Source organism: Peromyscus leucopus, chromosome 5 (genome assembly GCF_004664715.2).
Source record: "Peromyscus leucopus breed LL Stock chromosome 5, UCI_PerLeu_2.1, whole genome shotgun sequence".
Lineage (NCBI taxonomy): Eukaryota > Metazoa > Chordata > Mammalia > Rodentia > Cricetidae > Peromyscus > Peromyscus leucopus.
Genome location: NC_051067.1, coordinates 101,859,365 through 101,931,453, shown reverse-complemented (window position 1 = coordinate 101,931,453; position 72,089 = coordinate 101,859,365). Strand labels below are relative to the sequence as shown.

The window sequence follows — 72,089 nt, the reverse complement described above, 5'->3', positions numbered from 1 at the left end:
ATCATTATTACCCTCTGCCACAGTCCAGGTCACGGACACCATCATAGCCCTCAGGGGCAATGCAGGCTACCCACATCAACATGGCAGCAACCTGGCCCCTGGATATCAATATGGATTCAGCCAATATAGCTTTTTAATGGGAAGATTTCATACCCTTATCCCAAGTTTTGTAAATATAAATAGTGGCCTGAAAAACAGCAACTATAACTGTGTTTTCTTGGTTTCCCTTCTTATGAACCTGCATTATACCTATCTAATGCTTATCGAATTAATCAACTGAGTCAACAAGTGTTAATAGCAAAAATGTCATTTATACACATAATAAAAGTGATGTGCTGATTAGCTTATTATGTTAATTGCTATGGACTAAGAGTAATGAATAGCAAACTTGCCACACTAGATGTCCTATATTCACATATGTTTACACAGTCTTATTAGCTTTCAGGTCAGTAACAACTTGGCTGATGATTACTGCACAAACTACAGCTGGATTAGGGTCTCTTGTGTCCACTCACTTGTATGTCTTATGAAAGGGACAGTGATTGTCACGTATATTTCTGTCTGGAATAGGAAGTCTATTTCAAATTACATATTTGTAATTACTTTACATATTTACAACTTTTACCAGGATCATTCCCATTCATCAGTGTGCATTAGTTCTGAAGGTACCAGCTGAGTGTAGACAGAATTCTTTCAAAACAGTAGTGCCTTTCAAAATGGATAAGGTTAAATAGCTTAACTGAATCAAAGGTCAGATGTGTATATCCTGTGTATGTTGGGGAAAGATGAGTCTTATGACACTCCAAACACAAAAAGAGAAGTGGACTCTACCTCTTGATGGGAGAATAACATAATTCTAAAAGATTATTTAGGGATATGGCAATTTCTATTTTTCATCCCTATTGGCCACAGTATCAATTGATTAAAATTTTGAGTATTCAGACGCTATATCTAACTCTTAAGTGACTAACTATTTATTTACAACATCTTAGTTTCTATCCATGTCAGAAGGAGAATGAAAGTTTGTCGAAAAAGAATCTAATTTGAGGTCATTGTATACAAATTGAAAGGAACATAGTAATATTGAAAAAATAATTGTAACTGTGGATTACTAACAATTTAAAGGAAAGCGTACATATAATACATAACATTTATTCAACTTATATAAGATTGTTTTATGCTTATACATAAACCAATATTGAAGAAAACTAAGATAATAATAGCCAAACATATAAACCTATAACTTGTCACAGAGTAAATCTACTAATTCACATATAAAAAATGTTTAATTTTAATGTAGTGGAAAATTCAAATTTATTGCCGGGCGGTGGTGGCGCACGCCTTTAATCCCAGCACTCGGGAGGCAGAGGCAGGCGGATCTCTGTGAGTTCGAGGCCAGCCTGGGCTACCAAGTGAGTTCCAGGAAAGGCGCAAAGCTACACAGAGAAACCCTGTCTCGAAAAACCAAAAAAAAAAAAAAAAAAAAAAAAAAAATTCAAATTTATTTAGCACATTTGAAAAACCCAAAGAAGTTCATCCTGTTATAGTAAACTAATGGACAGGATTATTTTATCCTCAGCATTTTCAGGACACCTAAAGCAAATTCTTAGATCATAGATTAATGGAGACATGAATATGAAATATATCCATTATTTCTGTACCAAACCACTTGAGTTAGATATAGTATTTGAATACTCAAAATTTTATATATCCCAAAAATCTCAAAGAAATATCAAGAAATAATAAAATCAATGCATCTGTTTTAATCCTATAAAGTATTTAGTAGATTATAATTGTAACTAAAAAACTCAACTTGCAAGTATTTCTAGAAATATCTCAAGGAATTTGCCTCAATTTGAGGTGATAATTTAAAATAATTTTTTAAGCATCTTCAACATGCTTGTATTGCCTTAGGAGTATTATTGTCTTAACTTAGATTCTAATCTATGTTATTTATTTATTTACTTGTCATGAGCCTGTGTGTGTTTATGAATTACCTTAAAATGAGAAATGGCAATATTAGAGTAAAAGACAGATTAGAGAAATTAAAGCACCATTTAATAATCAGTCTTTCAATGTATTCTTTAGAAATTCATTGGTGTGGAGATAATTTTACTAACACATACTGCTGTGTTTTGAGTATGTATATCTATCCAAAGTCTGGTTTGGGAAATTAAACCACCAGATGATTAATTGAGATTTGTGATTACCCCCTTTAGCTTGGTAGTCATGTAACTAGTTGAAGGAGGGAATGATAAAAATGAGGAGGGGGCCTTTATCTGGGGAGTGGAGAAAATCAATACAGTAGAAGACGGGGAGAAGAACAAATAACAATAAAGATGTCTAATAGAGCATCAAGGGATTATTTTTATATTTACCTAAAATTATACTATATAATATATTTCATATGTATATAAATAACATCATACACACACACATATATATATACACATATACATATATACATATAAAGTTATGCCACTAGTGCTGACAATGCTCTCCTCAAGAGCCATAGACCATCTAATAAAATACCTGTACTAGGCATGAGGAATTTCCACTCGAGTTATTGATCAGGATAGTCCAAGTGACTCCCAATACAACATAGGCTATTGTTGTTCCCTTGTTTGTCTCTTAGAGGTTGAAGGCAGTTCCCACCACATATTTCAAAGATAGAACTAGAGATATCAGAGCTGAATACAACCTGAAAGCCTCCTTCTACTGTTTCACTTTCATAGTGCCAGAGATGCTTTGCCAGTTGCCTAGGGAAAGGATCAGTCAATAGTCTTATCCAGCTGTCTATTTCTATAAGAATCCAACATGGCAAAATATCCCTAAAGCCACAAGAGTGACACTCATATCTTGGCAGCAACCAATAACTGTCTAATTGGACTTAATGACCACTCAACAGGAGAGAAATCATGCCTGGTACTGGTAATCTAGACAACTACAGGGGTTACAGAGGTCATAATTTTAGAAGAAAGGCTACTGTTGCTACTTTATTAGACCAGCATAATTCCTAACTGCATTAAAAAATTTATACCCACAGATAAGTGTAATGCTCACCCCTCATCAAGAATGTTTTCTTTGTGGAAGCAGAAGAACATTACAAAAAACCCACAACTGGTCAAAATGCAGAGATCAACTGACCATGGGAAGCCCTGCCTCCACAGATACAAGTACAATTCCTGCATCTAAGTCTCAGGAACATATCAGAACACCTGGTAAAAAGATGTTAAGAACCAGAGGAACAGAGTCTACAGTAATATTGTGTCTCCTAGAAATGAGAGGAAAGCCACATACATGACCCTGAATGATATGGCTGATTAAATAAGGTCTGAACAATGGCAATATCAAAGACAGGCTAATGTGAAAGAAGAAATCTCATGTGGTTCCTGGTCTAGAGAAAGAAATATTGGCAACTAATGACTGCCAAGAGAGGTGGAATTACTCTCTCTGAAGGATGAACCCCCAGTCATCCAGAAGAAACACTAAATGGACCTTATATGCAACAGTATTAAAGAAAAAGAGGCCATCTATTTGAGAGGGAGTTGGAGGGAACACAAGAGGGATTCTGGGGAAGGAAGGAAAGAGGTAAGAGATGTTTAAAAAAACTATGGAGCTCTTTGAAAGGCAACTAAAGCAAACACCTAGTGTCTTTTGTCCTCTGCTTTTATGCCATGACTGCCCCATTGTGATGGTTAATGTCGAGCATCCATAAACACTTGATGGTTGGCCTTACAGGACTGACTTGATTTCATCAAGTCAGGTGGAAAGAGCCTTCCATGCTGGGTAGCAATGTTTCCTGGCTGGAATTCTGCCTGTGTAAATGGAGAAATGAAACTGAGCACATTTAAGCACCCATTCTTTCTGCTATTTCCTGACTGTAGACACAAAATATCCAGCTGCTTCAAACTCCTGCTCCTTGTTTTCCCTGCTATCATGTGCAGACCTTGAACATGATCCAGAATAAGTCCTTCCTTCCTTAAGTTGCTTTCATCAAGGCATTTTATCACCATAACTGGGAAAGAAACTAAGATATCAGTATTCATCCCATTTGCAACATCTTAGAAGAAAGTAGCCCTCTCAGAACTCAATCTGCCCATATTGTACCTTAAGCTTTCCTGCATTCAAAAGTATAAGAAAATAAGTTCCTGTTCTTTGCAAATTACTCAGATTTAAGTGTTTTGCTATAGCAACATAATGAACTGAAGCATGCATATCACATGATGCATAGGTATTAAGCATAACTTGTAAAACGATTCATATGAGAACATTTGATTTAACAAAATCACATGTACAACTTCATTTGGCATATTACTTCATAAATCTTCACTTGAAGAATAATAATCTCATGTATTCTACTATTCAAAATGTGTGAATTATTCGTTTCCCCAAAGCATAAACCCCAGAAGAAACTACTGTGATCATATTTTGGGAAACTTTTCTCTGTGTGCTTAAGTATTTACCTCAATAAATTTAAAAAAGTATATGTGATTCTCACTGATTTTTATTTTATTAAATTATTCTTTCATCCACACATGTGTAGAGTACATTCTGGTTACACTTCATATTTCCCACCTTCTCTTTTCTTCCTACTAAACCCTCCAGGGTTCTAACAAGATCCCTCTGATATGCATGTCTTTTGGTATTATTCTTAATTTTGCTTTATAACTTGAGTTTAACCAGGACCACCTAAGTGGGCTTGAGTGTGAAACATGGGAGATTAATAACTAGCTATAGCACAAAAGACAACAATACCTTGTAGAAATTTTTAACTGCCAACCACCAGAAGCTTGGGAAAAGGGTGTGATGGCCAGGAGGCCGGTCACTCACCAGGAATTAAATGGTAATGAAATTAGTTTTGTGTCAGCCCTTTTCTGGTAGCCACATCTGCTATGGAGAGGTCATGTCATGTGAAGAAAACAGTGTTTCACCAACATCATCCCTACTGTCCAATTTTACATTCATGTGTGATTTTACCTTACCTGAGTTTAGGAAAGAGTGATACAGATGTTGTACTTAGAGAACTCAGTAGTCACTTATTCTCAGCACAGTGACCTGCCAGGAGTCTCTGAATTAACTATGACTTGCTACAAAAAAAGCATCTCGAACTGAGGCTGAAGGCAGCATTTAATGTACATTTATGTATATGTGCATTTATGGTTAAATATGACTATAAATGTACATATTTAGGAGACATATTGACAATGTGTTCTTGTAGCAAAAAGGAAGCAGTGAGTTAATTCCTATGGCTTCTGACCTCCCCATCAATAGCCCTTAAACAGGTATAAAGTGTTCTGCGTGGACTCTCTCCTGCAAAGTAGGACTCTGATCCAGAAAGAACACAGTTGGTTACCTCTGTAACAATCATGCCAGCCCACACAAGTGGACACATTTGCCTAGAAGATCTCTACTGCAACAAGGGAGACCCACAGCTGGGTGATGCTGATAAGTTTTCTCCCACAGCTGGTTGCACAGCAACTTCAGCCATCATGAAAGCTACCCAGCAGAGAGGAAACTTTCAGTCCAGTTCCAGCTTGATTTCTCTGTATTGACTCCAAATGTGTGAAGTCTCCCTGATTTTGTGCTAAATATTTTCCTAGAGACTTTTAAAGTAGTATTATTACTATAGGAATCAATTTAAACAGTAAATGATATTCTGTAACATGGATAATCCCCTAAATGAAAATCATTTAAACTGTCATGTGTTTTTTTTTATATTAATATGATTGCAATGAGTAACAGGTTTTCTCCCCTTCATTTACAATTAACTCGAAGTATATGGCTTACTGGATCAGAATTTAGAACATATTGATGTATATTGTAAAATTATATACCAAAAGAATGTTTTAATATGGGGAAGTATGTTCATATAGCCCCAAAACATTTCTTTGCATGGCTGTGGTAAAGGAAGATCTACCTGTCCTGTGATAGAAAATTGTTACACCAGTTAGCAAAAGTGGTAGATGTCATAGACATCCTCTTCAATAACCCTGGCTCTTAGGGAGACAGCCAACCACAAGGTTATTGTATACAGATTATTTATGGATAGTCTGGGAAATAAGAAAAAAATAGAACACTTAAGTTTAAGTCATTTAAATGTAATAGGTAACATTTCCATGAAACTTAACCTTTAGAACACTCAATGTTTAGCGAAGACTGAAGATGTATTTTTCTATTTTTCCAGGTTAAACCACTAATGAGCAGCATAGTAACAGGTCAGATTTGCATTTGTTCCATCTGTATCAAAATATGTCTGAGGAAAATTTCTTTGAGAGAAACACATCACATAGCATGTATTAACATATTATTTAAAAATAATAAAATTAGAAGAATAAACTTAGTTCCTATGTGTCCCAATGAATATCTTTCAAAAATTTATAACTGTTCAGAAAAAGTGATTTCCTTACATTTTTCAATTGAAAGCAGATTCTTTTTTTTTTTTTTTTTTTTTTTTTTTTTTTTTTTTTTTTTTTTGGTTTTTCGAGACAGGGTTTCTCTGTGTAGCTTTGCGCCTTTCCTGGAACTCACTTGGTAACCCAGGCTGGCCTCGAACTCACAGAGATCCGCCTGCCTCTGCCTCCTGAGTGCTGGGATTAAAGGCGTGTGCCACCACCGCCCGGCAGATTCTTTTCTTATACAATACATCCAGACTTATCACAATCCCTCCTCCATCCCTTTCTTTCAGTTCCTTCTTACACATCTACCCTCTACCCCAGATCTATTCTCCCTCTGCTTCCTCTTCAGAATGGAACAGGCCTCCAAGAGACAACAGCCAAATACAACAAAGCAATACACAATAGGAGAAGACAAAAGCCCTCATATCAAGGCTGGATAAGGCAACCCAATAGAAGAAGAGTCCCAAGAGCAGGCAAAAAAGTTAGGTACACACCTGCTATCATTGCTAGGACTCCTACAAAAATGCCAAACTAGCAGCCATAACATATTCATAGATGACCTGGTGCAAAGCCTTGAAGGCCCTGTACTTGCCACTTCAGTCTCTGTGAGCCCCTATGAACCACACTTAGTTGATTCAGTGAGCCATGTTCTCCTGATGTCCTCCATCACCTCTGAATCCTAAAATCATTCTCCCCCCCTCTTCTGAGGGATTCCTAGAGCTCCAAGGGGAGAGACCTGATGGATACTTCCAGTTTATACTCTCTCTGTATAATGTCTGGTTGTGGGTCTCTGAATGTGCTCCCATCTGCTCCTGGAAGAAGCCTCTCTGATGACATCTGATCTGTGAGTTCAGCAGAATATCATTAGGAATCTTTGAGTCTTTTTTCTTTTCTTTTTTCTTTCTTCCTTTCTTTTTTTAAAAAAATATTTATTTATTTATTACATATACAGTGTTCTGCATGTATGCCTGCATGACAGAAGAGGGCGCCAGATCTCACTACAGATGGTTGTGAGCCACCATGTGGTTGCTGGGAATTGAACTCAGGACCTCTGGAAGAGTAGTCAGTGCTCTTAACCTCTGAGCCATCTCTCCAGCCTTTTTTTTTTTTTTTTTTTTTTTTTTTGTCAGTGGTGTTTTGATTCTACCCTAGGTCTCTGGGCTATCCCGTTTCTCATTCTTGGCCATTCAGCTGGTGTAGGGCATGACATGGGCTGCATCTTGTGGTGTGTTTTGGCATGAAGTTAAACCAGGCATTGCTTGGCCATTCCCATGAGTCCTGTGCCACCATTGCCCCAGCACATGAGAGCCCAACATGGCACCCTCAAAGCATTCTTGTTTAATCTTTTAACTTATTAACTGTGTTTTCTAGAGAAAAGCCCTGTGGAGCTGACCGCAATATGCCTGATATCCAGAATTTAATAACACTTTAGTTTTTCTAATCATTTAATCTTTTGAATGGGTGTCTGTGTATGGAAAGGCATGTTGAAATTCACAGAGAACATTCTTAAAGACAATGACCTAATTCACAGGAATTTCTATATCTAGAACCTGAAACATATTATCATGAATTAATTATTGGGAAAGATACTAAAAGACTTCAATATGCAATGCAACCAGAATTTATTTAAAAACCTAAATATTCAGGTGTTTTATTGTAATTTCATAGTATAAACTGAAAATAAAATAAGTCCTGCTGTGGTTCACATGGATAAGCCACTCTCTTTATCATTTTCTAACAATTACCCAACTGTAAATAATAGAAATTATTGCATGATGATTTCACCAAACCACCTGTCAAGGGCTGTAATTGTTGTAATAATTTAGATGGTAAGTATATGTTGTTCTGTAACTGCAGTTACCGATTTATATCAACACCTGGAACCTTAGATTCATTTACATATAATCAGCAGTTAGAAGGAAAATTCAGGTCTGAGTAACCTCTGCTTTTTACATATTTACAAAAGAGCATTTGGACAAAAGAAGTAGGTCTGGTGGAAGTTTGTTGTATACATGTTTTGCCACGAGAAATACTTATGGTTTACTGTATTTTGTTCTAATTTTAATATTAAAATAAAAAATAATATTGGTTCATATTTTGGTATAATAATAAACAAACATACATGAATAGTCTAGTCAACTCCAGTATTTTACTTTGGGTCCAGAAATTTGTGAGCATCTTATCTCATGCCAACCAACTCAAGTTGTCAGTAAGAATAAAAAAGACAACATTAAATGAGAGGAAAGTATTTAACTACATTGAGACTACATCATAAGACTTTTTAAATGATAAAAGAACTCTGAATCATGTTATATTGTATCCTGCTGATTTATCTCAACCAAAAACAGTTTTGAAATTAAGAGTAGCAGAGAGTACACCTCCTTTTAAAGGAACTATTTAAGCTTTCTGCTTGCAAGTTGCAAGTTTGAACTTTGTTGGACATGTTCTGTGTGGCAGCTCAAAAGTTAGCTCTGAGATCTTAGGAGAAATGCAAAGCACTAAGCTCCATGATAGAGTCCATAAGTCAGAATCTGCATCTTAACAATATCCTGAGGTAATTTATGTGAAGTTTGAAAAGTGTGGCTTATTGTTTTTACCATCACATTCCCCAGTCTCACAGAGAGATAGAAGATCTTCATTTCATGGATGAGACTACTGCTATTTCTTCCCAATGCATCAAGCACGATCTTGATTTTCTCTCTTTTGAAAATCTATTCTAGGTCAAGGGTCTCGTTTTTTATTAAAACAAAACAAAACAGCAAATTGTCACCTCTCCCTTCCCTCCTCCAAATTCAACCCCCCCAGTCTCATCCCTAGCTTTGCAGAAAAAGCAAATCACAGCTCCCCTTCCTTCTCCCTGGCCCCATCTCCAATGGATCACATAGACCTTCCCCTCCAAATTTCTTCTTCCCACTAATTGCTTTTGCCCAGTCCCCTACTCCAGCAGGCAATCCCTTGGAAACCACAGGCTGTTCTCTATTGTAGCATGAACAAGGCCCTGAATCGGAGCAAACATACACACAAGCGAATATATATTTTGAAATGCTATCACATTACATTCATGAATTATAGGTAGTATTTGTCTCCGTATAATTACATAAGATTTAACTCATTGTACGGCATGTCATTAAATGTATGCCCCTAACAAACTGCTACTTGTTATTACATAGTTTCTGTAGGTCTAAAATCTAGACAAGGCTTATTTGATCCTTTTTTCTCTATCTTACTGGGCTGGGGGTAGTAGGGAGTACTGGTCATCCAGGAGCAGTCTTTTAGGATGTGGTGCTCTCTCAAGCTCACAGGATACTGGTCAACTCAATTCTGTTTTTGATCCCTGATCTGGGACAATTCACAAGAATCCACATATAACAGCAAGGCTTTGTGGTATGCACTTACAATCCCAGCATCAGAAAGGGCCTTTATAGGACTTGGTGGACATCTAACCTAACCTATTTGGTGAGCTCCAAGCCAATGGGAGACCCTGTTTCAAATAAATAAATAAATAAATAAATAAATAAATAAATAAATAATCACTGAGGTAACTTGTTCCTACAGAATGGCAACAGGATTTATCTTCTGGCCTGCATATCTATAAATAAACATGCAAGTTTTTTTTTAAACATAAAAATAAAATGGGAGATTAATAACATTTAAAATATTCAAATACTAGATAACCTTCGTATTTTAACAATATTCCCATAAAGTGAAGTGAAAGCATCACCCATTTTGCAACTGTTCATGTATGCATGTACATATATGTGAATTTTGCATAAGGTTAATGTAAGTATTAGTATAAGTTGTGCTGCAGTATGCACAAAGGTAGAATATATGCCCATCGATAACAGTAGCTGCAGAGGAGCTGATAAATGTTACCTTTCATTGACATCACCTGTCATGATGTCAATGAAGTATTTTATAAACTCCCATAGACATAGTAAGAGCCACAAAGGAGCCCTTGTTGTGTCAGTATGGGTGACTGAGATGGAATAGTCTCAATGGAAATGTTATTTTAATGTCAATGGAATTACCCACATAAGTGCTACTGCCATCACAAAAATAAAGGATGTGAAACACAAAAAGTATGTCATTATCCAGTAAGAGTAGCCTAAATCACATCTCCAAAGCTGAGCAAATCTGCCAACAGATGTGATTTTCTTCAACTCTCACTCAGTAATTCACATATTGTGATATAGACATTAAAGTTTTCAGGCAGACAGTCCCAAAGATGGTCAGTTTTAAACAGTTGCCTGACTTAAGAGGAAGTCCTTGAAGGTAGAAGCAATGAAAATCCTACCCTGACCAAGTATCTGTCGGCCACAGTCACAGTCCCTGATATTGTCCTTTCATAATCACATGCTACTTGCCTGTCTGATGCTGACCTTAAGACTCAATATAATATCATGTTTAAACATCTGGTAAAATTGTGACAACTTCAAATGCCTTCACTGAAAGATCTGGATCAAAATGCAATGAATAAGGACACCTAGTCAATAGTCCTGATGTTGAAGAGATGGCATGGATCGCTTATCTACAAGGAATGGGCTTCACTTCCTGGACAAGCTGCAAGTTTTCAAACCCAAATGTACTCCTACTTAAGAAGCAAGACTTACCTTTCCCCTTGTGCTTGCAATTTCTTCCTCCCATGGTCTCTATGTAGCTCACTGTTCCTCATTGCAATCCCATGTGGCCCTGCATGCTGCAGGGTCTGCCTGTGGGCTATGAGCCTGTGTGACTACATACAGTGCATGATGTCATCTGGCTAATGTGAGGCTGTATGCTCAGTGATTCCCTTCAACCCTAGGCAAGAATTATTCTTTCTTTCAATATTTGGAGTAACCAAAATAGTGTGTCACCCTCTAACAGACTAATTATGCCAAGAGCCAGCCCCTTCTTAATTCTAAACCGCTTTTATCCTAGATTATTGCTAAAATTTTGGTGTGAAAAGAAGAGCTTTCATTACAGATTCTAAAATCTGCATATTTAATTCCCCAGTCGTGACTCATAATATAGACGTGAATATAGTACAATTATGGCACATACTATTGTCAATTGCAGAGGTTATTTCTAGTGAGGTACTGAGATTGCTCGTGCATGTTTCATGGTATCTTGCATACTTTTGGCTCTCTATCACCTAGTTCTTTTCTCACCATGGTGATATTTTATTACTGAGATACAGCAAGGGAGGTTATGGGTATGACAACATCCAAGTCTCAGGCTCTGCTATGCTCTGTATACTTCAGAGGATATGACATTTAAAAACAACTGCCCCCCCATCCCCACCCCCACCTCCTGTTACTAGGAGGCAGATGAAGAAAGAAGCAATCTCATATTAAAGTGAGATGAAGGCTAAAGTGTTAGCAAGAAACATCTTTTGGTAATCTTGTAAGATCGATTTGGTGTTGTCTAGATGATACTAAAGAGAAGGATGAAGTTTTCTCTCAATTCAAATTCTAGGTTTATCCATAGCCATTTTGCTTTAGCAATTCAGAGAACAGTATTTCTCACTGATGCCCTGTAACCATTAAAGACAAGAGATTTAGAATGCAGATGGTGTGTGGAACTGAAGAATTCTCGTTTTGGCAAGTGATTATAAAGAACATGATATTTATTAGATAACTGATCATTTCTGTTCACTTCAGAGTTTCAAGTTGTTTCAAAATCAGAAATATGTACGTTTTTACAATAGGCATCCAATGGGCAATGCTTATGAAATAGGTCATTTTGCAAAGCCTTCTACATATTAATTTAACAATAATTCCTCTGGTGATTTCTTTAGTGATATTTCTGTTTTGAGTATAATAACATTTTTTGCCTGACTTAATTTGGGGGCCTAATTAATTGTTGTATCACGTCTCTAATTGCTAAAGTACTTGGTGTGCTATGTATCAAGCATTAACAAATTGTTGCCTAACCAGCTGGGCTGCACCTGTAATTGTGAATTTGGAGATATAACTAATTGCCACAGTTTCACCCATAGAGAAGTCAACATTTGTTCTCTTCTCTCAGTGATAAAGGGTGCTTTCAGATAATGGGTCAGAACGCCACATAAACTCAATTTCCATTTATAAGATATTAACCTTTCTCATACACAAATGCCTATTTAGTAGTTTGATAAATATTAATACACTGTGGCTGTTTTGTCAACATCATCTGTCGATAGTAATGGAAGTATTTTTTCTGGCCCCAAGTCCTCTAAATGTGTTGCCATATTCAAACACGGTTAGAGTACATTGTCACCTCCCCTGCTTCTAGAAATCTTGATGATGAAAAACAACAGAAGGGCAGAGAAGTTTAAATCTTCAAACTTGCTGAAAAGTGCCTGGCAGCAGTATCTCAACTTTCAAACCGCTGAAACCATACAAAGAGGAAATAGACAAGTGGGGCAAAAATGTCACCAAGAGGCCATTTTTAGCACACTTAAGATCTTCCAAGAACTTTACTTTGGAAAGATATTTAGGCTTATATAGTTTTTTATTACAATTTACTTTTTTCAGGCTAAAATAGAAAACTGTATTGTCTGCATTTCATCATGCTCAGCGCTTTTTCCTGCCTTAACAAGGCATTTTTTTTTTCCTTGGGGCTGGCCATTTCTTCTGTTACGCTGAGGAACATAAAAACACTTAAGTTTTCATATAAAACTAATATAAATATTTACATACACCACATTACTAGACAGTTAATGAAAACAATAAAGGGAATCCTTTAGTACAAAGAAAAGCATGTGTGAACAATAATTTCCATTTAAATCTATGGCTGATCGCCTGGTATCTGAAAAGTAAGCATCTCTGTCATTATTTGTCACTTTTTTCTGAGTATTATTTCAGCAAGACTATAGGAGTTTATTTCAGTGATTGAAAATATAACAAGTATATATGTCTTATGGTTTATATGTGAAATGTCCCCATTGACACATGATATTGAATACTTTGATCTCAGCTACTATTGCTCTTTGAGAAGGTTACACATGAAAATTTAGAAGACAGAGTCTTTTGGTAGGAAGTATATCACTGAGCATACTCCCTGATCCCACTAACTCTTCCCTCTCTTTGCTTCTGATGCATGTGATGAAAAGTGACAGACAGGCTCATGCCTCTGTATCCATGCTTTCCCTTACAGGATGGCCTGTATTCCCACTGGAACTATATGTCAAAGTCCTTTCTCCCTTAAGTTATGTTTGTCTGCCTATTTTATCACAGCCACAGAAATGAAACTAGGTGAAATGAAATTGGTGCTGGAAGAGGGTGTCATTGCTATGATAAACTTGACATAGGTTCATAAATTGGAAACTTGTTTGTAGGGCCAGTGAGGAAGAGTTTAGAAGTCATGACTGTAAAAGCCATGGAATGATCCAAGCAAAGCTTAGATCTTTTTGATGGGAGTTTAGGAGAACAGCAACCTGAACAAAATTCAGAAACCAGAGGCTTGGTTTAGGAGGTTTCAGATGGGAACAAAGACTCTATAAGAAGCTAGGTTAGAGGTCACTGGGTAACATTGTGGCATAGAGTCTGGCTACATCCACCCTATATTCTGAGAAGGTGCATGGTGGCTAAATAGTTAATTGATTAATTTATTTGACATAAGAAATTCCAAGACAACAAGACAATGAATCTGGGACATTGTTTCTACTGACTAGTATTATGCATATTTACAATGAAAAAAAAGGATAAGTGGGGCAAACAGAAGTAAAACATGTACAGTTGGGAGTAGAAAAGGACAGTAGGACACTTAAGTTGGCAGACAAGGTATATACTGAAAGGAGGCTGTAATTGGTAAAAATGTTTGCACTTCTAAATAGAAGTCTTTTGTTCTGTACTAGAAAGAAAGAAATGGTATCTTGAGTACAAACCCCATTTGTCAAAGACTTCAACTATTTAAAGAAGAGAGCCTAAGGTGTTTTCAGCTCCAGAAAAACAAAAACCTAAGAAAGTAGAGAAAGTTTAACAACTATGTTCCACAGATCACACTACATACCAAGCTGTAGCAGAATGTGGCATTGTCATCTGTGCGGTACTAAATTTAGAGGTATGAAAGATACACAATTAAGGAGCTATACATTCTTCATCCATGGTTTGGAGAGCTTCTGAGGCCAGGATTATATTGTAGGGTCACCTTGAGGGATCACTGCATGAGGATGTGAAGGTAAATCCTGGATTGTGGTGAAGACACCAAGTTTTGGGGATACAAGGACTATAGAATGTCTGCTAAGAAAGGTGGCCTATAGGACTGGAACCATCTCAAGAGTGATTTGTATTGCAGGCAGTGAAGCTGGAAAAGCAGAGCCACTTAAAACTAATGCAGATTCATCAAGAGCCTCAGATGCCAGACATAGTTCTACAGGATTTGGTGTTTTGCCAGTGAGGATTTTTATATTATTATTAAGAATTTTTTTAATGATTTCATATACCAATCACAGATCTCCCTCTCTTCCTCCTCCTGACCCCCAAGTCTTCCCTCCCTCTCTCAAGTTCCTCCTTCAAAAAAGTGAGGCCTCCCATGGGGAGTCAGCAGAGCCTGGTACCTTCAGATGAGGCAGGTCCAAGACCCTAGCCCTGCATCAAGGCTGTGCAAGGTGTCCCCCTATAAGTAATGGGTTCCAAAGAGCCAGTTCATGCACCAGGGATGGATCCTGATCCTATTGCCAGGGGTCCTCTTCAGCAGATCAAGCTACACACCTGTCTCGCCTGTGCAGAGGGCCTAGTCCAATCCCATGGAGGTTCCACAGCTGTTGGTCTAAAGTTAATGAGTTCTCACTTATTTGGTTTGGTTGTCTCTATAAGTTTCTCCATAATAATCTTGATTGCCTTGCTCATAGAATCCCTCTTCCCTCTCTTCGACTGGACTCCTGGAGCTCAGCCGGGTGCTTGGCTGTAGATGTCTGCATCTGCTTCCATCAGTTACTGGATAAAGGCTCAATGATGACAGTTATGGTATTCACCGATCTGATTACCAGGGTAAACCAGCTCAGGAACCCTCTCCACTATTGCTAGTAGTCTAAGCTGGCGTTATCCTTGTGGATTCCTGGGACCTTCCCTAGCACCTGATTTCTCCCTATCCCCATGATATCTCCCTCTATCAAGGTATCTCTTTCATTGCTCTCCCACTCTGTCCTTGTTCCAGCTCAACCATCTCATTCTCTTATATTCTCATCCCCCATCCCCTACCCTCTACTGCCCCCTGCTCCATCCCTAGTTTACTCATGGAGATATCATCTAATTCACTTTCCCAGGGTAATCCATGTGTCCCTCTTTGTCATCCTTGTTAGCTAGCTTCTCTGAAACTGTGGGTTGCATTCTGATTATCCTTTACTTTACATCTCATATTCACTTATGAGTGAGTACATACCATGTTTGTTTTTCTGAGTCTGAGTTACCTCACTCAGGATGATATTTTCTAGTTCCATCCATTTGCCTACAAATTTCACGATGTAACTGATTTTCTTTTACCTCTGAGTAGTACTCCATTGTATATATGTAACACATTTTATTTATCCAATCTTCTGTTGAGAGACGTCTAGTTTGTTTCCAGGTTCTGGCTATTATGAATAATGATGCTATGAACATACTTGAGTAAGTGTTCTTAGTCTTGTTTTGGTCCTGTCTTTAATTATTTTCTTTGAGAAAGGGAACCTTTACTGTTTTTAGAGTTATTGAATGTTTAAAATATGTATTTATTTTAAATTCTTCACCAAAGAGTGGGCTGTCACAGTTAAGAGATTGCTTTGAGTCTCAGAAGGAAACTTTGGACTCTTTTGAACAAATTCCTGTTCTTTCCCTCTGCTTCCTATCTGCTGTTGAAATATGATAGGCAGTTGACCATGACATCCCTACTATGATGGACTGCAATAACTCTGGAATTGCCTGTCAAATAAACCCTTTATCCTTTAAGTTGCATTGGTCTGGATATTTTGCCAGCAACAAAAAGTAAAGTGATACAACATTTTTTATTGCCTAAATTTCTAATAAAATTTAAAAGTACATAAAAAATTATAATTGGTCAAAATAAGGATATTCTATGTGGCCCATACACTAACTTCAAAACTATGAAACTAGGAATGAATGGAGTTCAAATGTAGAATTAGATGAATAACTACATGGATATAATCAAGTATATTGATTTTGATGCAATAGTTACATCATTAAAAAGAATGAAAAAGGAAAACTTTGGGAGTTGGTTCAGTGGTTAATGTGTTTGCTCTGCAAACAAGAAGATGAAAGGTGAGATTGCCAGAAACCATATAAATGCAGTGTGGTCTTGTCACTCCATTTCTACCTTAGTCTCTGAATTCAAAGATAACTTCATGCAGCAAGGTATCTATGGAGAATAGAGACATTGCATGTTCTGAGTTTGACTAAAGGCCTGATTTCAAAGACTGAGGAAGATTCTTGACATCAACTTCAGACTTTCACCTGTCCATCCATCCATGGGGATGTACAATTGGACAGACTTGGACCCACACACACACATGAACACATATACATACATGCACCTATACCACACACCTATAAGTGTGAACAGAAGAGTGAATAAAACAACAAATAAAAATAAATGACAATCAAGTCAATAACAAAATAAGTAGACTAAGTACTGTATATTCATGGATGAATTTATTTACTTTTTTTCCTTTGAGAGGCTTGTCAGTCCTATAAAGAACACTCTATACTCCCTATTAGAAGAAGACAGCCTTGACCTTGACACATAGTATTAATATACATCTAATATGTGTCAGAGTTATAGAATTGAATCCATACAGACTAGAGGTCTGAACACATGTCCCACATTTCAGGATTGCATTCAATAAATATATGGAATTTTTGAGTCATGGCAATTAATCTGAAAACAATTTACTAATTAACTCATATTTTGATTCATTATTAAAGTCATATAGAGACACATACATGTATATATAAGTATATATGATTATATCTAATATACAAATATTTTACAGTTGTTACAAATAAGTAAAATCATATGTATTAGAGTTTGCACATGAAGTAATGTCTGTATCTATATGTAATCTATATTTTTACAATAAAGTCTTTGTTTTTGTCAGCTTTACGGGTGTAAAAAGAACACATCACTCAAAGATATGTGCTAGTAAAGCATTTATCTCATGCTCAAATCCACATAATTTCCATTTGGGACACATGAGACATCTTACTGAAAAAAGGATAGGTCTTAATTTTCAATAAAAAAAGATTACAGTCTTCATCTCATGTATGAATTGCTCTGAAATGGATGTAAGTATTTAACATTTCTCTTCTTCAATTTTGATATTTGGTAAAGGATATATAACTTAATAATTTTAAAAAATACTTACTGAATCTACATTATGTTATATTAATTTTTTTAATTCTGTAACTATGTTCTAGAATAGAATTCAGTCAAAACACCTTTGTTTATGGAGTTTACATTCAAGGAGAAGAAATGACATAAATAATCAATACATAGGTAAATAAATTATTTACCTATTTGAAGAGTACAAATAAAGTGAAAAATCATACTAATGCAACCTATTATACAGATGCAATTAAGTTAATCATGCCACATGCCTACCACAGCAGCTAGTACAAGAAAATCATAACGCTCGTGGGATTAGATCATGTCAAGCCTACTCAGTTCTGAATTTCTTTCCATTTGCCATATTCTCTCCATAATAGCATGGCAGAAATTCAATTCTTGTCAGAATTGCTCATCTCTGATTCCTCAAGTATCACTAATTAATTTTCTTTTTGAAATTATAGTTGTTGTAAGGAACAATGGAGTTAACAACCCCAACTTAACCTATAGAAATGTCAATACAAGAAAGAAAGAAAGAAAGAAAGAAAGAAAGAAAGAAAGAAAGAAAGAAACTGCCCTACAAGAAATTCCTGCATATGTCTCCCTATGCCAAAACCCAAAGCATTGAGAAAGACAAGGTTCATCACAAGGAAATTCATAATTATCCCAATGTGGGATAATATACCATATGCCCTTCTATAACTGGTCACAACAGGGCACTGCTGAAATGGTTTTCTTAATGCACTCTGTTGGGTCTAGGTACAGAGCTGGAAACCATATGGTGCAATTCAGCCCTCCACATGAACTTTCAGGTTTTTATTGTGTTCTGTCATATTATTTTACTGCTATTTTTTATTTGAATGTGCAAATTGGTTTTACAGTAACAATCAAGACCTCACTGAGAACCACACAAAGAAAAGCAACTTCTGTTTGACTTGACACAGGGCTGTGTGGGCTCTTTCAGTCAGATTGCTAGCTTTGGATTGTGAAAATCCAGAGCAAGAAGAGTGATATGCAAACTGCTGTGTATCTAATGAGCTTAGACACAATGAAAAGTGTCCCTGTGAATAACAAATTAATACAAATATTGTAGCAAATCCAGGTTTAAAGACACATTTACATATCTCGGTCATAGAATTTCTGTCAAATCACGTTGAGATTAAGAAGACATTGGGCATGCATTCATCCATTCATGATTCACTCAACAAACATTAGCTGAATATCTCTTCTGTTTCCAACATAGAGCTAGTGTAAGAAAAATTGTAGGAGATATATCACACACTCTCAGAGCTTTAAATCACTACATCATGGTAGAAGACACTGTTGTATTAAGAAGTAATGCAGGTGAATGTCAGGTCTAGCAAGAAATCCTGCTGAAAAATCTTGCGACAAGAAGCTAATAATTAATGAGAAATGAAAAGAACTAAAGAGTTCCAAATAAGGGATAATAGAAATTGATGTGGTCTCAACAAATAAGAATTGACTGGGGAGAAAAACATATTGCAATGCATTTGAGGACAAAGAAATTAAATTGTGGTAAACATGAAGGCATAAAAATTCATACTGTGTTTCAAACCCTTAGCAAATTCTTTAAAGTTTGAAAAATTGTTTTGTGGTTAGATATTGTTGGGAAGGCCTATTTAATAGGTTTCAAAAGATTTGTAAATGCTAGGATTGTCAGATTGAAGAGTTTAAACCTTAGGTATTGGTGATGTGGCCTAGGAAATACTTAATAATTAGGAAGAGAACTTAACAAAGCCTGGGGTTTTTCTATGGATGCATAGAAAAAAATATTATTGAATTACTATCCACTACATTTATGGAGATAAAGACCCTAATATACCATCATTTTATTCACTTACTGAACAATATACTCATGTTCTCAGTGAAGCAGGAGCATGTATTTATAATCAGGTTGTCATAATTTATAATTCATAGACATTATGGGTTCTATAAATTTAATACCACTTTTTGGCAAAGTCAAAAGGAAGGTATAGTAGCAAGGATAGTCAGGTCAATTTCAATGAAAGTTTATGATGAATGACATTGAAAATGGTAACATAGCATGCACAATCATGTAAATGATGAAGATAGATGTGGAATAACCCCCTTCCCCAATTCCTTTTTTCTCTTTGACTTGATGAAGGTATATAAGTAGGGTTAAATTTTGGGAAGTGAAGAGAACATATCTTTGGGAAAGTCATAGTCTGCATGGTGTATCCAATTGATTTTCAAGCGATAAGTACTTGAAGACTCTAAGAAGCTCTCACCAGAGAGATCTGAGTAGAAGAAAGGACAATGTTATGGGACTGCAGAACACAGTTTGGAGTAGTTACAGACAAGTACACAGCAACTGACATCATAATGCAAGTCAGAATATAGTCCTGGAAGCGCCCTAGGCAAAAATCTGAAAAATGAAGATAATTCTGAAAAAGTGAGTTCTGGTGTAATAGCAAACTATCCATCTAGAGATGAACCACAACGCTAGAAGACTGTTAAACCTGACTGTTAGAAAAATTATATTTACCAATATGATAAAGATAAACATTGCCATGGACAAAGGTGACAAGATTTCCAGGCAATTGATCTAAATTTCAGCTTCATGCAAATTTCTTCAACCCAAGTTCTGAAAAAGTCAAACTTGTGTTTTCTGTAGAGGGTGTGCTCAAGTCTTTGACTTCTCATGAGTATACTTGCTCCTGAATATTTCCATGGTCTTTTCATATGCAAGGGAAAATGCTATGTAAGCCATGCTGCATGTCTAATGTGAGGAACAAATGTGTCTAATAGCCATGACAGTAGAAACAGACTCCAAAAGCATTCTGATATTGTCTTATACAGTATTTTCATATTGTTATTTTTGTAAATATTTCTTTTGACTTCAATCTCACAGAATTGCCTATCAGAAAGAAACAGAGTTTGGATATTTGTTCAATAGCCATTCATTCTAGGGACTGTGATTGGCACTACAGAGATTTACAAAACATCTTTAACAGCAATCTTAATCTAACAAGGCAAGAGTTTGTTTATAGGTAATAAACTGAGACTTAAGGGATGAAGCACTTTTCTCAGGGGTAAGCAACTGTCAGTCTTAGAATGAGAGCTATGATTTAAGACTCTGAGACAAGACCTGGTTTGCACTTGTTTTAATTCAACATTCCATGGTACTATATAAAGGGGGAGTCATTTAAAAAAATCTGCATTTCATTCAGATGTTTCAACTTCATGATCTGGTTTCTAGCCAAGTACAAAGAAGGTAGAACAGATACCCGACCAGGCTCTTACAGTGGTATTGATGCAGCTTTTATGGGACTAATTTTACCTGTGAAATTCTGTCTTTCATCTCTGAATGTCCAACCACTTCCCTGAAGCAGTGATGGGGTTTGAATTATGCAAGGGAAGGCAGGGAGTTCAAAGGAGCACTCAGTTATTTCCATCCAGGTTCAGTATTTTAAAAAGTTTATTGGGTTAAAAGTGGACTTCTTTCAGGGGAACATTGGTACAAATAGTCATTAAAATTTATTTTACTCTTCACACTACCCAGATCACCACCCAATCATCTTGACATTTATCAGCAATTGTAAAGTACTTGACTTAGAACATTCTTCCATTCTTCTTTGGAGTACTTTATTGTCTTCTAAAATGCAGAGTTTGAGGTAAAACATGAGGAGTTTTACCTCAAATTTAGATTTGGAATTAAGTGAGGTGGGTTGCAATGTCCCAGGCGAATATTCTCATGTTGGGAAGTCAATCATCAGCCACATATTTTAGATTATCTGAACTTTCTAATTATTTTTAATGGGAAAATATATTGTCCAAGTTTGACAGTTGAAATGTAAACCTCAGATAACCTATCTACAAACACATTATACATACCATTTGTTCCTTTTGCAATATAGTAACTTGTAGAAAGGTTACATTCCAGAGAATAATGGTGCTAGATAGGGCTATTCACAGGCATAGTGGATTCCAGTTGGTTGTGCTTTCTGGGTGCTTTGCTCAGTAGGAAGAAGTGTAGCAATCTACTTTTGGGTTGAGATGGAATGTAATGCTTTTTTTTCTGACAGAATATGAAAAAGTCATGTGATGCATTATATATTTAGAGTTGAATCATTGTAATATACACCCACTATACCTAACCTCCCAGATGACCAGTCTCCATTCAGGCAACTGTGTCTATTACATGCTGACTTCCTTCATACTTTTAGTAATTTACAGGTGCATTCTTGCATAGCATCTCTATTGATCCCATCAAATACCAGCCTACGTGTATCTATCATGCATTTTCATTGGTTTAATAGAAAATTAATCCAATATAAGTTTGGCTTCATTAGAACAGTACAGGAATAATTATAAGAAGTTAAGCAACCATCATCTCTTGTGCAAAAATATTAAGCACAAACATCCCATAAATTTCACTTAAAACTGCAAATGTTAATTCCAGATTATTTTCTACCACAACAGACAACATCTTTTGTAGTTTTCCCTGAATACAGAAGTGAAGGTGTATAGATTATATCAAGACACAAGGACACTTATGTGTATATCGATATCTACACTCACAAAAACAAATCTCTAAAATGATTTTATTCTTTTGTCCTCAAGATTTTGCATCAGGTTAGCAAGGATTCATGTGTCATAAAAATGATTTTAGTGGATAGTTTTTTTTTTTTCAAATGGAAACTCTCAATACCATCTATTTAGCCTTGTGAAGTTATCTTAAATATGTACACATAGAAACAAAATAAATATATTTAAATGAAATTATGAAGAAAAAAATCCAATGTTGAACATTTAAAATTATGTAACTGGTAAGAGCCAAGGTGACTAAAATTCTAATCCAAATTTTCATATCCTGATATATGTTATTTTCTATTTATACAATGTTACATGCTAAGCCAAGGATAGGTTTGAGACAGGCAAAAGATTTCTATATAAATGAGATATTTGTATTCTGGGACACTTAATTTGTCAATGGCCATGGTGATATTTGATTTGTGCTGAAATGTGATTTTATTTGTATGTTAATAAATAAAATAGCCTGGGGATCAGAGCTAAAAGCAAGCCATTTAGCAGAAGTCCGGCAGTGGTGGCACACACCCTTAATCCGATCACATGGCACTCAGAGTCTCTGCATAGTCAAGGGGACACAGCCAAGCTGTGGCCCTAACCTTTAATCACAGTATGAACCATAGAGACCTGGAGGTCTGTATAGACAGGCAGTGATGAGGAAATCATATGGTTGGGTTTAGAGTCAATGAGAAGGTAGAACAGAAAGGAAATAAAAAGACAGGTTACACAGGTGAAGGTCTCTCCCTCAGGAGAAGAACAGCAGTGAGTGGTAAGCTAAAGGCTAGTGCTCAGATCTCTTGGGCTTTTAACTCTGTATTTGGCTTTGTAATTCTTATTTAATAAGACTGTTTATAATTTTGTCTACAAATGGCCTGAGAATTGAAGCTTATTTCATGTATGCAGATGTTCTATAGTATATGATGAAATTGTCATCCAAGAAGGTATTATTTATGTAGTTATAAAATTAGTTACATAAACAAACTAATATTGAGAAAGAAAGAGAGAAAAAGCAGAAAAATAATGTATAATGAAGAAAATCTCTATATTAAGAATTAATGGAGGGCAGGCAAGATGTCTCATTTCTTGAAGTTTTGCTCAACAAGCCAGATAAATCCTAGGACACACCTAAAGGTAATGAAAAGAATAGACTCATGAAAGGTATTCTCAAACCTACACCTGTGCATTGTGAGAGGGGGCATCCTTACATACCTCATACCTATACACACACACACACAAACACACACACATACATACAATAATAATAATAAATATTTTTAAACTAGAATTAATAGATAGCAGTGAACATATTTGATTTTAGCTTTTTTCAATCTATGCATTTAATATTTGTATTTTGTAAGCTGGGTGTCATTCTATATTCTCTCCTTTAATCACAGTAACAATTTCAACAAAGACTGAGAGGAGCTTTGAAAAAGGGAAAAGGGTGACAATTCATACTTTCCCACAAATTACTAGTAGAAAAAAAAAAACAACAAAACACCAACTCTAAATTAAATAGATGCTTTCCTTCAGAAGATGTGTGTTCACTCATCACTTTTTAACACCTTTTGGAACCTCGGGAAGAGGCTAGCTCTTCAAAAAGCTTAATTGGCCTCTGCTTAAAAGCAATAGTAAATTATAAACACATGAGAAGCAGGATATGCTGCTGAGTGACCTTGGCAGGGAATATGCCTTCAGCATTGGGGATATTCACATCATTATCCAGGACTGCGAGAACTTGGCTGCTGGAACAATCAGATGTCGGAGGACATTTTCTCAGTGCCATTCCTAGGTGCCAATCTCATGCTCAATCGTGATGGCGCCCGGCGCTTTTGATTCTGAAAGAACAAGTGAGAAGTTCCTGGAGGCGTCTCTGGACTCCAGTAGGAGGTTTGAAGTTCTTGACAAGGTAAATCTGTATGAAGAACTCCACTGCCTTGGGGCCTCGTCACAAGGGGCCATCCACAATTGCTACTGCGCCTTTCATTCCATCAGAGACATTAAAAGTGCTGCTCTCATCAGTGTGGCTGCAAAGTCATTAATTTTATGTTTGAAATGGTGGGATAAGAGATATATTTTGTGAGCTTTTCAGATGTCAAGTGAATTTCACTGAACCCTGAAAGAAACAGTTCACGTTTTCTCTTTTAAGATTTAAGATGTTATGAGAGACTGACTGATTGACTGGCATTGTTCAGTGTTACAATTATAGGAACTCTTTAGTGTCATGGTCTTGAATCAATCAAAGTAATCAAGAAATGTTTTAAAAGTCCCCACTCCAACAAAAGTCAAAAAGTAACCCTTCATAAGAACATGGACAGAGTAGATTTCATAAAAAAAAATGATATGTTATGTTAATCAAAACCTCTTCTAATCCACTTTTGCTCAAATCTGCATGCTCTAATGCTGATGTGAATGCAGCAACAGAAATTTTTTTGAATGATCCATTTTTGAAGATATTCTGCTAACTACTTTGTGCTCCTTAGAAACTTTGGCAAACTTTAAGCGTGTAAGGTAGATTATCATTACCACTATTTACATGAGGTCATTGAGACTGAGATCGGTGGCACACCTACTGGGCAAATGGCAAGATTTGGGACTATTTACTTTTCTCATGGCCACAGGTAGTCAAGTACAATTAGGACAGATGTCATAAGGTTTATCTGGATGGTTCAAAATCCAGTTTTCAGAACAAATGTTATTTAAAAAATATTTTATTTAGAAACTCTTTGCAAAGATATAATCTTAGTTCCTGTGGTGGTAAAGATAGATTATCACCAGGGGAGATGCTTCTGAATATGTCTGTCAGGGATTATCTAGGTTATATTAAATTAGGAAGGAATACTACTCTTGAGACTGATCAGTAGGGTTTCATGGACTGGAGTCCTAGATTAGACAAAAAAGCAACCTGGCTATGGATGCAATTTGACCAGATGCCTCAAGCTTTCTACTCACAGAGCACATTCACCATCAAATTGTCAGGTGAAATAAACTCCTCTTTCCTTAAATTCATTTTCCAAATATTGTATTAGATCCAGAGTAAAAGTAATGAATACAGTTACCCAATTCAAAATATTTAATATTCTGTATTTAATGTATTCACTAATATTTATAAACATATATTTACACTTATATAGAATTATATTTATAAATAAATAGACCTAATATAATATTTTTAGTTAAACAGAATGCTATCATTCTTTTACAACTGTGGCATACTTTAAATTTTTCTTTTTTATTGAAAAATAGGTTCTTTTTTTTCAATACAATATATCCTGATTACAATTTTCTTCCCTCTACTCTTCCCAGTTCTTCCTACCTCCCCTTCCACCTGGATATACTCCATTACTGTCTCTTAATAGAAAGGCACAGGCTTCTAAAAGATAACAACCAAACATGACAAAATAAAATAAGATAAAACAAAAACCATCACATTGAAATTAGACAAGGCAAACCAACAGAAGGGAAAGATTCTGAAGAGAAGACACAAGAATCAGACACTCACTCATTCACACAATTCAGGAGTCCCATAAAAATACTAAACTGAAAGCTATAATATATGATCAGAGGACCTGGTATATAACCCTGTGCTTGCTGCTTTAGTTTTTGTAAGTTTATATGAACTTTGCTCAGCTGATATAGAGAGTGTAGTTCCCCTGGTGTTTTCCATGCCCTCTGGCTCTGGCTCTGATACTGTTTCTGTCGTCTTCTCTGTGGAGTTGCCTGATCTCTGAATGAAGGATTAGATGGAGACATCTCATTTAGAGTTATGTGCTCCAAGGTCTCTCTCTCTCTCTCTCTCTCTCTCTCCCTCTCTCTCTCTCTCTCTCTCTCTCTCTCTCTCTCATGGGTGCATGCGTGTGCGTGCGCACGCACCTATTGTCTAGCTGTGTGTCTCTGTATTTGTTCTCATCTGCTTCAGGAGGAAGCTTCTCTGATAATGGTTGATTTAAGACACTGATCTATGAGTATAGCAGTATATCATTAGGAGTCATTTTATCACTACTTCCCCCTTCTTTAGATCAGTAGCATTTGGTTTTTTATTAGGTCTCTTGGTTATCTGTTCTCTAGTTCTTGGTCTTCCAAGCAGTGTTAGCTATGGGTTCTGTCTTGTGGAGTAGGCTTTACGTGAAATCAGACATTGGTTAGTTACCCCCACAAGTTTGTGCCCCCATTGCCCTATTTTCAGCCAAGAAAGATTGTAGATCAGAGGTTTTGTGACTGTGTTGTTATTTATGTTTCTCTCTTGAAATCCTGTAGGGTGCTTTCCTATGCCAAAGATGCTAAAACATAGGGTTGAAGATTCAATGTAGGCACCAGCTCTAACTATCTGAGTTTAATGAGGTTTATGTGGGTGTTGTCTTCAGCAGTAGGGCCTTGCTCTCAGTTTGTGGAGGGCAACCTATTGTCTTGGTAACTGCCTGGGTTGTTTGGGGATTTCCATAGTACCCCATTGGCCAATAACTCAATTAATGTTAATCCAGTCCCAGTACTGGAAGCTTTATTTGGTGACAAGAGATGTCTATCTTGGAAGCTGTCTCTCTCACTATTTAGAGACTTCATTAGGACTGCCATCATATATTTTAGGAAGTTTCCCCTGTAATAGGTTTCCATACAACCCCTCAAATGCCCCTCAATTCTAACTGTTTCTTACCACATTCTCTACCTCAGCAACATTTCCCTCCCCATGTGACCCTCTCGTCCCCATTCTCCTGGCCCCAGTCCACCTATTAAAATCTGTACTATTACTATACACACACCCTGGGAGATCCATGTGTCTCCAATAGTCCTTTCTTCTATATTGTCGCTTGGTTATCATTTCTTTAATGGTTAATATCTTCATATACGTGGATACATACTATATCTTTTAGGGTCTCGAGGACTTTTTTCTAGTTCTATCCATTTGGCATACTTTCTTTATGACATGTGAAATTTTAGTCTAATTCATTGGAGTTTGATAATTCTTGTCGCATATTGTAATCTGTTCCTTCATTTGGCTCTAGTCACATTTGAAATCTTTATTTCAAAAGCAGAAAATATGTTTAAAATTTTGGCATGTTTCTTCTTCCATCTATAAGTATATTAGTTACATTTTTCAGAGTGCATATGGCTATTCCAGTTACAGACACAGCATTCCTGATTCCAATATTTTCTCTGCAATCTCTCTGAACTTAAAAGCAGGTGAGGGAGTTGGAGATCACATGCTGGTTTTCCATAACTGATTCAAATTATAATTTAGAACTCTGGGGGAACAACAACAACAAAAAAGTAGAAATGTGTATTCTACAACAAATATTAAATCCCTAAATACTACTTTACATCTTTCAGGTAATTTGGGAAGGAGGCTGTGTATATATTAAATGTGCAACATCTTATAAGCAATCCTTATATGCTAAACCACGAGGGATACTCAATAATTGCTGAACAAAATGAGAAGTATGTTTCCAATTTAGAAGAACAGAAAAACTATTGTAAATAAATAGTGTAAGATAATATAAGAAAATTTTCACAGAGCTAACTACTGACATCAGGCAAAACAAAACAAAACAAAAAACAGCGAAACACCAAGCTCAGCTCCCTCTAGGTCATTGATTCAGTCTGCAGACGTGGCTGGGAATTCCATGTTCTTATATAGTGAGTTCAATGAAGCCACTTTGCAGAATGATGAGCCCTGTGCAGATACTTTAAAACTCTAACCAAAGCCTAGATGTCAAAAAGAGAAGATCATGGGGGAAAATCAACTGGTTTTTTTTTTTTTTTTTTTTTTTTTTGTGATCCTCAGCTTCCTATTAGTAAAACTGAAAACATTTCTTTTTTTTTCTAGATGTGGAGGGATTTCAAAAAGTAAATGAGGTTACAACACAAAAAATGTCACCATTTTCTTCAAAGCTCAGTAGCAATTGTCAATGAGGAAAAGTCAGCAAGCAATATCATAAAGCTAATTAAAATTATGTCAGAAGATAAACTAATTAGGACACCAGTGTACAGAGATATGTCATCGTGTCATTCTAGAAAAAGGAAGAAGTAAACATTGATATACTCAAAAACATTACATGAAAAAGAATTTCATACAATACCAGGGAAGCAAATTAATTACTGCCTCACTCAACACTGGCAGAGAGCTCAAAAATAAAACCTCTAGAGATGTGTTTAAAGTTTTAGAAATACCCATAAATAATTATAATTTTATGTATCAGTTAAGATTTTTTTTTAAAAGAGAAACCTTGTTTTCCAGCTAGGATTCACTGCATGATTAATCCTTTAGCAAAGTGACTTCTTATTCTCTCTAACTCACCAAACGAAGTCACTTAAAATGACATCTATAAGCATATATATATGTGTGTGTGTGTGTGTGTGTGTGTGTGTGTGTGTGTGTGTGTGTTTCTCTGTATATTTTGCTGCTCTGGCTTGTCTCAAACTCTTAGACTGAGGTTGACTTCCTATCTCACCATCTGAAAGACTTAGGGCTATAGGAATGCCCCCTCCTGGCATGGCTATAGTCCCAGGCCTGTGTAAGAGGGCAAAGCCAGTGAAATCTTGACAGTGGTTTTATCTTCAAAGGTCTAAGTCTTCCCATTATAAATTCATTTGCATGAAGTGCTGACAAGCTTCACTGTGAGAAGAAAGCACATTACAGCTCTTCAATTTCTGAAATCCAGTATTGTGCACAAGCTATGGGTTGCATCTTTGCACATTTCTCCAAATGTTCCACATTTAAAATAAAAAACAAAAACAAAAACAAAATCGGGTACTGTCAACAGAAAAGGAGCATTTTGAACACATCATTCAGAATACAAGCACATTTGAGAAATAGACTTAAGAAAAGGTCAAATAGGAGGATCTCAAAGCAGGCTGAAAACTCTCAGGTGAATGCTTGTGTCTGTTTAGAAACTGATAGACTGCTGACGAGTGCAAACCTGCATTTCACATTGTTTCATCTTCTGTAACAAAAGCTAATTAAACATTCCTACATTTGGCTGTTTTGTGTGCTTTTAAACTTTTAAAATAATTCCCTTAAGCCTTTAGTACTACTGAAAAAATGCATTTATGAGTATAAAAATTCTGCTAGAAGTCACCATGGTTAATTACAGTAAAACAATCTTTGTGATTGGTATCATGTATAAAGTTAATTGTCTCATTAACCTTAGGCATTTCAATCTAGTCTCATTATAAATGAAAATCAAAAGGAGGGCCAGATATGAAAAAATAAGTAATGACTTCAAAACAGTGTACATTCCTAATTGTGATCATGAAGATTGAAATTTATGTCTCTTTAGGTTTCAAAGCAAAATGTGCTAGAATGTCAAAATGATGTTTTGATAGAGAACTGGCCTTCCTGTGAGTGGCATCCTCAGAGACCCTAGCACATCTCAGGTTTCTATAGTTATTTCTCTTCAACATTTCTATGTATAGGCAAGTTGAAAATTAAATAATTATTTAAAAGAAAAAGTCCCTTCAATATCTGAGCAGTCTGCCGATAGCTAATAGAGAACTTTTGCAAACTTCTTGTAGCATCTGTTCCACTAGGCTGCCTAAGGAAGAATTTAAAATGTCTAGATTCAATGGTTAAGACATGATAAAATGGCAGGCATTGGGTAGCATTCAGAAGCAGTATCATGTATAGGCAAAGATTAATCCATGCTGTCACCAACAGCTAAAATATGAAATCTATGGTCATGAAGATGATTTAAGAAAGCAAATTATTCCAGCACTCGGGAGGCAGAGCCAGGCGGATCTCTGTGAGTTCGAGGCCAGCCTGGGCTACCAAGTGAGCTCCAGGAAAGGCGCAAAGCTACGCAAAGAAACCCTGTCTCGAAAAAACCAAAAAAAAAAAAAAAAAAAAAAAAAAAGAAAGCAAATTATTGATCAGTAATTGAAATTATCTGGAAGAAGTAAGATATACAATAACAGTGACTCAGATACCTCAAGCTAAGTAGAATCGTTTATTTTTATCATATTTGTGCTTGTTGACTCAAAAATTATGTTGAAAGACAACACAGCACAGTATTCAGATGACAAAGCTATCATTACTTGAAACTTTACTGAATAAATAAATACCACAGTATATTTACTTGTAGGTGGGAAGTAGTATTTGTTTCTTTTATCTACATAGTATCCTACTAGGCAAAATTTGTGGTGATAATTGTAATCTAAGAAATACAGCTTTCCTGAAGATCAGAGGACAGAGCCAGACACAGAGTTAGCCACAGAGGTCAGGCAGTGTTTCACATACCTTTAATCCTAGCACTATGGAGGAAGAGGTCTGTCTGAATCTCTGCAAGTTCAAAGCCACCCTTTGATTAATTAATTAGATTAATCATAAGATTAATACAGTTTAAAAGAGAAACCCAGGCATTGGTGGGCACACACCTTTAATTCCAGCACTTGAGATCACACAGCTGTAATTCCAGTACTTGAGAGTCACACGTCTTTTATCCCAACACTAGGAAGGTTGAGACAGGAAGTGATATGGTCGGGCAGAGAAAGGAACATAAGGCTAGAGGAGATACGAATTAGGCCTTTTTGGCTGAGGACTCAGAGGAATTCAGTCAGGATTTGTGGAGATAGGATCTTCTCTTTTTGGCTGAGGAGTTGGAGAGGTGAGAAGTGATTGTGGCTTGTTTCTTCTGATCTTTCAGCACTTACCCCAATATCTGGCTCCAGGTTTTTATTATAAGACAATTTAGGATTCCTGCAACAGTAATTGATTTTTTGATTCTCATGGATGTTGTTGAGACTGAAATGTCCAATTTGGCTTCATGTTTTCTCATGTGAAAAAAATGTATTTCTTGGAATTGGAATGTTGGCTCAACAATCAGAAGTATATATTGCTGTTGCAGAAGACTGGGATTCTGTTCCTAGAACCTATATCTTGAAGCTCAGAATTGGCTATAACTCCAGTTTTAGGAGATCCTATGTTCCCCCTTTCTTTGACTCCTCAGGCATCTACACACACAAACAGTAAAACACTTAAGTAAAAAGTAAAGGTCTGTCTCAAAAAAGAAAAGAAAAAAACAAGAATGAAAGGCATTATTTACTTGTATAATCCTACCTGGGGAAAAAAGGGAGAATAGTATGACCAATGTGTAAGAACACTGGTCTGTTCTGCACATTAGTTCACAGGAGTGTACTGGTTGGCATACTCCCTGTAAGGAGTATATGCAGTTGCCTGAGGAAGATGAAGAACATCTGCACAGGAAGATTATAAGATCTGAGACAGATAAACAGGAGTTCAGAGGGATTCCTTTTTCAGTTGAGGTAGGACACTTGAAAGGAACTTTGTTCTCTTACTTGGTTTTTCTGTTCAAAACAGTGAAATTAGTTGTTGTGTACTCCCCATGATAACAATTCTTTGAGATATCTCATGTGAAAGTTTTTTTAATTAACTTAATTTTAATTAATTTTTATTGATTATTTCTGGTTTTCACATCATGCATCCTGATCCTGTCTCTTTCCCCATGTCCCCCACCGTAACCACTTTCTGCCCTTGCAACCTTGTCTCCAAAGCAAAACAACTTTTAAAAGAAAATCCAAAAGCCAATTCAAACAAACAAACAAACAAACAAAACAGAACAAGAAAGAAGGAAGGAATGAAAGAAGGAAAGAAAGAAGGAAGGAAGGAAGAAAGAAAGGAAGGAGGAAAGGAAGGAAGGAAGAAAGAAAGGAAGGAGGAAAGGAAGGAAGGAAGGAAGGAAGGAAGGAAGGAAGGAAGGAAGGAAGGAAGGAAGGAAGGAAAGAACCTCTTTGTGGAAGCTGTGGTGTAGCTCGGTGAGTCAGACATTTCACCCTTTATTCCTTTCATCTTCATTTGCAAGTTGTTTTTTTTTTTTTTTTTTTTTTTGCCATGAGTCATCAGTCTGTTTTGAGACCTCTGGACTTCCAGCCATTTTTCTGTGTCATGGAGATCCTGCAGGTTTGGATCTGTAGGTTCATCCCCTTTCCCTGCTCTCACAGTCCGTAGATGAGGTGGATGTTGGGGTGGGTCAACTCACAGCACCAGTCTTGGGTCTGGGTATCAACCAGATTGGTCGGCCTGCCAGGTCTCAAACCACCTCCCCAAACACACACTGAAAGTTCTCCAGCACTGCCTTGGACTTCCCATTTAATCTGTTCTCCTGTTCTTAGGCCATTGGTCCATCTCACCCATGCTCACATCACCAAGGCCAGTCCCACTGTTTTGCCCAGGCAAGGTACAGAACCCTCTCTCCCAATTGCTGTAGCAGGAGTACTATGGCTGTGTGTGTGTGTGTGTGTGTGTGTGTGTGTGTGTGTGTGTGTGTGTGTTCTATTCTCACACCCTCAGGAGGTCTGGCTCACCTGGACCTGTGACAACAGAGTTAGTGCTAGTGTGGTGCCTGAGTGGGTTGCAGAGCCAGTTCTGTGTGCTGTGTGCTGCAGCTGATGAGGGACTCTAGTGAGTATTGCACTCTAGTGATCATGGGGCCAGCTCTTTCACCTACCACAGAAAGCAAGCGGTGGGGGGGGCATCTTTCCCTCACCCATGCCATCATATGGCAGATGAGGGAGCACGGGGTCAGCTCTCCTACTCTTGTGCCCTCAGGGTTGGCTTGTCTACATTGTCTACATAACCTTCAACAGAATCAGCTCTAGTATACTGCCCAGGTGGGATGCAGGGCATGTTATCCTGTGTGCCGCAGTTGGTGGGGAATAGGGATAGTTTTCCACCTCTCTCGATCCCAGGGCCAGCTCTGTCACCTGCTGTGGGTATCGAAGGGTTGAGGGTGAATGTTTCTACTAGTAATAATAATTATTTATAATATATAATAAATTTTACACACACACACACACACACACACACACACACACACACACACACATATATATATATATGGGACCCCTATTGATTACATAGTCAATTAATACATTTGTCCAAAGATACATGCACACAGGCAACTCCAACTATGCATTTGACCTAAGGAGCACTGAGCCACTGTGCCTTGGAGCCAGAGGCAGATTCTGATTTTCTGGTCTCTGTCCTTAGAGCAGGAATGAAGAGGCTATTGCATCTAGACTCCAACAAGGAAGGCCAGAATACTTGCCTAAGCAAATAGGTATGTGCTGACAGAGTTGATGGCCCCAGCAAGGGGCACTAGCATGCCTACATTTATTAAAGGGCTTTCCTTTACAGCTGTACCAGTCTCTAATTAAAAACAAACAAACAAAACAAAACAAAACAAAAACAAACAAAAACCCAGTAAACTCTACTCCAAGTATTAGAGGAATAATCCCAAAATACAGCTCTTCCAAAGTAGTATTCAAAATAGAAACCCAAGCCAACAAAGGCAGATAAGGACCTGATTCTGGGACCCTGATCCTGCACTAATATATTTATATTTAATAGCAATATAAAAGACATTCAAAAACACTAATTGAAAACCATTAAAATGTAGTATGCTTATTTATTTTTTAATAACCATGGCCATCTGCTTTTTCTAAAGAAGCAAGAGAATTTGCACAAGGAATGTTGGCTGGTTAAAGGGTTACTCTTAAAAGAAAAGATGAAAAATCCGGTCAACAAAAGACGTTCTCCAGGGAATAAGAGGAACAACCTGAGATATGTTATTTTTTTGTTTGTTTTGTTTCTGTTTTTCCTTATTGGAAATTTTTTTTTCAGTGAGGGAGGGAACAATACTGAGATCTTGCGGACAAAGGTTCTGGATGGACAGATGAACATGAGCCACTGGTGATATTTTAATTGTACTGAAATGTGATTTTATTTATATGTTAATAAATAAAGTTGCCTGGGGGTCAGAGCTAATAGCAAGCCATAGCAGAAACTGGGCGGTGGTGGTGCCTTTAATCCCAGCTCTTGGGAGGCAGAGCTAGGAGGATCTCTGTGTGTTCAAGGATACAGCCAACATGGAGACACATGCCTTTAATCTCAATACCAACCATAGAAGACCTGGAGGTCTGTACAGACAGACAATGACGAGGAGGTCATGTGGGTGGGTTTACAACCAATGAGAAGGCAGAATAGAAAGTCTATAAAAAGGATAGACAGGAAGTAGGTCTCTTGCTGAGGAAGATAGCAGCGGCAGTGAAGGGTAAGGATTTTAGCTCTTAGCTATCGCTCTGACCTCTTGGGCTTTCATCTTTGCATTGGCTCTGTGTTTCTTATTTAATGAGATGGTTACATTTACATGAGCCAGATACTGTAGAACTGATTTCATACTGTACCAACAATACTTCAGATTGTGAAAGAAATAGTTTAAGAAAAGTCTGCTATTATAACCAGATGATCAAAATCTCTGTCTGGGTTAGGCTGTCTCAATAGGTAAAAGTCCTTGTTGCTTTTGTAGGGCACCCAAGTTTGGTTTCCACTACACAAATGGTGGTTCGCAGCCATCCATAACTCTAGTCCCAGGGAATCTGAAGTCCTTTTGTTGATTTTTCACACCTATAATATAAAATACATTCAAACAAACAGTCATATACTGTAGATGGATTTTTCTCTGGGCTGACAGCTCACACATAATGACACAGAGACTTCTTATTAATTATGAAACCTTAGCCTTAGCTGAGGCTTGTCCCACTAACTCATATAACTTAAATTAATCCATTAATACTACTCTATTTTCTGCAATGTGGGCATGTCCCTACTGCCCAGCCTGCTTCCTCCATGTCTTGCTGTCAACTCTGCCTTCTTCCCAGTGTTCACTCTACTTGGAAGTCTTGCCTATACATCTTACCTAGCTATTGGCCACTCAGCTTTTTATTACACCAATCACAGCAATACATATTCACATAATGTACAAGTATCCCACAACAGTATATGTAAATGTTTAATCTTCTGGTCTTCCTCACTCTCTTTTTAGGTTTGGGCTACTCTTTGGGAATATTTTTATTCCCTTCTACACTTTTCTCTTTTCAGATTCTGCAAATATTTTTTTATTAACTGTGAGATTATGAAGTTTTTCCATAGCAGTTCATCAATCCTGTGGGTCCTGAATACAAAAAGGACTCATTTATGAAAATAAAAATCTATAAAGAATGAAAATAGCTGTTAAAAGCCTGCCCATGGCTCATCATATGTGTGAAATAAGGGATCTTAATTGCTTTCAGGAACCAGCACCATAGACTTGTTACCAAGCTCATCAGGACCCAGTTACTGTTCTCTTCACCTGTAGCTTTGACTGTGCAGTTCTTTGAAAACCCACACTTAAAATGAAAACATACTAAAACTGTCTATGAATACTATAGCTTTATTTCTTCCTAATTTTTTCATCTTTTTGTTTTCTTCTCTTTGATGGTTTGATTTCTGTCAGCTTAACACAAACTGGGGTCATCTGGGAAAAGGGAACATTGCCTCCATCAGAAAGGACTGTAGGTAGTGTATTGGTTGAAGTGGAAGGATCCAGCACACTGTGGGCAATGCCACCTCTGGTAGATAGCTCTGGTCTGTATAAGAAAGCACAAAGGACAAAGAGTAAACAGCACCCTTCCATGGTGTCTGCTTCAATTCCTGACTCCCAGTTCATGCTACAAGTTCCTCCCTTGGCTTCCTTGATAACAAATAATAAACTGTAGTCCAAATGAGCCCTTTCCTGCACAAGTTGATTTTGCTCAATGTTTTATTTCAAAAATAAAAAATCAAACTAAGACATTCTCATAAATCTAAGAGTTTCTGATTATGAGAGGGGAAAATATGTTAAAACTACGTATAGTGAATAATAATTGAGGTAAAATTCAATTCAATAAATACCATTCTCAAACAAAAGAAAGAAAAGCATCACTTCCAGATAGTGAATCTTGTAGTATTTTCATAATACATTGTGATCTCCCTTTTCTTTCTGGGCATATGGCTGTGTGAACTTACTTTCTGTATATGTCTACTTTCATGATAAAGTTTAATCTGCTTGCACATACTCTTTTTTTCTGACCCCATATGGTTTTACATTCTTATTTTTTGAGCTTTATCTTATCCATGTAGACAATTCCACTCACCAGTAGTACTATCTAAATATACAACTTTATTCTTTTATTTTAATTTCCAAGTGAAAAATCAATTAATCAATGAGACACACAGGTGATTCATTCTGAATCAGTCAGTGCTTGTCAGTAGTTCAAGTTATAAAAATGTAAGTGAACAGGTCTAATATGTTGGCAAATCTTATAGGCACAGTAGTGTTTTAAGAATGCATGATACAGCCCAGCACTTGGGAGGCAGAGGCAGGCGGATCTTTGTGAGTTTGAGGCCAGCCTGGGCTACAGAGGGAATTCCAGGAAAGGCTCCAAAGCTATCCAGAGAAACCCTGTCTCAAAAAAAAAAAAAAAGAATGCACAATACAGATGAAACATGTGCTTAGTGTTGTATATGTTATTGCACTGCATTTATACTGTTATGCAATCAATGTACATGTATTCAAATTACCAAAAGCCACATAGAATGTTCTGGATATTTAGAAGTCACATATTGTGTTTTTATTCAACTACATCTTAATTTATACTGTTCTTATAACTATGCTTAACTTTTCTTAAAGGTTATTCAATAAACAAATAACATACAAAGACACATCATTATTGTTGCAAATCATCCCCAGTGCTGTAGGGGAATAGAAATATCTTTTTAAGAAGATGTGTAAAGAAATGAGCATGTTACATAACAAAGCAGAGCAAAACCATATAAAGTGCAATTAAAATTTCCAATGACATTCATGTAATTATCTTATTATTCTCCTAAAAATAGCACGATTATGATTAAATGACAATTCCATGTATTACTAAATTACCAAACATACTGAGCAAACCTAGAAAATGGCTTTAGTAAATAGATGATAACAGTATTATTTGTTGCAAAAAACTGAAGAAAATTTGTAATGCAAATATATACATATTCTACCGGATCTTTTATGACTTAAGAAAAGCACACATGGGGAATGACTCCTTTTAAATTTTGTATACCATACTTTACCTATATGCAGGAATTAAAGAGTTTATACATTAAAACCAAATTGATTTCCATAAGGAAGATATAAATATAAGGCTTCAAGTTTTATAATAGTTCTGTAATATTTAGTAGGAAAGAAATGGCAATAAATATGCAATTATTTCACCAAATGTATTAAATGAATACATATACAGAGTTACTTTTTAAAGCATGCCACAATTCCCAATTCATTAAATGAGATGGAACAGAAAATATAGTGTTCTATTCAAGAGCTCTATTAAAATTCTTATTCTCAAATTTATCTGAACCCTATCTCTCTAAGTAATCAACATGATAATTATTTCAAGAATCCAGCTTTTTTTCGTAATTATCTTTAGAAAGGCTGACGCTTAAAATAAATGGATAGTATCAGTCATATAAATGCTTACTGTATATTATTATACTTTAAAATTTTATTCATTGCAATTTTGTACAACCCAGTTGCTTATAATTTGCTGTAATTGCTCCTCAAATAGAGCATTAAGGTTTATGGCTTCATATTTTCCTTGACTAAAAGGCTTTACTACCATAACAATGCATAGAAAATGGAAATATTGATACCCATAACCTCTAAGTAATGTTTGCTTATTATTTAATGTGGAGATGTGCAGCTTAATTTTAAATGAATCAGAAAGTGCCAAGGCATATTTTTTCTCCTTTTAACATATTGCTTCTGTCCTAAAAATATTAGAATTTAAGAAAAAATCCATTTTATTATACATTTTGATTACAAAAAGACAGGTGTTTCTCTTAATATCTGAGATAGGGAGAATGATATTCTAATTTAAACCATAGTTTCTCATTTTTTGACCAACTGATGCCCATTGCATGAATGTAGAAATTTATAGCCAAGACTGGATCTATTAGGATCTAGACATAAAAAGGAAAAAAATGGTTTTTAGTGCAGAGGGAAATAACCTTTTACAATATTAATAAAGACTCTCTATACTTACTATATATCTTTGACCTATAATGTCGGAAATATAGATTGCACTCTTAAATCATGCACTTCTAGCTTCATACCAAATTTGTACCATTCGACTTTATCACAAATGTGTCCAGATTTTTACAACATCTGGCACATTCTTAGCAATTAGTTTTGGGCAGGCTGCAGTGCCTCTAGTCTCAATTGCACAGTCCATGCACATGCACATATTGTGATTAGTAATGATTTATTCAATGATGAAGTCATTCATCTTAGTCTGTTAAATCCTAGAACTATGAGAGTTGACACTTATGATTTGTGCTGTAGTTTCATTGATAATATCAAATTCTTTCTAAATATAAGCCAAATAGAGATGAAGACTCAGAAGCAGTTGGAATAAGTACTATCTTAAGGTGGAACATGCTCAGGAAGTCAATTTTTTTTATGCCGATTGGATAAATATAATGAAATTCTGTCAATGATTCCAATTCTTTTTCAAAACAGGTAAGTAAAGTACAGTGTTCAGAATACTCGGAGGGATCTTACAAATTTTAATTAATTCACTTCTATCATTGAATGGCTAAACATATCCTTTTATCTCTAGGAAGCACTATGAACAGATTATAAAGGAATTCACTTTTGATAAATGATTGTGATTTTTGGAAAAGGCTAACGTGATTTATAGTTCACTACTCCCCACGTGATGAATTTTCTCATTCTTTTACCCTATCTAGTTTTTGTGCTTAAGCTCTGCAAGGTGGCTTCCATAGCAATTTAGAGATCTTTTGAGCTGACTATGGTTGTTTACATTTATTTTAGTAATGCTGCCACCTTGTTGTTTGAGTGTTCACACCTTGGGTATTAGGAATTCCTTATAGTGATGAATACAAAAGTAGGCATGCTTACACATTTAAATACCTTCCTCTTTCTCTGCATTGAAAACAGTAGAGGTTTTATATTTAAATTAGATACATCTACTACATCTACGCTGACACTGTAGGTATTATCCAGATTGGAAGCAATCGAACAAAGAACTGCATTCCATGATATTCAATTCTATGAAGTGACAGACTGCATCAATAAAGGAGATGTTTTGCCTCCATTCTTTCTTGTTCTATGAAACACAGATTGGATTTAAGATCCTAGAAGCTGACTTAAGTGTGCAATGTCAGAATATTTGAACCAAGCATCAGCTATTGAAAAGAAAAAGAAAAGCAAAACCACCACCATGTGTGGAGCTGCTGAAGTCCTGAGTGAATATGTAAGAACAAATGAAGTCCTGAGTGAATAAATATTTTTCATATGAAGAGACCATGTCAAGTACTCCAATGCCTTGGATCCACAAAAATAACAAAGCCTTCCCCTGGTCCATGTGTAGCTATGGACAGTAGGAACAAAAATTGTCCACCAATGCTCCCTCTCTGTGAATGTATTCTGAAACTGCACCCTTACAGCACTCTCCTACTGAGATTAGCTCAATCTGCCTCCTTGATCAGCTATATACAACAAACCCATCTCCTTATTCAGATATATAAAAATAAACACACTACATTTCTCAGCTGCAGTTGGTGTGTCTCTATTGGAGTGTACTGCCTGTTCAGTGTCTCTGTGTGTCTCTTTTCTTCATTACCCCTATACTCAATTAGATCACTTTCTAAATTGTGCAGTTCATGGCAGATCAGTAGTATCCACTCTGACACTGAGGGAGAAATCTCCTGTTACTTCAAGTACTGAAATGTGGGAGTCTCTGTCCATTCTTGAAATAGGAGTATAAAGGACAAGGTATTTGATTGTGAGCACTGTGCATACATGTATGTGCATACATTGAACATATTTAGCATTGAGAAACTGAATTTATTAAATTTTATTATATGATAAATACTAATTGATAAATTAATAATACTGGATTTTAATTCAATTCTTTCAATGCTACATCTCTTAAATACACATGTAACTATTTTTAGAGACATAACCAACTATCTTTAAGACAGATAAAATTTACATGGTACAGATAATTAAATCAATATTCTTTTGTTACTGGGATGTTGTTGAATATTTATAGCATTTCTTCTTTTTGCCTCACTTAAATATCAACACAATCTGTTTTTAAATGATGGGAACAAAGACAGTAATTTATGTAATCACTGTTCTCTTTTGGTTTTCATTTATGATAACAGATTTGTCTGATTAAAGAAGAATAACATTTTTGTTAGTTTGAAATTTCTTTGAGATCAATCTGTGTAAAGCCAAAAGAAGGACATTTGTAGAACTATTTTTAGAATCCTATTGATCAAACACCACTAATATATATACATTCCTGAAAACTGCATAGAGATGCCAATTGATTCATTGAGCCATTATAGAGTTAGGTGCCAGGAGCCTTTTCTCACCTCGTGCAAAATTAAATCCCCCTCTTCATTTCCCCCTTATTCCTGTTGACATTGTCACTTCCTTCTCATATCCATAAATATATTCTTAATTATCTCCTTCTTTTGTTTTATATGTATAATCTTAACATTTTATCTTAAATGTAACATGCTGGGGATGTCTTTCTGTATGCTGTGAATATGCTGCTCTGATTGATAAATAAAATGCTGATTGGCCAGTAGCCAGGCAGGAAGGTATAGGTGGGATAAGCAGATAAGAGAATTCTGGGAAGTGGAAGGCTAAGTCAGGAGATGCTGCCAGATGCCACTTCCTCCATGAGAAGTAAGATGTAAAGATATGGGCTAAGCCATGAGCCATGTGGCAAGGTATACATTAATAGAAATGGGTTAATTTAAGATATAAGAACTAGATAGCAAGAAGCCTGCCACGGCCATACAGTTTATAAGTAATATAAGTCTCTGTGTATTTACTTGGGTCTGAGTGGCTGTGGGCCCTCATGGGACTGGAAAAAACTCCAGCTATAGGGATATATCTTTTGCTGGTAAGTTTTTCAACTTGATATAAACTAGACTTATCTGGGAAGACAAAACATCATTTATAGAATTGGCTCAACCAGATTGGATTTTGAGTATTGTAAGTAGAATCTCTATGTGTGAGACTGTGAGCAATGTCTGTGGGACATTTTCTTAACTAATGACAGATATAACAGGTCCAGCCAACTGTGGGTGGTGCTCCCATTGGGAAGGGGGTCCTGGGCTATATAAGAAATCAGGGTGAGTGAGCCATGTTCAGCAGGCTAGGAAGAAATGTTACTGCCTGCTCCCGCTCTTACTTCTGCTTGACTTCATGTCCTGACTTTATTCAATGATGGAATGATTGGGGAGGTCAAGTCACTAAACCCTTTCCTCCCAAGTTGGTTTTTTTCATGGTATTTTGGCAAAGCAGCTAAAACCTAACTATGAAATACTTATATATCCCAGTGCAACATGATTTCATTCAAAGTTTTGCTGATTCTCAATAATATTGCTTTCCCTGACACCCATTTAGATTAATCATAAAGATAATGATCAACTTTTGAGGCATATAGGCTAATAAAAATGTGATGCAAAATAGTATTGCTAATAATGTGTTTAAATGACCTCTTCTTGTGAGCTTATTGGCTTCTATAACATATCACACTTTTATAACTTTATTTGATTACCATAGTTTGACTAGCACTGTCCTTAGTATTACCAGTGAATATAGAAACTCTTCAAAGGGCAATTGGCAATATTTTCTGTCAGAACTCAATTATAGCTCTTTTGCCTTATGCCCTATAAGTCATAAAATAATTTACTTCATCACTAAGAATGTTGAATGGTTCCATATCTACACTCTTGCATTGGCTCCTATAGATTAGGAACTACAGAGGGGGGTCTCTCTGATAAAAGTGTAGCTTGACTTTTTTTAAATTCATATTGCTTCCAGACTTTCATTTCTCACCTTTAATAGTTCACTTGGATTATGGACAAATGAGCTTCTCTCTAATTTAATGGCTTCATCTCTTTACTTTTTTTCCCCTGAAACTTGATGTAAGCTATTTATAGAGACCTTGTTGTATAATTTAATCTTTACTTTTTATCTATAAGAAGACTATATAAATTGCTAGTTTTCCTTAGACATTGTCAGTCCTAGATTATTCCATAACATTTATCACTACTGTTGCTAACTTTATCACAGAATTTTGATCCATGGTAGATGATGGGGGAAGAGAACACATACCAGCTTCAACCTGAAACTGAGATAGAGTAATAATGGCTGACTTCTATCATATGAATGCCCAGAGTTTTAAAAGTACCTTCCAGTTATATTTCCAGACACTGCTAATTGTAATTATAGGATATTCACAGCATGTTCCTAAACTGAAAATACAATGTTGAAATTCAAGCCATTGGGAAACCACAAGGACAAAAACCAATGTAAAAGAAAAATAGTCATATGAACACTAAGATAAATCAGTGGTAAAGGAACATACTGGCAAGCTTGACAAGCAGAGTTCAATTAACCAGCAAGATGAGAACTAACTCATACAGTGATCCTCTGATCTCTATATTCAAACCACAGAATTGAAAAAAAAATATATTATACATGTATACACACATATATTATATTATATTATATTATATTATATTATATATGTATATATTATATATATGAGAGAGAGAGAGAGAGAGAGAGAGAGAGAGAGAGAGAGAGAGAGAGAATTAAAGTTAAGGTTGTAACAAAGAGCCATATTAAAAAGGTAGGACTGCTGACCAAGTTTAAGGTCATAAGATTAATGTGGCAAGAGTTTATCAGTCAACTTAGCATAGAGGAATAATATATTCTATGCTTTAGGAAAAAAAAAGAAATGAGAATTTGTTTCTTCTCATTTGTTTTTTGCCTACCCTACTAAGGATTTAAAATATAATTACTGTTAAAAAGAATACAGGCATTAAGAGCCAAAAACTCCAGTATGCAAAGCAGGGTCTCAATAAAATCCATTCCAGAGGAACAACTAACGCCCTTAGAGGAACAATGTAATCACGATAAAGTCTTTAATTTAGATTGTTTCCAAATACTTCTCTCACATGTTTTAGTGGATTACCATCACTTGTAGCAACACAGAGCTAATTCCATTCATTTTCTATTGTTTGATTTTCTGATATATGGACAATAGAGAAAAGAAGATGGTTGATCACTAAAACAAAGCTGTCTGGTGAGCCTCTACCATAGGAGGAGCTATTCTCCTGATAGGAAACGTTGCCTGGAATTTATTTCCATAAGAAGAGTATCATATGCACATCTTCAGAGGATCTATTGAAAATATGCATAAAGGTCTAACTTGATTTTTTTTCTTCTATTTGTGATTGTTCACATTTATAAATCACAGTTGAAAGGATCTTTTTTCCTAGTTTCATACAGCAATGAGTATATTGCCAATAGGACATAAAAATTCTTGCAACTCCTTCCCTTTCCATTCTTCTGTCATGCAATTCATGTCAACATAGTCAGTGAATGAGACAAGTTAGACATACTACATCAGGAGACAAATTCTCCAGGGCTGTTTATAGCCTTAGGGCAAGGCGTTCGATATCCTGACAGGTGCCTTTCTTACACTAGACTTTTCCTGTGTGTCACAGTCTCTTTAGCCACTCAGGAGCAGAGAGGCAGTGGCTCCAATTGATTTTTGGACTGTTATCAATATAAATAACAATTAACTCTTATGTCAGCTGCTAGGAAAAAAACATAAATGTAGAATCTCTATGCTTCAAAACTGAATGAAAATATATGCCTTTGGGATGAATGATGCCACTGCACTAAATATCATAGTCAAATTAATATTTTTACAATCTCATTAAAATAATTTAGGTATAAATGAGGCAGGTTTTTAATTTAAGGCCACAGGTTACTTCTAACAGATAGTTTCTTTAGAATTTAGTTTGGAGTGAATTAAAGGCACCACCTGATACAAATCTATCTCCAACTATGACACCACAGAACTTTATGTACACACACACACACACACACACATACACACACACACACACACACACATTATGTGTGTGCATGTATATACTATGTTTTTGTCTGTTTTAGCAAGGTTAGTAAGGTTCAAGACTAATACATCTGTAACAAACAGATTAACATGGGAACATTTTAGAAATTTATTTAAATAAAATTTTGTGTGGTACTAGGAACTTCCAAAATCAAGACCCATAGATTCATACAAATTAGACAGCCTTGGACAACCATTTAGAAAAATGATTGGTCACAAAGATGAAATAACCTAATCACAACAAACTGGGAGTAACTTGGTAAATTTTGTTTGTTCAGATATATCTGTATGTGCGTGTGTTCTTTTTTTAAATAGTATTTTTATTTTATAATTAACTTAATTTTACATATCAGTCACAAATTCCCCTGTCCTCCCTCCTCCAACCTCCCAACCATCCCCCCAACCCACCCCTCCATTTCCCACCTCCTCCAAGGCAAGGTCTCCCCTGGGGAGTCAGCCCAGCCTGGAAGACTCAGCCTAGGCAGGTTCAGTCCCCACCTCCCTACACCAAGGCTGAACAAAGTGTCTCAGCATAGGTGCCAGGCTCCAAAAAGCCAGCCCATGCACCAAGGACAGGTCCCAGCTCCATTGCCTGGGGGCCTCCTAAATAGTTCAAGCTAATCAACTGTCTCACTTATCCAGAGGGCCCAGTCCAGTTCCATGGGGGCTTCTCAGCCATTGGTTCACAGTTCATGCATTTCCACTAGTTTGGCTATTTGTTTTTGTGCTTTTTCCATTCATGGCTTTCAATATCTCTTGCTCAGATATTTTTGACCTTTGACTATAGGGAATGTCCCTTCTACTATGGTGTTCTAAGGACCCACTTGTAGGTGTGTAAGAAAACAAGTGTCTGGATGGAACAATGATGACAAATCAGATGACCTTTGTCCTTCTCAGGTATTCTACATTATCAATATGCCACATTTTTTTGTATCATTCAAATATTTTTAGTGATTGTCTCTTTAGTACATATTATATAATTTCTTACTCAATCCTTCCAAATGTTTGCCCAATCTCCAGCCTCCTAAATTTGAAAAAGAAAGGGAAAGTACAAACACTTTGAAGGTGCCTTTTTTGATCATGAATATAACACTTAAATTTCATGTTTCTTTACTTGTATCAACATGTATAATATACTAAACATTTTTATTTTACATGGCTAATATATTTCTATATTATTATTGAGAAAGCAAGTAAAGGTACAAAATTAAAGATGAGGCCATATGATCATAAGTTGAAGAAACTTCACCAGCATTCTCTGGATCATAGACCAGAGAGTGACTCAAACAGTCTCATTCGCCACCACCTACCCCTAACACACACCTCTTCTTTTCTCATTTTTTGGATATATAATGGTATCATTAGACTCAGATATTTAAGCACATGGTCCCACACTGGTAGCACTAATATGTAAGTTTGTGAAACCATTAGGAAATCCAAACTCCTGGGCAAAATGAGTATATAGAAAAAGGACTATGTATGCTTTTGTTTTCTGGTCATGGTTTGGGCCCAGCTCTCTTTACTTCCTGGTGGGTGCCATGTGACAAGACTTAGCATCACATTTCAACCACTGTGAAACCTGCCATGTATTCCCAAGTGGGATGGACTCTATCCCACATGAGCCAATACAAATCTCTCTCCACCTGCTTTATGCCATAATCTGCTAACCTAATGAAAATGGTAACTAATACAGAAAATTGTTACTGAAAAATGGTTCCATTGCTGAGACAAACCTGACATTCCTGTTCATATGACCTGGGAGCTGGTTTATAGGAAGACGTTTTCAGCTTAAAGTGAGATAATTAATGAAAATAATTAATTGCTTCTGAAAATAAGGGGTATGTTTATATTCATAAATGATGAACAGGAAAAGAATAGACTTTATGAATGATAACTAACTGTAAACCTAAATTTGGAATTCTATTAAATTCTACTAATTCACCTTATATCAAAAGACTAGCATTCAATGTTTTTAGTTGCCTTCATTTATGATATAAATAATTACAAGTCTTGGTTATATATGGAGTACTAACTTGGAACCAAGCTACAGTGAATACCAAGGCATAGAATTCTTAAACTCAGGGAACTTATAATTGAAAGGAGAGCACATGTTCAAATAACAATGATGAAATTAGGAGTAATTATACTTTGAATGAAAGGTAATACATGTATGTGTAAAAATGGCATATATAAAATCATAGTGATATGTAGGAAGTTACACTTTCCCAAAGCTATAACATTTAAGAAGGAAAAATGAGAGCTAAGAAGGAAGTAACAATACAAAGAGGTAAAAGATCAGAGAAAAAGCAAATTGTAAATAGAGCAAGCAGCATGTACTAAGAGGTTGGAAGGAAAAGATGAATGAGATGCTGAAGGATTTTGTAGCACTAATTTAGCTGTTCTGAGCCTTGGATTCCTAGTTAATTGAACACAAATAAGAATGTAAGTTCTAACTTGTTCACAGAAACTTAGTAAAATGAATGGTTTGTAAACATTGAAATGCTACACAAATAATTATTATCCTGCTTACTTAATATAAGTAATAAAACTCCTACTAGTTCATGCATGTTTTGCAAACCTTCTACTTAGTCTTTTGATCATGTTCAACAGTTCCATGTCTTGTATTTAATAGAATGGAAAATAAAAATCCAAGCCTGAGAAACAAAGTAATAGAATCTTACCCTCCCAAAACATACATAGATGCCCTATTATTAGAGTTATCTGAAAAGAATCAGTCTCCAAGCCTTAAGCAATTCTGAATTCCTTGATTATTTGAAGATGGTCTCAGGAATATAATTAAGTATATCAGGACCATATTCCATGTATCTATTTGTACCTGTCCTGTCCCTATTTGATGAAGCACAATCAGATAATGGTGTAATTTCATCCCATAAACCACACTTTTACTACTTTGAAGAATGCATTTTGTCACTAATGAGTACTATCTATGTTTGTTGGTCACATATAGACATGCAGCATGGGCCAAAGACCCTTATTTCACAGACAGTAAGTACTACCTTTTAAATTTAATAAAATCTGTGGTGATATATTGTGTACCCTAATAAAATTCGCCTAAAGATCAGAGAACAGAACAAGCCACTAGATTAAACATAGATGCCAGGCAGTGGTGGCACACACCTTTAATCCTAGCACTTGGGAGACAGAGATCCATCTGGCTCTCTGTGAGTTCAAAGCCACCCTGGACTACATGAGATTGACTCAGTCTAGGAAAGAAATAGAGCCAGGCAGTGGTGGCACACACTGTTAATCCCAGTAATTGGGAATCACATGCCTTTGTTTGGGAAGTCACACGCCTTTAATTCCAGCATTAAGAAGGAAGTGATATGGCTGGGCAGGGAAAGGTATATGAGACATGAAGAGACAGGAACTTAAGGCTTTTATGGCTAGAGAGCTTTCGGCTGAGGACTCAGAGGCATTCAGTCAGTCAGAGGATTCATGGAGTTGGAGAGGTGAGATTTGGCAGTGGCTTTTTCCTTTGTCTCTCTCATCTTTCAGCAGTTACCCCAACATCAGGTTCCTGTTTGGTTTTTTTTTTTAATTAAAAGACCTTTCAACAATTTGAGTTACAAAATAAGACAAATAGAAATCCTTAACAAGCTGTAGAATTCAATTTAAAATTAAGCCTGGTATTCTAAGCAAATTTTAAAGTATGGGTTCTTATGAAAGATCAATAATTTGGAGTACCATCTACACAGAAGGCAAAGTGTTAGCCACTTCCGTAGTATATCATTTAAAATATTCAAGTACCTCCCTACTACACTACCAATGGTATTCTTTACAAAAGTAGAAAGTGAGATTCTAAATGTATATATACACAGAAAAAGATATTAAACTACTTGCTACCTTGAGTAACATGATAAAGGACAAATTGCATTGACTTCAAAATGGAGCACAAAGCTACACAATGCGAACAATTTATGATTGATGCAAAACAGATACACAGAAAAATAGGAGCAAGTAGAAAGATTAGAAGTAAACTCCTGTATCAGCCAAATGATTTCAACAACAGCAGGCCATGGAGAAAGCATAATATCATGCTCATCTTGTTTGTCAACTTGAATGAATCTGGAATTAACTAATGACAAGCTGGCTGACAGACCCATGAAGGATTTTCTTGGTCAGGTTACTTAAAAAATGGGAAGACCATTATAAATGTGGGAAGAAGCTCCCAGTGACAGCCCAGATAAAAAGAAACTTGAAGAAAAAAAAATCTAAGGATTTTTTTTTTTTTTTTTTTTGTGTGTGTGTGTGTGTGTGTGTGTGTGTGTGTGTGTGAGACTTGCTGCAAAATTCATCTACACTGGTGCTACTGTATCTCTTCCTAACATCAGAATCCACATTCTTTGGGCTTCAGATGCTGAGGCACCCAGCCTCAGGAACTGAGCAGCTCTCAGATTCTAAGCCATGTCTATGTGAAAAGAGCCACTTTTCAACCCTCTATATCATATTATATAAGCCAGTCTAATAAATCATATTTTAATATATGTATACATGCGTTATATCTGTTTTATAACTTTAAAGACCCCTTACTCATGTAAATTATTCGTTCAATTTTTACTCTAAAACTTGTATATCTAATGCAGAAAAAATAAAACAGGACACCTGTCTCTCACCAGTTACAAAATGGTGGAAAGACTTAAATGCAATACATGAAAATACAAAATTTCTAGACAAAAAAAAATCAAGGAAAAGATTCTAGACAGAGATATGAGCAAGGAATCTTATGGAAGAAGATGCTAAAAACCAGGAAACAAAAGTAAATATACACAAGTGATAACATAGTAAAGAAAAAAAATCTCTGTATAGAAAAAAAGAAATCATGAAACAAAGCAACTAATTCGACAGAATGGATGAAAATATTTATAAATTGCATATTGGACAGGGTTGATACATAGAATATATCAATAATTAAATATTCTCCAAGGTAAACCAAATGATATCATTTAAAAATGGGTGGTATATTTATATTAACAACAAAATTCTAGTCATTATAGAAGAGGGAGCTTCAGTTGAGAAAATTCTCCATATGAATTGACTTTATCAAGCCTGTATGGTATTTTCATAATTAATTATGGGGAGGAGGACTGCTAATTATGTTTGGTGCCAGTCCTGGTTTTGTGGTCCTGATTCTAAAGGAAAACAGACACATAAGCCATGGTAAGCATTTGGCTCTGTGTTTCTTATTTAATAAGACTGTACAGAATTTCATCTACAGAGATCTCTTGGGTAGACTAGTGGCAGGTGGGAATGGGAACTTGAGGGATCAAGTTGGGGTGTGGCTGGAAGGGGAGGGTACTGAAAGAGATGACTGGAAAGGGGAGATTTTTGAGGGTCAGGTAGAAACCTGTGCATGGGAAAATCCCAGGAATCTAGTGTTTACCCCAGCTAAGACTCCTAGCAATAGTGGATACATAACTTGAACTAGCCATCTCCTATGATCAGATTAGTGACTATCTCAATTGTGATCAGAGAGTCTTCATCCAGTTACTGATGGAAACAGATGCAGAGACCCGTAGCAAAACAGTAGGCTGAGCTCAGGGAATCCTGCTGAAGAGAGGAAGGAGGGATTGTAAGAGCCAGGGGGGTCAAAAAACACCACAAGAAAACCCACAGAAACAACTAACCAGGCTCATAGGAACCAGGGAGCCAGCATGGGACCAACGGAGGCCCTCTACATATATGTGACAGTTATATAGCTTTATCTACTTGTGGAAATCCTCACAATGGGAGCAGGGGCTATCCCTAACAGTTTGCCTGGCCCTTGGGAACCTATTCCTCATACTGGATTGCCTTGCCCAGCCTTAATACAGGAAGAGGCAGTGCTTAGTCTTACAGCAACTTGATATGCCATGCCTTGCTGATACCCATGGGAAGCCTGCCCCTTTAAGAACAGAAACAGAGGAGTAGATGGGGGGGTATGTAAAGGGGAGGTAGTGGATATTGGGGAAGAGGAGGGAGGGGAAACTGTGCTCAGGGTATGGTGATATATTGTGTATCCTAATAAACTTATCTGGGGATCAGAGGACAAAGCCAGCCACTAGATTAGACAGAGGCCAGACAGTGGCAGCACATGCCTTTGATCCCAGCACTTGAGATCGCATGCCTTTGCTTGGGAAGCACACATGCTTTTAATCCCAGGAAGTGAAATGGCTGGGTGGAGAATGGTATATAAGGCTTGAGGAGACAGGAACTTAGCAGCAGTTCAAACTGAGACCCTCAGGGTGAGGACTGAGGCTTTCAGTCTGAGGATTCATGGAAACAGGATTAGCTAAGGAGTTGGCAAGGTGAAATTGGCTGTGGCTTGTTCTGCTTCTCCGATCTTTCAACTTTCACCCCAATATCTGGCTTCAGGTTTTTTTTTTTTTTTTTTAAATTATAAAACCTTTTAAGATTGGTGTTACATCTGGAAACCCAATGTTTGTGGCATGAATTCACGTAAAAGCCCCTGCCTGTGGCCTTGCAGTCCGTAGCCCACGTCTGAGCTGCATGAGGCATGCAGGTAGGATTTGCTGAAGGAGGCAGAGGCAGGAGGATCCCAAGTTCGAGGCCAGCCTGGGAGGCTTGCTGAGCAGAAGCTGTGGTCAGGTCTAGCCCAGTCCACAAACGGTGGCAGTGGGACCATGGAGATGGTAGTGGCTGCTGCTACTGGTTGCTAGCTGCTTCTCATTATGTTGGTGGTAGCAGGATCACTACTATCAGGGAGGTAGGATTTACAGCTGCTTGTTCAGAGAACAATTGCCAGGATTGTTGTGTTACAAGAAAACTTTGGCAAATGTCGGTTTGGAGAAGTTTGGTGAGGCAAGTGGCAGGGAGGAGAAGTTGCTGTGAAGATATTCTCTTCTAGGAAAGAATGTTCATGGTTCCGAGAGGCAGAGATTTATCAGACTGTGTTGTTACGCCATGAAAACATCCTATGATTATAGCAGCAGACAAGAAAGACAATGGCACATGAACTCAGCTATGGCTGATGACAGATTACCATGAGCGTGAATCCCTTTCTGATTCCTTGAACAGATACACTGTTACAGAGGAAGGGATCAAACACACTCTGTCCACAGCCAGCAGTCTTGCCCATCTTCACATGGAGATGTTGATACTCAAGGAAAGCCAGTTATTGCTCACAGAGATTTGAAATCAAAGAGTATCTTTTTATATATATATTACAGGAATAAGTTGTGTTTATTCAGTACATAACATACACATATCATACATATACTATATGTTATCTTGTTTAACATTCACAGCATCCCTCTGAAATAGAACCCATTTTTTATGAAGTTTTTATGATGGAATGGGTACTCAAGTAGATTTAAGACAAGATCATATGTAGCACAATAGGGAATCGAGCCACTTGATCTCTGTAACCCACCATGCAGAGCTACCAAGGCCTGAGTGGGAGGGCACTGTGAATGAGATGGCAACACTCTAGCTCTGGGGACCTGCTCAATGCAGAGGGAAGCCTTGGGTCACCAGGTTTCAGGGAGGCTTTTTTTTTTTTTCCCTATCACGTTTTATTAAACCTCATGAATTCAGGGAGTTAGGATTTGGGTTGGCTTGCTCCTTCTTCCACACAGTGTCAATTGAGGTCATTGGTACTTAAGCTGGGATTTGAGTTGGTCTGAAGGATACACAATAGGAAGACTGGAATGTGGTCTCAGCGTAGTGGGACATTTTACATGAAGCTGCCCCATATAGGATGTACCTGGAGAAAACCAGGTACAAGTTTTATGAGCTCTTGTAATTAAGCCCCTGAAACCATGCTGAGTTTAGTTTGTTAGCCACCATGCAAGGAAGACACCTTTAGTGGCAAACTTTTATACTCATGTTTTTTCATGGTGTCCTTTTCATGGTAAACTCTGGAAAAAACCAGACCTTTTCAGAAGTGCTCCTGCCCACCATCTTAACCTTAGAATACATGGATGGTCCATGACCTCTGGCTAAGTGTGTCCAGAAATGTCACCACTGTCTTTCCTTAAACTGCACTCTCAGAAATGTGCCCTCTATCTTTTTTTTTCTTTTTTTCTCATCAAAACAATGTACCCTTTTATGAATTACGCCTCAATTTAAAAAAAAAAAAAAAAGTAGCCTTAAATAAGAAGCAGCTCTGAAAAAGAAAATATAACTTAAGATATTTGAAAAAAACAACGTGAATACAGGTTCAAAAATAATTAAGATACATTTTCCTAAGGCTACCTAGAATTAGGCTTTAAAGAATTCTACCATTTCAAGTTTACCACTAGTTACTAGATACCAATTTACAAACAAGATATTCACTTTTTTTGTTCCTTTATCAAGGAAAAATCTACCTTCAGACTATGAGGGTGGTGATGGGGAGGGACTAGAAAACAAGATTCAAACAATCCCATGTAAATATCACATTTTTCAAATGGAAGAACTCCAAACTGCACTAGAAGTTCCAATCACTAAGACACTTTCCATTGAAATGATTTAAGTACAAATACATGGCACCAAGGTTTAGGCCTAATATAGGCCTAACAACCAAGTCCTTGTTTTCTGGAAGAAAGGCCTCAAAAGTCCCACTCAATTCCACATAATAATGCTTCAGAGATCAATTAGGTTTTCATTTCCTTAATAATTTTGTTTTTGACTTCTAGTCTTAAAGACTAGATTAAAACTTAGCTCAATTCCCAGAAGGCATTGCTTCCCTTTGCTCTATGAAAGAGTCCACCAAGACCTCTTCCTCAAAATCATCTAGCCCCCAGGCTCCAGCCTGTGCTTGTGATGCATCTTTCTCAACATCCTGAAAAGGTAATGTAGGTAAAATATGCTCATAAACATTAAAACTAGTTGTTAGAAAGACATAACTAGCTTTATAATTTAAGTTTTAAAACATAAATACTTGCAGCTTGATCTGCACTGACAATGATTGTCGGAGCCTAGAATTCAACATTTACAAATTCTCATTCACACACACAAAACACACTATTATCACACAACTTGTGTCTTGAGAGAATCTTCTGCTTTTTAAATCTTTGGCCTCCCAGTCAATCCCAAGTTCAACCAACTTTAACTAAAACTTCACTCAGAATTTCACCAAGCTTTTCACCCACACATTAATGCTTGTTGTATCTTTCATCAACTGTCAAAATCTGAAGCCTGTTCAGAGATCGCCAGGTAAAAGAAAATAAATGAAATACACAGAGGTTATTTCAAAACAGAACATGACCATCAAAAAAAAAAAAAAAAAAAAAAAAAAAAAAGTCACGATTGGGATCATCCTTTGTTTACTACCAGTAAGAAAAATCCCACGTTGGACTATTTCACACTCCGGCATTGGCCAAAGGACACAAGAGCTGGTTCTGGAGCATGCAGTTTCTCACTCAGGTGTCCCAGAGGAACACCAGGGACAAAGTCACGTGAGGCCTCTCCCGTACAGAGGCTGTCTCACAGGGGCAGCGAGGACACCCACTAGTTTGTGGAGATCCCTGAGAAAGTATGATTCTTAAAATCTGGACTGTACATAATTTACATCAGCCCTGTTCAGGTACTCACTGGAAGAAAAATGCAGCTGTTTGCCAGAACTCAGCACTCCACTCTAGATCAGCCATGTGGCCATGATGGCTTTCTCACAAGTGATATTCTCTAGTTTAAAGGATAATTATGTTGGGCTACAGATTTGCTATTTCCAAGGATGACTTGGAGTTCATCACTCATCACTTGATTTGAGTAACCATCCCAACATCAACCATCTATTGAAAAAAGAAACTCTTCAAAGAATGACTTCTCACTCTGTAAGAAATAAGCTAGAAACAGCAAAGTAAAAAAAAAAACTCTAATGGCTGATACTGAGATTAAATTGTGTTCAATATGGGATCTAGTGGCTTACTGCAAAAACCAGACCCGGAGAGCTGTAGAATTACACATATGCTCACCATCAAAATAACTTACATGAAACTGCTTCTGGCATAGATCAAGAGGTTAAGATTAAAAAAATAAAAATAATGGATTGAACCTGCATGTTCTTCTTGGTGAAGAAGAATGGAACCTGTTGTATTGCAAGCTTGGGACTGGCTGTGAGACATGATTCTGACACAGAAACTATTGATACTGCTCCAAACCACAGAGCAGACACTAAAAATTTTCTTCCGTGATCTATGGCCACACCTAACAGTGACTTTGAAGTCTCCAAAAAGATGATGCAATCCTGCAACGACAACTGACAATTCCATCAGGATGATTATAATACCACTAAGCTCACAATGACCACCCAAAGATCAGATTTGGGCTATAAACTGTTCAAAACAATTTCTAGATGGCTAGCTGAGATGATGCAGCCTCACAGACTACTCAAGCAAGCACTTGAGACAAGCCCTGTACTTTCAAATTATGCAGAGACTAGACAACAAATGATATAGCTACCTCTCCCAGGACTTGACAATTAGCCCAAAATTTTTCTTTTCAGTATCCCCTAAAGATACCTTCACCCCTCAGACAGCAGGAAGTAATTTTAAGAACATGATGCTCACATTCCCAAGAGGTGGGGCAGGTGGTTTTTGGTAATTCAATGGGTTATGGATAATTGTCATTGTTTAAGATGGTTGGTTACAAGTTGTTAATTGTTAATGGTCAGGAAAAATGCTAAGCAAAGGAAATTAGAATTGGGGTTCTTGAAAAAAAAAGAAAAGAAAGAAAAAAAGAAGATATAGTTAAGAGGTTGATTATTGAATCTACTCTGAAGAGAAAAAAAGAGGATATAGATATAAGGTAAAAGGTAGATTATTGAATCTATTTTTAAAAAAAGATATAGAAATGATAGAATAGTTGTTAATTGATATTGGTTAGAAAAAAAGCTAAACAAGGAGATTAGATTCAGGGTTCTTGTTTCAAAAAAAAGAAAAAGAAAAAAGGATATACATAAGAGGGAGATTATTGAATCTATTCTTTAAAAAGATGTAGAAATAATAGGAAAAGAATAGATTGTTGAATATACTCTAAAAAGAAGAAAAATAGAATATGGATATGAAAAAATAAAAAGTAGGTTATTGAATCTAGTTTTAAAAGGCAACTACTAGTTTTAAATTGGATTTACATTGGATTGGATTTTTGTATATTATATAGTTATATATATTGATACAAATTTGAGATTGATTTTGTTAGAAGATACTGTGCATATATTTCTAATCTTGTTCAAGGTATTGCCCCTATACAGTTCATTTGACAATGTAATGCAAATTGCTAGTCCTTGAAAGTTATTATTACCAACTAATTAGGATATAAGAAATGCAAGTTAATAGTCATTACAATCAAACTTGTACTCTTATTAGATATGTTTTCAAGGTTAAACAGAAATATATTTTAGATAGATAGGTCATCTTCAAACACTTCAGAGGTCTATAGAATATGGCATTTAAGATGTTTTAATAATATAGATTCTTTTTTATGACTATGAGATGTGTCTACTTCTGGCAGTACCTAGAATCTACTTTAGAGAAGATGATGGGCATTGAAGAAACTTCTTATGGAGTTTTCTTCCATTGTGGCAAAAGTTAGCCACTGGGTAAGAAAGTGCCCTTGCCTGGACTACAGACACTATGCTGTCCAAAATGGATAAGCAGAACATAAAGAAAAGGACTGCTGATCCTTGCCAAGACAAGATAGGAAGGCTCTTTAGAAAATCTTGCTTCACAGATGAGACTGTCAGATATACTAGACTTGCAGGCTAAAGATGAATGCCTCAACATTGTAAAGAAATCTTGGGAGACTGTCCAGGCAGTCAGGTATTTTTGTCATTTCTCATATTTTTTGCAAGTCACTTGTTTACACTTCCTGCTTACTCAGTTAATATTATTTCCTTCTTGGGTCTCTGAGGGAGTTGAAGATTAGATAGTTATAATTTTCCTTGTTAACAAATTCAGAAAAGAAGCTCACTAAGAGGTGTAAAGTGTATAAGTTTGAGAGATATCAAAAGTTGTTTTGTGTTGGTGATACAAGTTAGGATACAAAATGAATTTGGTACAACATTTTGGACTCAGCAAAGTAAGATGAATAATGGAATTTTTTTCTCTGGATCTGTCAAATGTTAATGGACTAGACATTGTTAATGTAATTCTTGACTGAATATATTATCTATACTTATTCTACTTATTATATATAGTTTTTCTTATATTAGTTATAACCTTCTTTTATTATTTTAGACAAAAAAGGGGAATGTGATGATATATTGTGTACTCCAATATATTATGTACCCTAATAAACTTATCCGGGGATCAGAGGGCAGAACCAACCACTAGATTTTTCATAGATGCCAAACTGTGTTGGCACACACCTTTAATCCTATTGCTCAGGAGTCAGAGATCCCTCTGGATCTCTGTGAGTTCAAGGCCACACTGGGAACAGAGCCAGCTATGTCGTACATACCTTTAATCCCAGCACTTGAGATCTCATATCTTTGCTTGAGAAGAACACACGCCTTTAATCCTAAGAAGTGATGTGGCTGTGTAGAGAACCATATATAAGGCACAAGGAGACAGGAACTAAGCAGCAGTTCAACTGAGACCCTCAGGGGTGAGTACTCAGAGGCTTTCAGTCTGAAGATTCATGGAAACAAGATCAGCTGAGGAGTTGGCAAGGTGAGCTTGGCTGTGGCTTGTTTGGTTTCTCTGATCTTTCAGCTTTTACTCCAATATCTGGCTCGGGATTTATTATTTTTTTTTATTAATAAGACCATTTATCAACCTGTGTTACATCAGGATGTGAAATAAGTTTAAAAAATAAAGAAAAAAAGGAAAATAAATTGAGATTATAAAGGTAATTATAAGAGGTTGGTAAGTTTAGGAGTTGTGAGAATTAAAGAAAGATTTGTTGATGAGTGCTAAATTACATTTGGATAGAAAAGAAAGTCCTACTTTATGTTTCTTGTTAGGGTGACTCACTGATAATAATAATGCAGCATACATTGCAAAAAGCTGGAGAAAATTATTTTAAAGAGGTTTACCTCAAGTGAGTGATAAATTTTGGAGAAGATAGTTAGATTTTAACTTTGCCTAGCCATAATACAGTATATAAATATATTTTAAAAAGCTACTCTACTAATACATTCACATTTTAAGTTTTAATATATCCATTAAAATCAATTTGCTTTTTAATATGCAGATTAAATAAGTAAACAACCTCTCACCCTTGTGATTGAATTTGTCATGAATATTTATCTGGTTTTGCCCTTAGGAAAACATACACAGCTGGGCAGTGGTGGCATGTACCTTTAGTCCCAGCACTAGGGAGGCAGAGGTGTGTGGATCTAGTCCACAGAGTTGAGTTCCAGGACAGTCAGGGCTTTTACACAGAAAAGCCTTTTCTTGAAAAACAAAAACAAACAAACAAACAAAACAAAACAACAACAGCAACAAAAACAAAAAACCCACAACAACAACAAAAAAATGAAAGAAAGAAAATAAAGCAAAACAAAGAAAGCATACACTATTCTTGCATTCTCCCTTCTCTTCTGGAAAACTAGGCAGTGAGTTGTCTCTACCAAATATAAAACTGCTTGGTATGCTTATTCCCTGTCACCCTAACCCTGGCTCATTTGCCACTTTGTGTGCTCACTGCTTCAGAATTGATCTCCTGCAAGAGCATCTCAAATAATGCAGTCATGCTTGATTGCTAATGTCCTTCATTTTTTTTTTTCATCTCAACTCAGAATGTATGCATATACTGTCTTCCTACTTGTTTCATCCTCTTGACTTGAATTTTCATAAAGGAGACCTGAGAGAAGATAGACATTCAAATACAGAATAGTCTGTTTTGGAGGTGAGCCCATTAAACAAAAGAGAATAAAGCATGAGAAATAGACACGAATATGGAGGAAGATAAGAAAATATAAACCAATAGATGATTTATGAAAGGTTGTTAGCTTTAGTTGACTAATCAGAGCATACAAAGCTTACGTTTATGAATCTATTGGCTCACCTGGAGAGCTACAATGCAGATATTAACTTCCCTATGGTTGGCTTGATCATAAGCATTACTAACATCTACAACTATAGAAAGATAAGCAGAGATGAGAACCTATGCCACATATGGTACAGGGAAAGCAGGTAAGACTTTACAGATGGATACTTCATATGTGATAAGACCAAGTGTGCCAAAAACATCAGCACTCACTGCATCACAAAGCTATGCCTCATAGTCTCAAAACACTGGATAATTCTGTCACAATCTTTCTGAATAAACTCTGCTTAAAATTAGAAAAGTATAGCCTGTATGTTACAGTTAGACACTGCCTATGCTGCACTTTTACAATATCATGCAACCACCAAGACAATGCTCAAAATATCATGCAGTAGTTTTATTTTGAAGTTTGTAACTAGATTGGATCCTGGAAGAAAGAAATACATTATTATTTAGACTACACCAACTAAATCTATTATCAAGCAAATTATCTCTTACCAACATGTGTGAAGTCTCTTCTGACACTTTTTTCTAATGAGACAAGAATTTAGCTCACAAAAGAAACCAACAACATACCAAATAATAACCCCACCCAAGCTCAGTTTGAGGAACCTGCCAGCGTCAGTGGGACAGGAGCCACCTACAAAAGCCTGGCCTCAGTAAAAACAGGATTCTTGCATTCACCTCATAAAAGAATTTTAGTACAAGTCAGAATTAAGTGGAATTACAGTATTTTAGCATCACTTTAACCAAGAGAGCTAATAGTTTTAGGTCAAAATGATTGCCAGAGGAGTTAGGGAAGTATGTTTTTATTGCAAAGTTGATAATCTCGTTTCTGAGTCTCAGAAAGTTACAGGATTACATCTGACGAATCTGTAAGGATACACTCAAGATTTATATAATCGTAGGCCTCAATCATGCTTCCTTATTAGTTTAACATTTTATTTGAAAATATATGTATGTGTAAAGAAAAATGTCTTAATGTATACAATCTTACAATAATGTTGTGAACTCTGTTGGGGTACTTGACACTCACCTGATGAGAGACGTGAACCATTCTCTAGGAATGAATGAAGGAAGCAATGAAACTGAACAAGTATTGTTTGATGAGCCAAGAAGTTTAACTGAGATCATATGAAGAAGCATCAGTAATCAGAAAACTAAGGGGGCATGGGCAACTTACCAATGACTACACCAATGAAGAAAAAAAATATTTCTCTCTCTTCCGAAGTAATTTTAATTCTACATCTTTTTGAGGATGGTGACATTATAAGCACTCTGCATCAGCCATTAAGTACCTAGAAAGCTAAGAGAGGGTTGGGCCTGGTGAGCCACTCCATGGGTAACCACTAACTGCCTATGAATCGCAAGGGTCTCATAAACCCTTTCTGCAAGTAACTCTTAACTATATAAATTCTAGATGAAGGACTGGCCTCATGAGCCTCTTCCTTTAGCATGGGAAAGTTAATAGTTCTGATATGATCTTATAGAGATCTCCTTCCAGTAGTCACAGCTACTGGAAGTTCAAGAGGGCATCACCCATATCATGCACAGAGGACATCATTCTACAACATATTTCCTTATTTTTCCTCTGCCTTTCCATTCTGCTTAAAACCACTGAGGTTTTAGGCTTCCTCAAAGGAGCATGTTAGGATATTACTTATAGGAGTATGTGTAATGTAAAAACAGCTATTTTGCTGAAAATTCCCACCCAGTTGATTCCCACTTTCTGTTATCTTGTTATTTCAATTGCAGACTAGCACTTCCAAGATCACTGGCAGCTGGGAGAGAGGAGGCAGGAATCCCAGGTGAGGGCCCTGTAATCCTTTCCCTTCTCCTCTATAGGGAGGGTTAGTAGCTCCATCTCCACATAACAAACCTTGTTAACACAGACTTGTTCTGCTTATTTCATTAGGAAGATTACCACACTAATAATTCTATAGGTCACTATAACAGCACATGCTTTATGATGCCAATAATCATGGTGTATCAAGAGAAACCGATTTACCCCAACAAAGCCATCACCTCTATATACCAAATTTACTTACTAGGAAACATTCATTGCAGAAATGATTACATAAATTCAGATGCTATATTACAGGAGGTTGAGCCCTTAATCCAAAGCAATTAGACTCCATGGGAAAAAAGAAGGCACAAACAAATGAGAAATGTGGCTGTTTAAGGGAAAGACAGACTGAAGTTATGATACCACAAGCTAAGTACTGTCTGAGGTGACCAGCAGCTAGAAAAGTCTGGAAAGTGCCATCTGTAAGTGTTCAGGGAATGCACGGAAGCCAACATCTTGATTTCAGACAACTTGTCTCTAGAGATCAAATGGGACATTTTTTTGTTTTAACTCACTTAGTTTGTGATAGTTTTTATGCAGTTCTGTGAAAATAACTCAGATATTTACAAGTGTATCTTAAAATCAGTAGTCTTCATTAAATTATAAGTAGTCCACGGAATAGGAGAGGACTGAATTGGGTTGATGACACCAACACCAAGTTGTGTGTTTTACCTTTTAACCGCACAACAAAAAGAAATGAACCATTTTATTAATAAATAAACAAACAAAAACACACAGCAATTTAATGGCCAAGGCAGAGATAGTTCCTGTGGCAGGTGCATTATGATACTGAGTCTAACATGTTTTCTATTCTGTTAGAGAAGCCCTCTTTACCTGAGCATCATTGGCCAGCATGATCTGAATACAATTAAAAATGTCTTCCTCCTTGACCAGGATGGTGAAGGTTGACCTAAACACCCAGTTTGTAATTGTCACAGAATAGAATGTACCTTTCCTTCCTCGATGCTAGAATTCAAAGTCTAAGAATATTTAATGCAAGAGTTACCATGGTGCTGATGTAATTTAATTACTGCTCTTTTGTGAATAATTTATAAAAGAAATTGTTAAAAGATCAAACAGTACATTCAACACATTATAGCTATAGAAATGATAAGTAGCTTTTTAACTGAAAAGGTTCTGTTCCTGTAGGGAGTTGATTACCTTTTACAAGTTAAAATTTAATTATGGTATTGGGTACATAAGTGTTTCTTTAATATATTACTATGTTACAGATGTTAAATATGTCAGAAATATTTTACCTTTAACTTATATCTCTGACCAGTCACTTTGCAAAACTGAGCTACAATTTCAACAACATATTTCATTGCCTATTTTAAAATAGAAAAACCCATGTATGTATAATGTTAAAGGGAATCTGTGTGAAGAGTATGAGAATATACACTGTTCTTGGTAGGTCTAGTGTGAAAAACAAAAACTTGGGGAAGTCACAAATTATACACTATCCACTGGGATGTTTCAACATCTTTCAAAGTAAAAGCCACCTTGTAAGAGGGACTTTGTACTCCCAATATCCAACCTTGGAGGACAACGATGTAGCCTAAATTTGTCAAGATAGTGTATTGAGAGTATTATGTTCTGAAGGTTCAATAAAGTCCAAATCAGTGATTAAATGAGCAAACTGTGCTGACTGCTTTTCATAGTTCTGAAAAGAGCATTTGCACCTGTTGTCCAAACCAAATAATTTGACTTCATTATTCTTAAATGAATTTCAATTAAAATGATGTCATATCCAGATATGTCTTGACAATATATGTGGACACCATGAGAAGCTAGTTACAGCTGAACAAGATACAAAGGAATGCCCTATACTGTAGTATGACTTAGGAAGAAAATCCTGCATCCTACTAGTATTTTTTTTTCTTGGCTATTCTTAGCTGCCAAGTTCCAGGAGAGATTGACTTTTGCTTATAATATAGGACAGAAGGACTTGAGAATACATTTCCAATTTTTCATTCACAGTACACCAATTTATCATGAGACAGTGGCCCTGGATCTTGCTTTATTTCCTTGCCCACTCTCTGTAAAATAATTTCATTGCATAGGTGACATAATGCTAAGCTGTGAATGTCTTACAGATTTAAAAGCACCTGGAAGAATCATAAAAACAGCTGATAAACATGTTTAAATATATAAGAAACCTCTAGAAAGTCACTTGTGGAATTAGTAAGGTCATTAGTTGAAAATCTCTGCTCAAGAGTAGGCTACATCATAACTAGTTATTATCCTAGCATGCTCCTGTGGCCTTGACACACTATTAGTCCATTGCCATTGGAGTAGACTCCATTCCTGAACTACATGGTAGATGGCTGTTTCTGAAAATACAGTACCCTACAGTTGCAAGACAGAGATATGTGGTTCAGTGCTTAGCCCCTCCAAGACTTGGAAATAACATGGAAAATGGAATGAGTCAGAGAAAGAGATGGAACACAGTGTAGGTATTTTTCCAAGTAGTCCATGACAATTGTCAGTTCTCAGCCAGCCAAAAACACAGTAAACCCTCATGAGAGAATGGAGAGAGGGAGAAGGTTCTTATGAATCAAAGGGCTGCACATTTCTTCCCCAGGGTGACTTACCTTGGGAGGCTGGGCGAAAATAAGACCCTGCCCAGGACCATTACCACTGAGCAGGAGAAGGAGACCCATATGTCTGCCTGGGGCAGTCTGTCCCAGTAGGCAAGGAGAAAACGAGGGCCTGCCCAGGTGCCAGGCTGTCAGGCACTATTATGGTAAGCAAATATACTGTGAGATATGAAAAGAGAGAGAGACAGCCTGGTTTGTGTACTGTGGAGAGAGGCAGATCTGAGAGCTGAAGGCCATGAGGAACAGGCTGAGGTGGTAGATTGCTTGCCACCCAAAGCCATGGTGTTGTCTGTGCCTGGGCTATTGCCAAGGCCCATGTCTGCAATTGTGGCCCTGTTGCAGACCCAGTCTGTATTGATGTTCATGCCTCCTATATTCACCAAAGGTCAAGAGCACAGGACTCTACAAAGTTGGGCCTGGCGCCTCACTGGCTGAAACACTAGGGAAAATGCTGCGGGATGTTCTCTATGCTGTGAATGTGTTGTTCTGATTGGTTAATAAATAAAGTGCTGATTGGCCGGTAGACAGGCAGGAAGTATAGGCAGGACAAAGAGAGGAGAATTCCGGGAACAGGAAGGCTGAGTCAGGAGATGCTGCCAGCTGCCACCATGAGTACCAACATGTAAGATACTGGTAAGCCATGAGCCATGTGGCAAGGTATAGATTAATAGATATGAGTTAATTTAGGATATAAGAACTAGATAGCAAGAAGCCTGAGCCATTAGGCCAAACAGTTTAAATAATATAGAGTCTGTGTGTTTATTTTATAAGTGGGCTATGCAACTGCTGGGGCTTGGCTGGAGCTGGAGAGAAACTCTAGCTACAAATGGCACCCAACATGAGGCAAGAGTTTCTACCTAAAACCTGAAAAAAAAAAGATTCTAAAACAGAGCTTAAAAACAGCTTCCTATTTGTCTCTCTCAAGTTAGTGGCAGGCTGTGGGTTTGAGCTTCTATGGCAGGTTCCTGGGTGCGCGTTGGGAATGAGGCTTCAGCAAGTAGCACATTATGCTGCATGGTGGATTTAGCCTTTGCTAGTACAAAAAACAAAAGAACAACAACAACAACACAAAACAACAACAAAAAAGGTTTCTGGGCTACACACTGCTTTGATAGAACCATAGACCCACTGTTTCTGAGAGTTGGTTCCCAGAGATGGCCGTAAGCATACCACCACCATGTTGAAAAACTAAGGTGGGTGGAGCCAACTGCCACGTGGGCCACTACAATCTTACAAATGCTACAGTTTAAAACAATAGGTTCACAATAAGACAGATTCAGTTAAATAGTTTACAATGTGTATAAAAATGTACATAAGCTTAAATGAGAACATATATATAGTTATATATAAATAGACAGTTTTAAAAAATAAAGTCTTTTAAGAGACAACAAAAGTAATATAAAAGGTAAGCCACATAAAGATGGATATCACAGAGAGAGTCTGGATTATGTTGTTTTTGATATTCTTAACTACAAAAAGACATTTGATTGTTAAAGCTGTTGAGTTAAGCCAATATGTATATTTTAAAGGTATCTTGATTTCAAAATTTGGATCTGAGGATATGTTGCTTTAGAAAGGAGGTTCTGCTTTTGTTCCCACAGAAAGCAAGAGACTATGGATTTGTTCCAGATTAAGATACATAAGGTTTGACCAGCCAAGACCCCCCAACATCCAGAACGGTTTCAAGGCAACTGGCTCAAACAATACACCCTCAGGAACTACTCCATAATCCTAAAATTTTCTTTGTGTCCCCATAAGATACAGTGCTCACTTCCAGCAAGAAGTAGTAAGAGAAGCTATGCCCAAATTCCCAAATATACCAACCTGGCTTTGGAGATGAAATTGGCTCACTCCTCTAAACCCAGACATATTACTAAAAAAAAGGTTAAGAGATTCTTGTGTCCCATATCAAAAGAGCCCTCTGGTGTGGGACAGAGAAAAACCAATATTTTTGTTTAAAACATATTGATTATGAATACAATATCTTTCTAAAGAAAAAAGGGGATATGACATAGATATGATAGGATGGAAGGGTAGATTATTGAACCTACTTTTAAAGAACAACTTGCTTAAAAATGTTTTACATTGCTATGGATTTTAGTTTATTGATACAAATTTAAAGTTAATTTGGTTATACTGCATGTGTAGTTTTACTCTTGTTTAAAGTATTATGATTAGACAACTCATTTAAATTGTAATGGAATAATTAGTCTTCTATGATAGTCAAGCTTATATCCATGTTAAATTTTCTAGGTATACATAGATATAATTCAATTAGATAGGTAATCTTCAAACACTTCAAAGACCTACAGAATATGGCATTTAAATTTTTTTTTTTTTTTTGGCTTTCTAGACAATGAGACATATCTGCTCCAAGCAGCACCGATTTACTTCAGAGAGGAGGATGGGCATCAACGACACTATATAGAGTTTATCTTCTTCTTGGCAAAAGTAGCCACTTGCCTGGACTGCTTGATTGACTGGACTTGCAGGACCCATTGGAAGGTGACCACTAAACTTTGCTTGGCAAAATAGTCTTTCAGGTTTCTGCTTCACAGAGGAAATTTTCAGACATTCTACAGGTTACAGAGAAAAGTGACTGAGAGACTCTAGGCCTGTGGGCTAAAAACAGATGCTCCAACTTTACAAAAAAAAAATTAGGTAACTGTTCAGGCTTCCAGCTGTCTCTGTCTACTTTCACAAGACTCCCAAAAGCTGCTTGCATCCTTCTCCCATTTCTCAGGTAATATTAAATCCTTCTGGCGTCTTTGATGTAGTTAAAGACTAGATTGTTATAATTTCCTCAGTTCTGATAAAAGATAAGTTAGATATAAAACCTTACACTCACATATATAGGATAGATAGGCTATCTTCTTTAATTTTGCCAAATACAAATAGACTAGAGATTATAAATAGATTAGATACTGTAACTGTAGTTCCTGATTGATAACTGTTTTTGTTATATGTAATTTTACTGTGTAAAAATTATAACCTTCCTTAAAAAAAAAAAAAAGAAATGCTGTGGGATGTTCTCTATGCTGTGAATGTGTTGTTCTGATTGGTTAAAAAATAAAGTGCTGATTGGCCAGTAGCCAGGCAGAAAATATAGGTGGGACAAAAAGAGAAGATAATTCTGGGAACAGAAAGGCTGAGTCAGGAGATGCTGCCAGCTGCCACCATGAGTACCAACACGTAAGCCATGAGCCATGTGGAAAGGTATAGATTAATAGATATGGGTTAATTTAAGATATAAGAACTAGAAAACAAGAAGGCTAAACCATTAGGCCAAACTTTAAATAAGATAAGAGTCTGTATGTTTATAAGTGGGCTATGGGACAGCTGGGGCTTGGCTGGAGCTGGAGAGAAACTCTCTAGCTACAGGAGAACTGGCCCTGCCCTCACCAGCTGCAGCACTCTGCAGCACAAATCACCCAATGCAACACAATAGAGCTGAACCTATTCACAGGGTCTTGGACAAGATGGTCTTGAGGGTGTGAGATTGGGAAAGTTGATCTCACCACCCTGGTCTGCCATGTGGTTTTAATGGGTGAGGGAGAGATGCTCCACCCTCCATGCCCCTTGCCACCTGCAGCAAGAGGGGTAGAACTGACCCAGCCCCTTACCAGCTTTGGCACTTAGGAAAAAGGGCCCTGCACCTCTCCTGGAGTACTGTAAACTTGACCTTGGCACAGGTGAGCCAACCCCAAGGACATGAGCATGGGAGAGCTGGCCCTACTACTTGTCTGTCATGCAGTGGCATTGGTGAGGGAGAGATACTTACCTCCCTTCCCCCTCACTCATCATCATCAACAACAGTTGAGAGAGATGACCCCTGGGTCATGAGAGTGGAAGAGATGGACCTGCCCTCACCAGCTGCAGCACTCAGGAGCATAGGCTCTGCAGCTCTCCTGGGTGGTATAGTAGAACTGGCCTTGGTGGTGTTAGTGTGAGTGAGCCAGTCCTGGATGCATGGAAGCAAGAGAACTTGCCCTGCCACTTACTTGCTCCTTGCTGCATAAGGTGAACTAGCTGGGACAGGGCTGAATAGCTCACCCTGATGGTGATGGTGGGGACAGCTGGCAGGCTGACCAACCCTGCAACCACCCAAGCCTATTACCAGGGATGAGTTGATCCACCCTCAAATCTACCCCATCTATGATCTGCTGTAGTATGTGAAGGGGCTGGTCCTGTAGATCCAACATTGTAGGATCTCCATGACATAGGGCAACAACAGGATATCTAAGAGGAGTCTCAGTGAGGGACCAATAATAGTTTAGCAAAAGGCAGAGGCTTTGCACTAGACCAATGACTCTTTGCAATGAACACATACAAGCAAAGATTTCTGTGGACTAAAGGGTATACTGTGTGACTCACTGTGTCACATGACAGTTTCTTCAATGAGATTTTTCTTTTCTTTTCTCTCTCTTTTTTCTTTTCTCTCAATTTTATTTTATTTTAATCTTTTGGGGGGAGGTTGAAAGGGCAGAACAAGTATGCAAAAGGATGGGGAGATGAATTGGGATTGAAACACATGATGTAAAAGCCACAAAGAATTTAAAAAAAAAGTTAAGAAAGTAAAGAATTAAAAGGCTAATGTGACTCTTGAAACTTACATTACTCTTACCATCTCTTCACAAGATCATCATGAGTCCTTCTCACCAAATTTCCAGTTGCTACTACTATTTAAGAAGTAAACAAGTGACAGAGGTGTGACCTCTTAGTGGTATTGCACTTGAAACTCTAATAAACGCACTGGCTCATCAAGCAGTACTGTGGAAGAATCATTCTTTGGTTTGTCAGATCCTTTGATATACACAACAGAAACCTGTCCTTGATTTCTCTATGTCACTTAAGGTTTTAGTTTCACATTACTAATATATATATATATATATATATATATATATATATATATATATATATATACATATATATATTTAAAGGCTAATACATTTTAAAATAGTTTGCACAGGGACATAACATTTGTTGGAATTATTAAGTTATTGGGAATATGATCCAAAGATCCAAAATTTAAAATACCCATGTAATTGGACAAAGTAATTCTCTTAAGCAAAGTAATTGTTGCAATGGCATAATTATAATTCAAGGGAAGCAGAATTTTACATAATATTTTGTTCTTTTAAAACCTTGAAAACCAAGGAAATGGCACATTAGCAAATATCTCAATAATCTCCATATCTTCGTAAAGTTGCTGCTTCTGTTGCTCAGTGAAAAGCTAATTAAGTAAAAGCCTCTTGTGGACTAAGAAGCTGTAGGCAGGGAAGGTGAAAGAGAGGTAACATGTGTGGAACCTTCTGGGAAGGACATCCACACACTCAACCCCTGACATCTACCACTGCAGATTGCAGGGGAACCGACCCACAGATGGACTCTTCCATCCCCAGTTTTCCCTTTTCCATCCTATAAAATCTAAGATCTCCATACCACATGGACACACTCTCACTTTCATGCAGGGACTGAAGCCTGCAGTTAAGAAACAATTCTGCCTTGGGAAATGTCTGTTCTCTTCCCTTTATTTCCATGTTAGCTCCACTAATCCTTATCAAATGCTCAGAATTTGAAGATGCTGTTTTATTAAATGAAACTATCCATTGTACAAGATTAATAACATCTTTAAAAAAGATTTATTTATTTATTATGTATACAGTGTTCTGCCTACACATATATTTGCAGGTCAGAAGAGGGCACCAGATCTCATTATGGATGGTTGTGAGCCACCATGTGGTTGCTGGGAATTGAACTTAGGACCTCTGGAAGAGCAGACAGTGCTCTTAACCGCAGAGCCATCTCTCCAGCCTGATTAATGACATTTTTAAAGTATTTATTTTATTTAATTTTTGGATTATAATATAATAAAAATCAACCCACTCTTCCTTTTTCTCCCTCTAAACCTTCCTATGTATTCCTACTTTATCTTTTTCAAATGCATGGCTTATTTTTCATTAATTGTTGTTTTGAAATCAGTAACTTTAAAAAGTTACTGAAAATTTCTACTTTCCAGCATTTTCCATTCAGTTACCAATACTTCCTTTAAAGGAAGCTCTTTATTTCTCATTTGTAACTACTAAGGTTTTACATGTTGAAGTGTGAACCTAATTAGTCTTATCAACAAAAACCAGGAGTCAAAAATCAGGGTAATAATCTGAAAGACCAGAGAAGCAGAGACCAAAGGGCTGATATCCTGTTTCTACCCCACCTTAATACTTCTTGTCTCTGCCTCTGAGTACTGGAATTAAAGGTGTTAGCCTCCCAAGTGCTGAGATTAAAGGCATGAACCACCACTGCCCAGCTCTTATAGTTAAATAGTGGCTAGCTCTGCCCTCTGATCTCCAGGCAAGCTTTATTTGTCAGAACACAGACAAAATATCAAACAACAAGATGTTAACACATAAACTGAAAACAGTACTTTCTTTTTCTTTCTTTCTTTTTTTAATTAAAACTGGACATTAGCTTAGGCTTTCCACTGACTATCTCTTATGTTTAAATTCAGCCCATTTCTGTTAATCTATATGCTGCCATGTGTTCCGTGCCTTTACCTGTGTGCCATTACATGCCGCTCCCTGGATAGTGGGCTGGTGTCTACTGACTCAGCCTTCCACTTCTTAGAATTCTCCTTGTCTGTTTATTCCACCTATACTTCCTGCCTGACTAGTGGCCAATCAGCTTTTTATTTTTCAACCAATCAGAGCAACACATTCACAGCATACAGAACATCCCACAGCACCTCCCCTTTTCTGTCTAATCAAAAAAGAAGGTTTTTTAACTTTAACATAGTAAAATTACATATAGTAGAAGAGTTATCAAGCAATAATTACAGTTACAATATCTAGTCTATTTGTATTTGTCAAAATTAAAGCAAGTATTCTATCTGTCCTATATTTGTGAGTCTAAAGTTTAATATCTAATTTATCTCTTATCATAACCAGGGGAATCATAATTATAACTATCTAGTCTTCACCTACATCCCAGATTCTTAACTTAGAATATGCAACAGCCCCAATAGAGTCTCTGAGTGATTCTCATACTTCCCTCTGGAACTTCACAAGCCAGGCCTTCATCATCATCTGCATTTCACTCAACACTCATATTGTCCAAGCTTCCACAGAACAGTTCACAAAGCTTCAACACTCAATAGCTTTTCTAGTCCAAAGTTGCAAAGTCTTTCCATAATCCTCCCTGAAATAACATGGTCATGTCTGTCAAAATGACACCCTACTGCCCTGGTGCCAACTTCTAGCTTAGTTAGGGTTACTACTGCTGTGATGAAACACTATGACCAAAAACAACTTGGGGAGGAAGGGGCCTATTTAGCTGACACTTCTGCACTGTAGTTCATCATCAAAGGAAAACAGGACTGGAACTCAAACAGAGTAGGAACATGGAAGCAGGAACTCATACAGAGGCCATGGAGGGGTGTTGCTTACTGGCTTGCTCCCCATGGCTTGCTCATCCTGCTTTCTTATAAAACCCAGGACCACCAGGCCAGAAGTGTACCTACCCACAATGGACTGGGCCCTTCCCCACCTACTAGCTTGGCTACTTACAGCCTAATCTTCTGGAGCCATTTTTCTAATTGAGGTTCCCTCTTCTCAGATGACTCCAGCTTTTATCAATTTGAGATAAAACTAGGCAGCAAATTCCCCAAATCACTTTTGGTCATGGTGTCCCATCACAATAGTCACCCTAACAAGTCAGGTCCCATATTCAGTTACATGCCCCCCACAGAATTCATACTTCACAAAGATGCATTCTCTAATACTATAGGATAACTGAGCTTCACAAAAATAAGTTAAATATTTCAAATTAACCAGTATGCATTTGGAATGTTTTCAACTTAGGGAAATAATGTCTGAGATGACACTCAACCACCCTGATTATTATACACTGTACATATGTATTAAAATATTACACTGTAGCCCATAAATTTGTACAATTCTTAGTTTTCAATATATTTTAAATATTTTCTTTTTTTCACTGTTCTTTCTTTTTTTTTCATTTTTCTTTATTAAGAAATTTTCTACTCACTCAACATACCACCCACAGATCCCACCTCCTTCCTCCTACCTCCTCCCACCCCCAGCCCTCTCTCCCAAGCCACACCACATCCCTACATCTTCCAGATCAAGGTCTCCCATGGGGAGTCAGCAGAGCCTGGCACACTGAGCCTAGGCAGGTCCTAGCCCCTTCCCACTGCACCAAGGCTGTGCATGGCGTCACACCACAGGCACCGGATTTCCAAAAGCCTGCCCATGCACCAGGGAAAGATCCCGATCCCCCTGCCTGTGTGCCCCCAAAACAGTTCGAGCCAAACAACCGTCATCCATATCCAGAAAACCTAGTCCAGTCCCATGGGGGCCCCACAGCCACTAGTCTACAGTTCACGGGCTTCCTCTAGTGTGGCCGGTCATCTCTGCAGGTCTTCCCATCATGATCTCTTCATCCCCTGCCTGCAGAATCCCTCCTCTCTCTCATCAATTGGATTCCCGGAGCTCAGCCTGGTGCCTGGCCATGGATCTCTGTATTTGCCTCCATCAGTCCCTGGTCAAAGGCTCTATGATGACAGTAAGGGTATTCGCCAGACCAGTCCACCAGAGTAGACCAGACCAGGCACCTTCTGGACCACTACTAGCAGTTCAAGGTGGGGTCATCCTTGTGGATTCCTGAGAGCCCTAGCACCCTGCCTCTTCCTATTCCCATGATGTCCTCATCTATCATGGTATCACCCTCCCTGCCCTCCCACTCTGTCCCTATTCCAGCTTGACCTTCCCATTTCCCTATGTTCTTATCCCCGACTCCTCACCCTCCACCCCCACCTCCCTTACCCAGTCTGCTCATGTAGATCTCATCCACTTCTCCTTCCTGGGTCATCCATGTGTCCCTCCAAGGGTCTTTCCCTGTTAGCTAGTCTCTCTGGAGCTGTGGGTTGCAGTCTGGCCATCCCTTTCCTCACATCTAGTATCCACTTATGAGTGAGTACATACTATGGAAAACAGCACTTTAAATGTTGATGCTTTACCAAAGCAAGTAACTTTATCCTTGAAAATACCTTTTAGAATTGCTAAAAGAGCATTGGTGTATTTAATCTAAAAATTGTTGATATATTTAGAAACTACCCCCTCCTTATAATAAACACAGACAGATAGATACCCAGAATGGGAATTGGAACTAATTTGTTTTCACATTATTTCAGCAATGATTTCTTCAGTCATTAATGTTCTCCCTGTACTGAAATGTGCATAAAAATAAATACTTACCACAGTCCCTCTAAACTGTATACAGCCAAGCAAGGAAACATACCTGGAAAACTAATGTGTAATAAGGCCTTTGAAGAATTGGAAAACAAGTAGGGGTTACTGATAGATCACAAGGAACAAATACAAAAAAAAAAAAAAAAAAAAAAAAAAAAAAAGGACCGGTTTGAGATACAGTTACAAATCCTGTGTGGAGCCAGTGATAACACACCTGGCACTCAGGTGATGATGGTAGGAACATCCAACTTTTCTAATTGTCTCAGAGACTTCCTTTTTGCTTCCTTCCTTCCTTCCTTCCTTCCTTCCTTCCTTCCTTCCTTCCTTCCTTCTTCCTTCTTCCTTCCTTCCTTCCTTCCTTCCTTCC

At 37.0% G+C, this 72,089-nt stretch overlaps 1 pseudogene; it reads left to right on the top strand.

Annotated features, from left to right (window-relative positions):
- The first annotated feature begins 24,060 nt into the window (after window positions 1-24,060).
- LOC114707442 lies at window positions 24,061-54,211 on the top strand (annotated as a pseudogene).
- The last annotated feature ends 17,878 nt before the right edge of the window (window positions 54,212-72,089 follow it).